Genomic DNA, 72,089 nt, shown 5'->3' with positions numbered 1-72,089 from the left:
GTCATCCTGGTAGCTCCAGCATGGCCCAGAAGGGCATGGTACTCACTAATCTTAAGGATGGTAGTGGGAGACCCTTGGACTCTTCCTCTACGGCCAGACCTGCTATCGCAAGGTCCGATCCTCCACCCTGCCTTACGGCATCTAAATTTGACGGCCTGGAAGCTGAATCCCTGATTCTCAGGGGTAGAGGTCTGTCTCAGAAAGTAATCTCTACCCTAATCAGAGCCAGGAAACCGGTCTCTAGGGTGATTTATTACAGGGTCTGGAAGGCCTATGTAGGCTGGTGTGAGTCCAAGCGATGGCTTTCTCGCAAATTCACCATTGATAGAGTTTTAAGTTTTCTCCAGCTAGGAGTGGATAAAGGATTGGCATTAAGCACAATCAAAGGACAGATTTCTGCTCTGTCAGTGTGGTTTCAGCGGCCGCTGGCCACCCACTCGCTGGTTAAGACCTTCCTTCAAGGGGTCTTACGTATTAAACCTCCAGTTAAATCCCCGCTTTGCCCGTGGGATTTAAACCTTGTTCTGTCAAGTTTACAGAAACAACCGTTTGAGCCGTTGGCTGAAATTCCTTTGGTTTTACTGACAAGGAAGTTAGTATTTTTGGTCGCCATAGTTTCCGCAAGAAGAGTATCGGAACTGGCGGCCTTATCCTGTAAGGAACCATATCTTATTCTTCACAAGGACAGGGTCGTTCTCCGCCCTCATCCTTCCTTCCTACCGAAGGTTATATCCAGTTTTCATTTGAACCAGGATTTGGTATTACCATCCTTCTTCCCTAAACCTACTTCCAGAAAGGAAGGGTTGCTGCATACCTTGGATATCGTCAGGGCCATGAAGGCCTATCTTAAAGCTACAAAGAAGATCCGGAAAACAGATGTGCTGTTCATATTACCGGATGGGCCCAAGAAGGGGCAGGCAGCTGCAAAGTCCACCATTTCTAGGTGGATTAAGCAATTAATCACTCAGGCCTACGGCTTGAAAGGGTTGCCTCCTCCAGTATCATTAAAGGCTCATTCTACTAGGGCCATGGGCGCCTCCTGGGCAGCACATCACCAGATCTCTATGGCTCAAGTTTGCAAGGCGGCAACCTGGTCTTCTGTCCACACGTTTACAAAATTCTACCAGTTGGACGTAAGAAGGAATACTGATACAGCCTTTGGGCAGGCAGTGCTGCAGGCTGCAGTTTGAGACCCTCGGATTCCGGGGGCTCCTCTTTTTTGAGTTAAATTTAAAATTTAAGATTATTTTTTCTCAACTAAGTTGGATTTATTATGATTTGAGTATTTCTCTAAATTAAATCCTTTTGTCTTGGAGATGTTCTCCCTCCCCTCATTGTGAGCATTGCTTTGGGACATCCCACATAGTAATGAATATGCTGCTCTGTGTCCTGTGATGTACGATAAAGAAAAAGGGATTTTTAATACAGCTTACCTGTAAAATCCTTTTCTTGGAGTACATCACGGGACACAGAGCTCCCACCCCTCTTTTTGGGGACCATTTTGGGAGGCATACTGCTTGCTACAAAACTGAGGTACTCCTCCTATGGGAGGGGGTTATATAGGGAGGGGCATTTCCTGTTTGAGATTGCCAGTGTCAACACCTGAAGGTACTCCATATAACCCACATAGTAATGAATATGCTGCTCTGTGTCCCGTGATGTACTCCAAGAAAAGGATTTTACAGGTAAGCTGTATTAAAAATCCCTTTTTATTCAGCCAAGTTCTGGCATTGGAATTCCCCCCCACCCCTAAAATAATCAACATATTGTTGCCGCACAGCACGTGCGCTTTGGGGGGCCAAGCCTGTATGACCATGCTCACGGGCCGCCACTGGAACATCAATGGCCTCATCAGGCACAAGTGTCATGTAGTTTGTTGAGGGTCTCTTTAGGAAATTGTGCAATATGCAGCAGCAAAGTATGACATGGTTCAGACTCTACTTAAAGCGGTAGTTCACCCTCACTGGCTTGATTTTACCATCGAGACAGGCATTGTAGCGCGAGCTACAGTATGCCTGTCCCGATTTTTTTAACCCCGGACTCACCTTGTAATCGGACATCGTAGATTTCGGCTCCCGCGGGGAATGGGCGTGCCTATGGAGAGGGAGGATGATTGACGGCCGGCCCTGGCACGTCACTCTCCCCGAAGACAGCCGAAGTAGGTCTCGGCTCTTCACGGCGCCTGCGCACAGGCTATGCGCAGGCATCGTGAAGAGCCAAGCCTATTTCGGCTATTTCCGGAGAAGCGTGACGCGCCAGAGCCGGCCGTCAATCATCCTCCGTCTCCATAGGCACGCCCATTCCCCGTTATCTTCGATCTACGCGTACAAGGTGAGTACGGGGGTAAAAAATTCGGGACAGGCATACTGTAGCTCGCGCTACAATGCCTGTCTCGATGGTAAAAGAAATTTTTTTTTTTTTTTTTCATTGATAGGGTGAACCCCCGCTTTAACAACAAACCTACAGTCCTTGTCTTGTTTGCACCGCCTGTATACTGCTGTTCAAAGTATATAGGGCCAAAGGGTCTTGTAATGACCTGGGGGGAGTGGGGGCGGGGAAACCCATGCTATTTTTTTCAGTGATTTTTATCCATATTGCAGGGACCAAACATTACATTAAAGCCGCAAGCAGTATTAAATTATTTTTTTCTTATAGTAATCTCATTTTGTGCAAGGACAGTTCTAAACACGTGCCACCTCACAGGCATACTATAGACACCCAGCAGGTACGATATTTAAAGGAATTTTGCATTTTTTTTCACTTTAAGCATCATTAAAATATCTGCTCCAGAAAAAACAACCGTTTTTAAAACTTTTTTTTTCCATTGATACATGTTCCCTGGGGTAAGGCCCGGGTTCTCAAAGACGTTTTCCGATAATAACTTCCATGTTGGGCTTTAAAATGAGCACTTTTCAATTCGAACGTTCAAGTCCCATAGACGTCAATGGGGTTCTAAATGTTCGCGCAAACGTTCGGTCCGTTCGAAGGTTCTGGTGCGAACCGAAAGTGGGGGTGTTCGGCTCATCCCTAATCAGGAGTCACCTGAGGCTGAATGCAGGAGATGTGTACAAATACCCGGCAGACACAATCATACTTTGCCTTGGTATCTGTCCTTGTGTCCTGACCCTGAACCTGAGAAGCTTGGCATCTGTACCTGATCCTGTCTGTTATCTGAACCCTGAATCCTCTCCTTGTCCTGTTGTTTTCCCTTTCCCTCTTTCAGAGGGTATTGGTCAGAACCAAGGCTGATGATAAGGCAGTACAACCAGCCTTTCTGTACTGGACCCGGGCCCCATCGGTTCAAAAGGGGGGCCCGGGCACCTGCTGAGCAGGAGGGCCATCTGTACTGCCTTACTGCAGACACCGATCCTCTTCTGCCTCCCCCTGCAGCACTGCCAGATTCTTCTTCACTGCCTTCCTTCAGCTGTCCTGCAGGGGCATCCATTGTAGCATCTGAGCCCTCATCTCCTGCTTTCCGGGTCCCCCCTGTGAACTCCATTTTCCCACCGTGTTTCTGGCTTCCCTGCCAGCATCGGGGATGTTTCAGGGTGGAGAGCGGTTGAAGGGACCAGTAAATATGTCATAATCATTAAAAAATAAGAATTTTAGTATAATTTTTAGCAAGAATATCATTTGATATTTTCTGGGAGGTGGGAGGGGGGCCCTGTCAGGTAGGCAGTATGGGGCCCCATGATTTCTAACAGCAGCTCTGGTCAAAACCCTAAACTCTTGCAGTCAGAACTGCTGACACATTCACAGTGTATCAGTCCAAACTGCTGACACTTTCAGAGGGTATTGGTCAGAACCACCAATTCTTTAAGAGGGTATTGGTTAGAACTGCCATCTCCTTCCGAGGGTATTGGTTAGAACTACCATCTCTTTCAGAGGGTACTGGTTTAGAACTGCTAACTCATTCAGAGTGCATTGATCAGAACTGCCAACTAATTCAGAGGGTATTGATCAGAACCATTGACTCTTTCAGAGGGTATTTGTAAGAAATCCTGACTCTTTTGGACGATATTGGTCAGAACTACCAACTCTTTCAGAGGGTATTGGTCAGAACCATTGACTCTTTCAGAGGATATTGGTCAGAACTACCAACTCTTTCAGGGGGTCTTGGTCATAACCACTGACTGATTCAGAAGGTATTAGTCAGAGCTGCCAACTCATTCAGAGGGTATTGATCAGAACCACAGACTCTTTCAGAGGGTATTGGTAAGAAATCCTGACTCTTTCAGAGGGGATTAGTCAGAACTGCCATTTCTTTTAGACGGTATTGGCCAAAAGTACCACATTTTTTAAAGGGTAGTGGTCAGAACCCCCAACTCTTTCAGAAGGTATTTATCAAAACCACAGACTTATTTAGAGGGTATGGGTAAGAAATCTTGACTCTTGTGGAGGATATTGGTCAGAACTGCTGTCTATTTCACATGGTAGTGGTCAGAACATCTGACTTTTTCCCAAAAATGTGTGGCATTCAAGGACAAAATCTCCCTAAAATGCCCCATACACAGAATGGGTTTTCCGATAGGAAAACTGCGAGGAGAGCTTTTGGCCGGGAATCCCGGCCGTTTGTATGCTACCTCACAGTTTTTCCGACGGGAAAACTTCCAAACCCGCCGGACAAAAAAAAGAGAACCAGCTGGACTTTTTCCGTCAGAAAACCCGGCTGTATGTAGCAGAAACCGGCCATTTTTGTCAGATTTCCTGTGGGGAAAAATTCAGATGGAGCATAAACACGGTCGGGATTCCCGAGGAAAAGCTCTCATCTGAGTTTTCCCAACGGGAAAACCAATCGTCTGTACGTGGGAAAAGTAGAGAGCAGGTTCTCAGTTTTCCCCTACAGGTTTTTCAACTGACCTTTTCCCGTCGGGAATCCTGGCCGTGTGTACTAGGCAAAAGGAGAATGCAGTGGAGGTGGATTACGGATGTGATTTTTTTCCCCCTTAATGGTCAATGGGGTTCAAATTTAGATAGGAGGCTTTGGGGTGGAGTTGGGATACTCTAGTTTTTTAGAATTAAAAAAATTAACGTTTTGGATGAAATTGTCAACCAGTACTCAAATGTCTCAATTTGAGCGGATATGTATAAGCAACCCACATACCAGAGGACTCATTTCAACTTTATATCAACTATTCACTGCAAACCCTAATGATGTATTACTCTTATATGCAACCAAATGGGAACAAGACATGAATCGTTCTTTTGACATCAAAGACTGGTCAAGTATATGGCTAGCCACGAAAAATTCCTCTCCAAATTGCTATGTGGTAGAGACGAATTACAAGGTTCTAGCGCGCTGGTACCTAGTCCCAGCTAGAGTTGCAAAATTTGTCCCCACGTACTCACCGAATTGTCCGATGGTCCAAGATTTTTGGACTAATATATTTTCAATGGCATCTAAAATCTTCGATTATCCAATTCCTCCAGACCCTGCTACTGCTTTACTAAACCTTAAGCCTTCCACACTTACCTCAATTTCAATTACTAATTCATCTCACAACAGCTGCCAAACAGACTATTGCCAAATATTGGAAATCAAACTCTCTAATCTTGGCAGAGGCTAAACATAGAGGGGTAGATTCAGGTACCTTTGCGCTGTTTTTACGGAGGCGCAGGGCAACTTTTTTCCCCTGCCCCCCCGCAAATTTTCTGCGCTACCCGCGATTCACGGAGCAGTAGTTCCGTAAATTGCGTGGGCGCTCCGGCAAAATGCCCGGCGTAAGCGAGCGCAATTTAAATGATCCGTCGGGAAACTTTCCCGACGTGCATTGCGGCAAATGACGTCGCAAGGATGTCATTTTCTTCAAAGTGAACGTGAATGGGGTCCAGCGCCATTCACGAATCACTTACGCAAACTACGTAAAATAAAAATTTTGCGACGCGGGAACGACGTGTATATGTAACATTGGCTGCCCCTGCTAATAGCAGGGGCAGCCTTACGCAAAAACCGCCGTACGCAAACGACGTAAACTGCGTACGCAGGGCTCGCGTAACGTTGTGAATCGGCGTTAGTATGCAATTTGCATACTATACGCTGAGCACAACGGGGACGCCACCTAGCGGCCATCGCAAGAATGCAGCCTAAGATATGCGGGCATAAGAGCCTTATGCCACGCATATCTTAGGCTGCAGTCGGCGTAACGAGGTTCCTGAATCAGGAGCATTCGTTACGCCGGCGCAAGTAAGCAATTGCGCTGCGTAACTATGGTTACGCAGGCGCAATTGCTCTTTGAATCCGGGCCAGAGTGAATAGAGCAATGTTATATGCAAAAATGACAGCTATTGAAGAAAATAACATAAGTACATTTCGTAAAATGTGGCAGCCTTGGGTGAAATATTACCTCCCCGCCGACTTTGACCAGTCTTTGTTGTTACCAAACTAGAATCTTTTACAATTTTTCAAAGTATATGTATATGTATGCCAGGAGTCAGACCACCATCCCGGGTGCTTATTATTTCTCTCATATTCATGACTATCTTATTATTTTTTATTTTTTATCTTTTTGTTGTTTACCGATAGGATAATGGCGAGGCAATTTAACATATTTTTTTCTAGGGTTACTCACTCATAACTATTATGGTTTCATGTCCTATTACATTATAATAATTCCTTGACAAATAGTTGGATCGATACATCTTCTATTTTTTCCTACTTAGTTTATATACTCACTTAATTTTCTGTGTGTATGTATTAATTATAGGGAACAGTTAACTGCATATGTATGGATTAAATGTGTTGTACTAGGTACTGTAAATGTAACCCATATATATATATATATATATATACACGTATGTATTTCAGTACATTTCCTTTTTTATTTTCTCCTCCCCCAACTTATATTCCCCTATTGAAATCTCAATAAAAACATTTCACAATAAATTGTCAACCAGAGGACTGTCCTGATTTACAAAGGCAATGCCAAAAATGGCAGTTAGTATCTTGTCTATGTATATGATTAAATGCTAAATGTTTGCGTTTGACTGCATTTTACTATAAACATGGCAGAAAAAAAATCATGAGAAAGACATATTTTTTTTCACAGATGCGTGTACAGGCACCATGTGATTTTTGGGAGTTGGCTTGGAGAGGAAATGGTGATGACTGCATGATAACTCTGTAGCACCAATGATTGTAAAATAATACAAGAGGCAACTAACCATAAAATTATTGATGATGGAGCAGAATATTTAAAGCAGACCTATACAATTCAGCTCTTGCATGTGTACACTCATCAACCAGAAACATTTTAGCATTTTAGCCAGTGGCGTAATTATCATAGTCGCACCAGTCGCGCTTGCGACCGGGCCCCTGAGTTTTGCTACTGTAGGGGGGCCCGCGCCGCCCGGGAGATACTACGTCATTTATCCAAACAGCTGCACGCCCGCACTCGCGAGCACACTGCAGTCCCTGCCCACTCCGACCATCCTCTCCACCCGCTCCGCCAATCCTCTCTGCCCATCCTCTCCTCTCTCGCACTCAGCGCACAGTCCCTGCACGCGCCGCCCATTATCTCCTCCCGCACTCACGGTACAGTACACGGCGGCTCCGCCCATCCTCTCTGTCCATCCTCTCCACCCGCACTCACGGGCCCAATCCCTGCCTGCTCTGCCGATCTCAGACTACGCCTCAGACTACGCCTACGCGTTTTCCTCTACACATCACTTGTTTCAATCAATGATGTTTGTGTCTAACAGTTGCTAAAAAAGATTGCAGAACAACCGCAGAGTCAACAGGAAATGTTTCAGCTACTTATGGTCACTTAGGCTGATGTGTCATCTGTCATTTCATCATGAAGAAAACTTATTGTAAGAATTAGAAAACTTCATCTATCCAGAGCCTCCAAACGCTGCATGGTTGACCAATGAAGCCAACGTGGCTATACTGTAGCTGAAATCGGACTCATGTATTTTCTTTATTCATATCTTGATTATTTAAAAAAAAAGACAAATTATGGTAAACACATAGACACAGATTTCAACAGAAAGCAAACCACATCCAAAAAAAAATACCAAACTGGACCCACCATTACATTTCCCAGTCTATCCCAACCCGTTGGTCCAAAAAGAAAAACAAAAAACAAACAAACATTTAGAGCAGAGTGGGAGGGGACAGGTAAGGGGAGGGGGGAGACACGGAAGGAGGTAGTCGGGGTAAAGATCATGAGCTTACAGATTGCCATGGTTGTAAACAGCTAAATGTGATGTGAATATTCACTAGAGTAACAAAATAGGTCCTAGTGAATCCATCTGGCCTTGGGTTTCTCGATTTTGTCTTTGAAGACAGTAGTCAGTTGTTCCGTGTGTTGGATGTCATTCACTCTGGCAAACCATTGTGATATGGTTGGGGGAGATTGTTGTTTCCACATGCTAGGAATACAGGCCCCAGCAGCGTTCAATAAGTGTTTAAGGAGGGATTAATCCAACATTGCTAACTTTATGATATCTTCTATATTCTCACTAAATAAATACTAAACCAGGTAGCTGAAGCCATTCCACTCAAATTTATGAAAAGCTGAAAAGTCAAATGTTCAAATTCAGATTGACTGGCAAAATCTTTTTCCTCCTTTTTTGGTGGATGTGGCAAAATCCACTTTTGTGCAGTCAATGGTCTAACAAGAAATGATGGTCTACAAGCTCCAATCTCAGATGCCCCTGATCTTCTGGAACCTCTTGAGGTCCTAAAATTCACCTGTATAGGTTACATACAACATTTGTTTCATAAATAGCATTAATATGTTGATTAAAATCTTTCCACTACCTTATCAACATTGGATATCTCCAGATAAGATTTATGAAATCTTCCAGGGACTGTACACATCTAGTACGAATAAGACTATCCCAAAGACCTGCTTCATAATTGGGAATTCTACTGTATATGTCCTATGGACAATAAATTACATTAAATAACTTACTCTATGAAGAGGCTGATACCGAGACAAAGGGTAACCTCCTAACATCTCTAACTGCCCATTCTCTAGCTCATTACCTACAGTATGGGGTTGATTTACTAAAACTGTAGAGTGCATAGTAACCAAATTGCTTCCAGATGTATTTATTTTTGGTCAAAGCTTAATTGAACACGCTGAAGTTAGAAGCTGATTGGCTATCATGCACAGCTGCACCAGATTCTGCACTATTCAGTTTTAGTAAATTATCCCCTATGTGTCAAGACTGTTGTCTCAAATTCACAAGATATTTCATCAGATGTCTATGAATCAATATGTTGTATACAGGAGAAAATTACACCTTATGGCCAGACAAGACTAAATCCTCCTTTATTAAAATCTTAAAATATTGTATTATATGTTAACTTTTGCTGAATGTCGCAATTCATAATAATGGTAAAAGCTTTATTTAGGTATATAGTAGATGTTGAAATGTTTTTAGCAAATCGATACAATTGTTCATCCTTAATATACCTTGTTGTTTCCAGGGGGCTACTTTGCCAGAAAAAGTAAACCCTTCTACCCATAGTAATTCCTTAACCAATCTCCAAATTTTATTAAGCAATTGGAAAGTAGGGGCACCAGCCAGGAAATAGAAATTCCTTAACAGATCTACCTCTCTCACATTTGTACTCATCAACTGATATGGATGGTGGATTCCCATATCCCAGCCTGCAACATATTAATACCACGTGGCTATATAATATTTCCATGGATTGGGGGATAGCGATACCACCCTCATCAGTTAGATGTTGTAAAGTTTCAATGTGTATTCTGAGGGTTGTCTTCCTATAAGTTTAATCAAGATTAAAATAATGTGGATTTTTTTTTTTTTTTTTGCTACAGGCTTTCTGTAGTTGACCTTAAAAGTAGAGCAGTTTTGGTGAGCTCATTAAAGGAACAGAAGGAAGATTGTAGGAACACATAAATAGCTAAAGACTGTAAAGCCTCGTAAACACACACAGTTTTCTCGGCAAGAACCAGCAAGGAAACTGCAGCCGAGTAAACAATGCGTGTGTATGAGGCTTTCAGGTTTCTCATCAAGAAACCTGCACAGAATCTCGACGAGAAAAATAGAAAACCTGCTCTCTATTTTCTCGTTGTATTTCTCCGCAGTGCTTCCCTGACGAGAAACCCGAGTGTCTGTCACCGTGGAAACTCGCACATGCTCAAAATGACTTTGACGCATGCGCAGTAGCTTCCTAGGCATAGGTAGGGTGTAGCAAGATGGCGGCGACAGCATCAAATGTGACGAGGGCATGCTCGTCGTAGTCGATGACGTCACCGCGTTCGTGCCATTCAAAAGAACAGCGGTTCTTTTGAATGGAGTGTCTGTACACTCGGCCGGCAAGAGATTCTTGCCAAGAATCTCGTCAGGAAAAACAATTTTTTTTCCTGACGAGATTCTGGGCCGTGTGTACAGTAAAGTATGAAACAATGGGTCGCACATCGTGGCTGTCACTGCCTCCTATAAAATATATTTAACAGGAAAGCACATACTGCTCACTTCCACTTAAGGACTGCCCCTCTAGCGCGTTTCTCTCACTCAGACTTAGTCATAAAGCATAAGCCCTAGGTGGATAAAACATGTTAGAAGTAAGGTACATGGGGGGGGGGATTGTGCATTATGTACTGTCTTGTTGAATAAACTTTGTTGGAGAAGTGATGTCTTTGGTGTTTGGCCTGTTGTTTGATACAACGTGTTTACATGGAGTGGGAGTGAGTTCCAGGGTTCAGCACCTGGCATATACAGAGCAGTGTACCAAGTTTATAAATGTCAAATAATGAACCTAGGAAAAAATAATAACTTGATAGAGAACATGGGGGCACAGTGTTGGTCAGAACTACAGAGGAAAAAGGTTTGGGGTTATTTTTTCAGATGACTGCAATATGAGCATATGGTGTAGTCACGCAGTGGGAAAGCAAATATAATTCTGGAATCACCAGCAGAAGGAAGGCAGTCCTGTTTCCTCTATTTTGATCCTTTTTTTCTCACAAAAATAAATATTATTAAGATAGAATGAGTCCAGAGACAGGCAACACAAATGATAAAACATCTGAGGGATAAAACATATCAGGAGAGACGTCAGGAACTTAATTTTTACAGTCTGCAGATAAGAAGGGAAAGGGGAGACATTATTGAAACCTTTAAATTCATCAAGAGATTAATAACGTTTAAATGGGCAGGATTTTCAATATGAAGCTAAGATCAAGAACATAGGGACATGACCTCAAACTAGCATAAGAAAAATTCAAAATGAATCTTAGAAAGTATTATTTTACCTAGTTGGGAGTTAGTTGATGCTTGGAATAAACTTCCATAAAAGGTAGTGATGGAATAATAGGAAAGATGGAGCGCCCAATGGCCAAAAGAATGCAAGTTTGATTGGAGAATAGAGGTGTTTATTGAGAACAAGTACACCAGTACACAAAGCAACGTCCATAAAGACCTTAACCCGATAGAACACTTTTGGGATGAATTAGAGCGGAGACTGTGAGCCATGCCTTCTTGTCCAACATCAGTGCCTGACCTCACAAATGCGCTTCTGGAAGAATGGTCAAAGATTCCCATAGACACATCAGACTTCTATTTGGGCAGTATAAATTAGCCAAGGTACACTCTATTTAATGCAATCTTCACCTCAAAAATATATACCTTTCTTCGGGGTCTTCCATCCTTTCTTCTAGGGAAAACATAACGGGGCAGATCCTCAAAGAAATTACGCTGGCGTATCTCTTGATACGCTGCGTAATTTAAAATTTTGCGTGTCGTATCTTTGTTTTGGTATCCACAAAACAAAATACGACGATATCTCGGCTAGATCCGACAGGCGTATGTCTTAGTACACCTTCGGATCTAAGCTGCAATTTTTCAGCGGCCGCTAGGTGGCGTTCCCGTCGAAATCCGTGTCGAGTATGCAAATTAGCTAGTTACGGCGATCCACGAACGTACGTCGGCCCGGCAAATTTTTTTCCGTCGTTTGCGTTCGACTTTTTCCGGCGTATAGTTAAAGCTGCTGTTCTGAGGCGTACTCAATGTTAAGTATGGCCGTCGTTCCCGTGTACAATTTTGAATTTTTTACGTCGTTTGTGTAAGTCGTTCGCGAATAGGAATTTGCGTAGAATGACGTCACCGTCGTAAGCATTGGCTGGTTCCGGTTTAATTTCGAGCATGCGCACTGGGATACCCCAGGGACGGCGCATGCGCAGTTAAAAAAAAACGTTGTTTACATCGGGTCACGACGTATTTACATAAAACACGCCCCCATTACAGCCATTTGAATTCCGCGCCCTTACGCCGCGAGAGAAACACTACGCCACCGTAACTTACGGCGCAAATTCTTTCAGGATTCGAAAAAAAAAAAGATAAGTTATGGCGGCGTAGCATATCTTAGATACGCTGCGGCGGGCGGAAAGATATGTGGATCTGCCCCAACATCTTTTGCAAACCAAACTATTGCTACTCCTTTTGCACTTCTTATTGTACAGTCTCCATAGTACCATATTGTGTGATGTTTTGAATACAGTTTAATTTTCGTATCATGTGAGATATGTGTCTCCTGTAGAAAAACTATGCTAGCAGAATTTTTTTTTTTATTTCCATTAAGATCTTATGTCTTTTTACTGGTGTGTTTAACCCTTGTACATTATAGGTTAGAAAATTAAAAGTTATCATACGATCTTCCCCTCTTCATCCCCTCCTTCGCTTCCATATCTTTCCTCGTCTGTTATCGGCCACATTGCTAATCCAGAGGATGGTATAGATTCTTCTATTAAAGTGAAGGGGTACATCCTGGGGAGACAATGAGGGGAGCAAAGACAGGAAGTTTCCCATTTTGTAAAATAATCTCATCTTCCCTTTAACCCTCCTCCCACAATCTCCCTCCTCCGTTTCCCAATTCTTATGATGTTATTCTGGAATTTGGGGATTTTAGACCTATTCCTGGTCTTCATGTAGTAATGTAGTCATTTCTCCAATCTTCTAGCTGTCTACCCTTGACACTGGGGTGTTGCTCTATCTAGTACATCCGCTAAGGCCCTCCCCCCATTTCCTTCTTAGGGTAGGAGGTCAAGAGCCCCCCAGGTGCCCGAGTGACCCCCCTCTTTTTATTTATTTTTTAAATACTTTCCTTTCCCTTATTTTCCCCACTTAGTCTTAGGTTGTATTTCTCCATCTAAATGTCCCCATTCTTTTGCCTTTTGTATGTCTTCTTTTTTGGAACTAGTTTCCACTGGTCTTCCTCCATTTGTGTGTCTTTTTAATGCAACCAGGAATATCCAACACAGGCAACTCTAGCTCTTTACAGAAATCCTGTAGTTCTTCCAGGAATCTTAATATACCTGTACATCAATTTTTTCGTCCTACTAGACAGGCTGGAAATCCCCAATTATATTGTATCCCATGTGTCCTCATCTGTTCTAAAAGTGGTTTTAAATACATCCTTCTTTCCAGTGCTCCAGGGGTTAAATCATCAAAAATCTGTAGGTTTTTGCCCTCATATATTATTGGTGACACCTCATTCAACTTCCTCCATACTTGTGCTTTTTCTTCATAGTAATGAAACCTTATTATTATGTCTCTTGGGGCATCTGTAGCAACACTTTGTGGTCTTCTAATCTTATGGGCTCTTTCTATCCTTAAGCCCTCCAATGTAGATCCATCCTCCTGTGCTTCATATAGGCCTATTGCACTCTTGAATGTAGATTTTAAGATTTTGACTAAGTTAATTTGCTGACAATTACAACCGTTGATGTCTAATATCATTGATTCAGATCAGATGGGTTTTATGCCAGGCAGATCCACCGATGGGAGAGGAGATTATATACTAATATTTATGCTTCACATCTTAATATGAAATCTAGGGTTATTGCCTCCCTGGACATTGAGAAGGCCTTTGATACCTTGGAGTGGCCCTTTCTGTGGGAAGTACTCGCAGAATGGGCCTCCCAACGGTATTTATAAAATGGTTATAGGTCTTATATAGGAATCCCATAGCTGCAGTAAAAATGGGAAGAGGGTTGTCAGCTTCCTTTTTTCTATTTAGGCAAACTTGTCAGGGCTGCCCTCTCTCTCCAGCCCTTTTTGGGATTGCTATGGAGCCGGTGGCAGAGGCTCTACGTACTTTCCATAATATTAGGGGATTGCGGATTGGTTGGCTGGAGGAGAGGGTAGCTCTATATGCAGACGACCTCTTAATATTTTTAAATGATGCTGGTCCCTCGTTACAAGGGGCCTTAGATATACTGGATTCATTTTTAATGGTTACAGCCAGGGCTGAAGGTAAACTGGACTAAGTCATTGCTGTTTCCAATAGATATGGAGGCTCGTAGTACTGCTATGAAGGATACTCCACTGCAGTGGGTAGATTATTTTAAGTATTTAGGAGTGGTAATTTCCCATCAGTCTTCTGAATTTATACCTCTGAATCTGACCCCAATTTTGGGAGATACTGAGTCTAAATTAAAGGTATGGAAGTCTCTACCATTGTCTCTACTGGGATGCATTAATCTTTTAAAAATTAAAATTATACCTAAATTGTGTACTTATTTAGACATTCTCCTCAATGGCTCTCGGCATCCTTTTTCAAAAGACTAAATCAGTTGTTTTCATCTTTTTTATGGGGGATAAAAAAATCCTAGGTATAAATTAAGTACCTTGATAACTAGCTTTTCCGGATTTATACTAATATTTTTTAGCCACTCAGTTGGTTACGGCCACATGGTGGTTAAACCCAGATTTATACAACCCCTCTACCCGGCTGGAAGCAGCAGTAGTAGGTTCCATAGAAGCTCTCAAGGTACTTTTAAGGGAGCGATTTCTCCAAATGCCCCTCTATGGCAAAATCCTACCTTACCACAATTCTTTAAAACACCAGAGCCTATTGCATGGACCAAATACAATATTAAATTACTTGCTTAAGTGGTTACTGATCAGAGACTATCCACCTACTCTACACTAACCTCAATTTTTAATCTTCCTTTTTAGATACTACCGGCTTTCACATACTTTTCATGCACAGTTTCCACAGGATAGTTTAACGATTTTACGATCTACTTTGGAGTTAGTACGTAGGTCTGAGGCCCCGTACATACGGTCAGACAAAACCGATGAGAATGGACCGAGGTTCAGTTTCATCGGTCCAAAACGACCGTGTCAAGTCGACGCATGCTTGGAAGCATTGAACTTCGTTTTATTCAGCACGTCGTGTGTTTGACGTCACCGCGTTCTAACCCGATCGGTTTTTGGAACGATGGTGTGTACACACATCAGACCATCAGGCCACTTCAGCGGTGAACCGATGGAAATGGCCCGTCGGACCATTCTCATCGGTTTGGAACGACCGTGTGTACGCGGCCTGAGTGTCTGGATAAGCCTACCTCAAGACTCTATTCTCATCTTACTTTAACCTCTATCCTGCCATTAGAGAGTCTTCGAGCTAGTTGGATGCGAGATATACCAGATTTGAGTATGGTGGACTGGAGCTGTGTGTGTAATTTCCCTTTGACATCTCTGGTTTCGTTGAGGGATCGTGTTATCCAGTTTAAACTGGTACACAGAGTACATATTATCTATTTTTGACGGTTTAAGCGTAGTCATCCCCCTGATGCCCAGTTCACATCATTGATTCTAGTAGCTATACTGTATAATAGGGATGAGCCTATGAGCGAACACTGTTAAAGTCTATGGGACACAAACATGAAAAACCAAACGTGCTAATTTTAAAGGTTAATACGCAAGTTATTATCATAAAAAGTGTTTGGGGACTTGGGTCCTGCCCCAGGAGACATGTATCACTGCAAAAAAAGTTTGAGATGTTCTGCGGCCTGCCAGGTTGCATGCTCGGATAAGGGTCTGCTATGGATTTTTGGGGGGAACCCCACGCCATTTTTTTTATTTTGGTGCAGGGTTCCCCTTAAAATCCATACCAAACCTGAAGGGCCTGGTAGTGGAATTTGGGGGGACCTCTACGCATTATTTTTTTTCAATGACTTTCAATTACTTTTATCTGTATTGCCGGGACACGACAATTCATTATAGCCGCGAGTAGTTTTAAATTACTTTTTTTCCTTTAGAAATTTCATTTTGTGCATTTTGTGCAGAGACTGTTATAAACATGGGAAACATGTGCTACTTTACAGGCATACTATAGACACCCTCCAGGTATGACATTTAAAGGAATATTTAACTTTTATTGTTTCACTTTAAGCATTAATAAAATCACTGCTCCCAAAAAACTTCAGTTTTTAAAACTCTTTTTGCATTGATACTGGTAAGGATTAAACCCCTGACAAAACTTCAGGGCAAAACCCATTCTACCGTTGACCCAAATTATGAAAGCATGCAGAAAGCTGAGAGGGAGCCCTGCTTCTTTCGGTGTTCCAGCGTTCAAGAGAAAGAGGCTGGACCTTTATTGGCTTTTTAAAGACAACATGACATCATTCACATGAGCACAACTGATTGGTCAGTCCATATAAGGGTGGTTTCTCCTTGCAAGTACATTTTTGGCACAAACAGTCTTTGTGTCACACAGGGCCCCCCACTCAAGCTCACAGGGGCTTTCTTCACTCAGAGCCATATTTGCTTCTTCGGTGAAAGAAGGGGGAGGATGACAGCTGTTTCCTATTATTAGTCCTTCTTTGTCTCCATTTCAAGCTGAGATATACTTGTCACTTTAAAACATTATAATCTGTCATAGCTGCTTTTAAGGATAATAACAGTATTGTAACATATACCCATACCCTTTTTGTCACACCGTATTAGCGCAGCAGTCTTACAAGCGCACTTTTTTGGGAAAAAATTTACTTTTTTGAATAAAAAAAAAAGACAACAGTAAAGTTGGCCCAATTTTTTTTACATTGTGAAATATAATGTTACGCCAAGTAAATTGATACATGTCACGCTTCAAAATTGCACCCGCTCGTGGAATGGTGACAAACTTTTACCCTTAAAAATCTCCATAGGCGACATTTAAAAAATTCTACAGGTTGCATGTTTTGAGTTACAAAAGAGGTCTAGGGCTAGAGTTATTGCTCTCGTTTTAAAGATCGCGGGGATACCTCACATGAAAAATATGCGCGCACTGCTCTTGTATGCGTTAGCTTCTGCGTGCAAGCTCGTCGGGACGGGATACTTTAAAAAAAAATGTTTTAAGAAAACAAAATTATACTGTTTTTAAAAAAATATATATATTTTGGGTCACTTTTAATTCTATTACAAGGAATGTAAACATCCCTTGTAATAGAAAAAAAGGATGAGAGGACTTCTTAAATATGAGATCTGGGGTCAAAAAGACCTCAGATATCATATTTAGACTAAAATGCAATAAAAAAAAATGTAATGTAAAAAATTTTAAATGTTGCTTTAAGAGCTTTGGGTGGAAGTGACGTTTTGATGAAAATGGTTAAAAAAGATTTTGAAGGGTGTCTGTGGGAATTTGTACCTGTTGGATGGGAAGACCTGGCTCACAATTGGTGTTCCAATTGACCTCAAAAGTGTTCTGTAGGGCTGAGGTCAGGATCTGTGCAGGTCATTCAAGTTCCTCAGACTATGTCTTGATAACGCTGGCTTTGTACACAGGGTAACAGTAATGCTGGAATAGAAAATGGCCTTCTCCAAACTGTTATAAGGTTGGAATCATACAAATGTCTACAATGCCTTTGTATATTGCAATGGGAACAGCATCCTTAACTGAAAACACCTAAATGCAATTTGCAGGGGCGCTCACATATCTTTGACCATATATAATTTAGATGGGATGGTCAAGTGTCTACATTTTGGCCATATAGTGAATCTCCCCACTCATAGTTTTTGAGTAGATAACTATTTGTGAACGCCTTTCAGACAAAATTTTAATCAAGCGTCAGACACTTTGTGGGTTATTAGTAACTTTTGGGATGTGTTTTGACATCTACTGCTTGTTTACAGCATAGAATCAGCCACTGCCTTTGATAAAACCACTTCCTTACAGACAAAGCCAACATTATCCTTACGTCCGATTCTGCACAAGATTGCACTCAAAGTTTTTAGTTGTAAACTGTATCAAACCATTGGACTTCATCTGTCCCTTTCATTGGTCAATGTACAGCTGCCCTCTTAACTAAGTTGAGAAAGTTTCATACTTTTTTCATACCTGTGATCGATTATCATCCACACCAAAATAAGCAAATTAAAAATAAAATTACCAGTGTCATGTTTTCTCCCATCAACCAGCATACAAATAATATAAATACTAACAAACAAAAGGTCTGATACAGTTTTAAAGGGGTTGTAAAGGATCCCCCCCTAAATAGCTTCCTTTACCTCGGTGCAGTCCTCCTTCACTTACCTCATCCTTCCATTTTGCTTTCAAATGTCCTTATTTCTTCTGAGAAATCCTCACTTCCTGTTCTTCTGTCTGTAACTCCACACAGTAATGCAAGGCTTTTTCCCTGGTGTGGAGTGTCGTGCTCGCCCCCTCCCTTGGACTACAGGAAAGTCAGGACGCCCACTAACACACAGCTCCTTTCTCTATCTGCTAAGTGGAGAGTGTCCTGACTTGCCTGCTCGCCCCCTCCCCCCCTCAAGAGGCTTTCTCCACACCAGGGAGAAAGCCTCACATTACTGTGTGGAGTTACAGACAGAAGAACAGGAAGTGAGGATTTATCAGAAGAAATAAGGACATTTAAAAGCAAAATGGAAGGATGGGGTAATTGAAGGAGGACCGCACTAAGGTAAAGGAAGTTATTTAGGGGAAAATAAAATGTTTCCTTAACAACCCCTTTAAGTCAATGAGGTTCCTTTACTAAAACTGAAGCCTCTAAAATTTGCTATTGTTGCTGAGACACAAAATGTTACATTTTTAGTTGTCACCAGAACAGGAATATAGGGAAAATCTTGTTTTGTTTCAATTGCTTTGGTGACAATTGTCATATTAGAAGGACTTACACAGTCCTCTGTGTCTACAGTACAGGAAATTAAGGAAAATCCATTTAATGGCACACAGATGGCAACACCACCCTAAACCAAACTAACAAAAATTGCATTGGTTTTAACCCTTTCCCATTCTATCTAAATTCAAAAATGACTCTGGATATTCTTCAAATGATAATAATAATTTATTTATTTTAATGATAATAGTATTAAAGCGGAGTTCCAGCCTTTTTTGATGTTTAATAAAAGTCAGCAGCTACAAAAAACATAGCTGCTGGCTTTTAATAAACATACACTTACCTGTTCCACTGTCCAGCGACACAACGCGCCGCCCGGAGCTCCGCTCCTGTCCCCCCCTTTCCGCCGGCGCCTCCATCCTAACTGTGGGCACCCGGCCCTGACAGCTTTCAGCTTCACGGCCGTGCACTCACTGCGCATGCACGAGCGGCACTGCGCTACCTGACTGGACAGGCGATCGCCTGGAACCTGTCACATGTCCCTGGCGATCGCCTACAGGGAAGGGCCGCCAAAAGACGATATGACATATCGCCTTAGCGGTCCCTGGGCGGAAGGAGGAAGTGGGACAGGAAGTCCCACTCCTCCTAAATCCCCCCCCCCAAAAAAAGGGGGTGAGGAGTGGATTAAGCATAAGTTACACTTTTGGGTGAAACTCCGCTTTAAATTAAAAACATTGTTAACAATAATTGATAATAATAGTTTATTGGACAACCAGATAGAATGTTTGGTGTTTAATATAGCTCAAACACTGTAGTGCAATCAAATCAGAAACTAAGATGAGGCAGGTTGAAACAAAAATCAAAAATGCTGACTGTGCTTTACTGAACATAAAATTGTTCAAATGTATCTGGTTAGAGAAATGCATAACATACTGTATCTTTAACCTTGTAGAAAAGCTGACTTAAAGAAATAGTAAGAACCTTTGTTCTGTTTAAACCAGAACTCAATTTTAATTCCCCCCTACCCATTTCCTGAAGCCCACTTGGATATTTTTCTTTTTAAATATCCTTATGCGTAGGTTTTATCCTGCAGTCTTCAGCCTGGTCAAGCAATTACAAGTCCTTCCTCTTCTTCTTCTGATGACAGTGGAGGTCTTTCTTCTTATACTGAGTGCTACTTATATAAAGACATTCTCATCAGTACTGAAAGCTGTCCTATGGTAATGAGCCCTTGTAGAAGGCCAACTCGGGGTACCCCAGGGTGCGCAGTCTAAGCCCCGGCCTGCTTCCCCTGATCCGAGGTCAGGGTATGCATCAGACAGACAGACATGGTAGACAAGGCTGGATGGATTTGTTACAAGTTAGGTTTTTACAGCTGTCTGGGTCTCTACTGGAAGGGTTTTTCCCCGATTTCATGCCTGAGTGATAACATCACCAGAAGCGATCAATGTAAAATGCTGTGCCATCTATCACTGCAATAAAAGCCACCAGCTGACAGCAGGACTTGGTGTTTATATCTGTCTGTGTGTGGCTGGACAAAGAAGGACACTAGTATGTAGAGCAGTGGTTCTCAACCGTCTGGCGCCGTGACCCCTTGATAAAATTTCCCAAGTTGTGAGGACCCCTAACGGGAAATTATTTGCGTGGCAAGACAAGTAATTTGCGCCCCTAACCCACAGACATATAGCGCTCCCTGAGTCCCTTCCCCTCATACAGTGTTAAAACCCCTTATGGTACATTTTAGGATTACCACTATTTCTCTTTGTTCTCCTTTCTTTCCCTTCTATCTCTCTCTATCACAATTTCTTGTTTTTTTTACCCATCCCCTCTCTAGCTGTGTTTCTTGTTATTTCTCTTATTCTTTCTCTCCCTTTTTCTTGGTTCCTCCCTCTTTTCCTCTCCCTTCCATCTATTTTCTATTTTTATTCCTTCACTTACTCCTTGGTGGGAGGACGCAGGAACATACCAGCTGGGCGGCCACAGGCTCCAAGGACAGCCCTGCTGGGGGGCAGCAAAAGGCTGGGAGAGCGGTGTGGGCTTTAGGAACAGCCCAGGATTCGGTGACCCCTGGCAAATCATAATTTTATCCCCGAGGGGGTCCCGACCCCCAGGTTGAGAACCACTGATGTAGAGGATTTGCCATGGCTCTTTAACTGGTTAAACTAAAGTAATTTTAAATTAAGTTAGTTGATGCTGGCCTGCATTCTCCTACATCAAGAGTTCAAAACTTTCTAAACAAAGGGTCGGTTTAAGGTTCTTCAGGCTTTAGGGGGGCCAGAGTGGCCAATGGAAGTAGACAATGCCCCAGCATCTGTGGGAGTAAAAAAATGGCATGTAGTGTGTGTAGTCAGTAGAAGGAGGAATAGTGCCCCATCATTGGTATAAGTGGGAGAAATAGTGCCTAATTATTTATATCAGTGAGGGGGAATTATGCCCCATTGCTGGTGTCATCGGGAGTCATATGCCTCGTTTCCACAGAGTGAATTGGTTCGGTACGGTTTGGGTGTTTCTATTATGAAAGTGTGCCATAAAACCGAATCGTACAGCACCATTCTGGGTCCTGCTTCAGATATGGGGCCATAGAAAATGAAACGGTTTGCTTAGGGCGGAGCTACAATACATTCCACTGATTGGTGGACACGCTAGGCATTTTTTCTAAACCATGTAGTGCCCCTGACAGTCCGACTTGCAGTGGAAACGCTCACCAGAATAGACCGGACCATTCCAACTGTTCCAAACTGTACCGACCCGAACCATTCCGCTCAGCGGAAACGAGGTAATAGTGTCCCATAATTGGTGCCAGTGGAAGAAAACAATGAACCATTGTTGATATCAGTGAGAAGAATGGTTCCCCACTGTTGTTGGCAGTGTAAGGAATGGTGCCCCCATATTGGTGTCAGTGGGAGGAATAGTGCCCCAAGGGCCATATAAAGGCTAACAAAGGACCAATGTTTGGAGACCACTGTTTTAGATGCATCAGAGTGACAAGAAGGGTCACTTACATGGACAGATATGTGAAAACTGGCTTGAAATGATCTAAGCAACAATTTACTCTCCTTTGGCAAACCTTGTATATCAAAACAAGCAGCGGCACAAAGGCTGAACACTTTTCTTGTTACGCAGCACTCCACCCATGCTGGTAAGGAGAGAGTATAGGGGTCCTTGTTCACCCAACTGACATCTTGTAGATCTGTGATACGCCTGATCCAAGTGGGAGTTTTTAAGAGCGTTGTCACTTTTTAATACACAACAAATTAAGCCTCCATTCACACCTGAACTTAAAGCTCCAAAATGCTTAACAAAATGCTTAACAAGCCAACTCCCTGTTCACATTTGAGCATACTGTAAAGCCCTGTACACACGATCTGTCCATCCGATGAAAACGGTCTGATGGACCGTTTTCATCGGTTAACCGATGAAGCTGACTGATGGTCAGTCGTGCCTACACACCATCGGTTAAAAAAACAATCGTGTCAGAACGCGGTGGCGTAAAACACAACGACGTGCTGAAAAAAATGAAGTTCAATGCTTCCAAGACTTGATTCTGAGCATGCATGGATTTTTAACCGATGGACGTGCGTACTAACGATCGTTTTTTTTTCTATCGGTTAGGTATCCCTCGGTTAAATTTAAAACAAGATTGCTTTTTTTTTAACCTATGGATAAATAACCAATGGGGCCTACACACAATCGGTTTGGTCCGATGAAAACGGTCCATCAGACCATTCTCATTGGTTTGACCGATCGTGTGTACGCGGCATAACTAAATGCCTGAAGCTCGAAAATGTACATGAGCTACTTCTGAAGCAGAATGGGAGCATTTTTGGCCTACCGTTGACCTAAAAAAACACACATAAAAACATATATTGCGCCCATTTTCCAGGTGCTTCCATAATAGAAGTCTATAGGGCCAAAAATGTGTGATTCTGTCCCAAGGAAGCTCCTGTATGGTACTTCACTTCTAAAAATGTGCACAAAAAAGCCTCAAAATAAAATAAAATATGCTACATTCAAATGTGAATGGAGGCTCAGTGATGTTCTGTACTATCCAGTGTACTATTGTTCAAAGTTCAATCAACGATTGCAACATCGTCTTTTGTTGGAAGGACTGTTAGAAAGGTCTGTAGATGACCAGAGATTGACAGTTTTTAAAGAATGTCTCTAAACAAGCAGGGACTAATTATTACTGGTACTTATAAAGTGCCTTATTTAAGCAGCTCGTTTCATATTTATTATACATTCATATCGGTCCATGACCTCAAGGAGCTTTCAATCAAAGGCCCCTAACCTACATACTAGGGCCAATTTAGACAGGAGCCGCATAACCTACCAGCATGTCTTTGAGATGTGTGGGAGGAAACTGGAATACCCAGAGGAAACTCACACAGGCACAACATACAAACTCCAGGAAGGTAGGGCCGTGGTTGGGATTCAAACCAAGTACCATATTGCTACTAGGCAGAAGGGCTAGCTGTTTATCCATTAAACTGCCACTTGTTTAATTGTCCAAGGAAATAGGAAATGTATATACATTTCGTCCATTGCCTAGACCAGTGTTTTTTTTATCCTTTTTTCATGGAAAGCACCCTTTAAAATTATGCACAATCCCAAGACACCCCATTCTAAATGATCGAAAATGAAACTAAACATAATGCAGAAACATCCACACATGCAGGACAACCAACGTTAGAGGTGACTCATTCTTCGTAAGCAAATATGACTTTGCACGCTGATACTGGTTAATATTCCAATATTTTTCTTCTCCCTCAGTTTCTCACCCATACTCAGCTAATGTGACCCCAGTGCTCACGAAGAGGGGGAAACAAGGATGCTGTGCAGGTGCCTGACTTCCTCCTTATCAACCAATGAAGTCATTGGTTGTTAGGATGCTGTCGGTTAGAAAGTTCAAATGGTGCACAATAAAAACCAATGGCTTTGTGTAGGCAGGCTTCTTCAACCTGCTTGGCTTATATACAATTGTTGGGCAATTTTTAGGCATATTGCCACCCTGGTTGATAAAGGCTGGCCTAGACCATAGAGATGAACAAATAGACTGACCCTATAACTCTGCAAAGTCCCCCAATGATACAATGATTTGCTGGTCCACTTAGGATCATTTACAGTGGAATGTCCCCTTCGATTGGTGTACTTACAAGCAATTTTCACCAATTGCTGATTCTTTCATTTAAAAGTACATGTAGGTTTCCCACCTTCCTGGCAGACAGGGCAATGCTATGTGTGGCTTCACTACCGATCATTCTACATCAGTGAAGAAAATATTTGAAAGAGGATGTTACAGGAACTTCCCTATCTAATAAGTGATGTCAAACCCATCAGCATATATAAATGACACTCAACAGCAGAAGCGAGGACATACATAGAAAGATTCAGAGAGGAACATCAGGACTAGGTAAGTTCAAGTAAGTAACCGATACACATATATACAGTATATTTATGGTTTTGTTTTAAAAAAAAAATTTGCTAAGAGATACTCAACAGAATAGTTATTAGTGGCACATGACCCGGTGGGGCTGATTTACTAAACCGGGAGAGTGCAAAATCTGGTGCATGGTAGCCAATCAGCTTCTAACTTCAGCTTGTTCAATTAAGCTTTGACAATTAAAACCTGGAAGCTGATTGGCCACCATGCACAGCTGCACCAGATTTTGCACTCTCCCGTTTTAGTAAAGCAACCCCAGTTTGTTAAGCAGGCAAAGCAGTGAATAGGTGATTTTTGAGCATAGCCACCTCCATAGCAGCCTATGTGTTTGGGGCTCTAGACGGAGGACTTGTTTGTAGTGGGCAGGTTTAGCTTTTTAACCACTTAAGGACAGAACCTCTTCTTGAGACTTGCTAAAATATATTTTCTTTGCTAGAAAACCGCATGTACAGCTGCACCAAATTTTGCACTCTCAGGTTTTAGTAAATCAACCCAATGTCCGATAGGGATACACTTTTCCAGTGACAACTGTCCAATAGGAGATTTTGTGCTTATTTGTACAGATTTCCTGCTGGGTGTCTGAGACTAAAACTCTAGGGTGGGCAGCAAAAAAAATAAAAAAAAACAACAACAAACAAAAAAACTGGTAGAGGTTTAATTTTCCTATTCTATACTAACCTTTTGGCTTTAGATATGCTTTTAGTAAAGTGACTGACTCTTGTTGAAATCTTGGCTGTCAATGGTGCTTTTGTTCTGTTACCCCGAGCTTAAAATGATTCTAAAATTTGGACTTTAACCACTTGCCGACCAGCTTATGTTTACTGCGGCTCTCCTGCATGCGCAGGAGTGTGCTTGCGGGTCCCGTGAACTTGTTGTGTCCACCGACGACCTGCGATCGCTGTGTACAGAGGCAGAACGGGGAACTGCCTATGTAAACAAGGCAATTCCCCATTCTGCCTATTGACATTACAGGGATCTTCTGTTCCCAGTAATCAGGAACAGTGATCTCTGTCATGTCATTAGGCAGCACAGGGAATCGCCGGACCCATTGGCGAGCCTCGTCCCGCCTGTGGCGTGCACGCGCCTGCAGTACCACATGCACGGACCTATGTATAGGTACGCAGATTTGCACAGCTTTCCACAGTATATATGTGGAAGATGGTTGGCAAGTGGTTAAAATTGCATATGTCCGTGGAATGGTACCAAACTACGGTACTTAAAGGGGTTGTAAACCTTCGTTTTTTCACCTTTATGCATCCTATGCATGAAGGTGAAAAAACACCTTGCAGTCACTGGCCCCCCCCAAGCCCCGTTTTACTTATCTAAGCCCCGAATCTCTGTGGGTGCGATCCCAGGTTGTTTTGCCCCAGCTCTTGTCGGCTCTTCTTTGGATGACTGATAGCAGTGCAGCCATTAGCTCTCGCTGCTGTCAATCACATCCAATGACGCGACCGACGGGGGGCGGGGTCGAGTCATACAATTGGCGGCTATGGAAGCGTTTTGCATGGCATGGGAGCGCGCCCGCAAGCTAACCCCCTCGGGAGAGAGCTTCCCAGAGGGGGTTAGCTCTTGTGGGGAGGCCAGAAGAGGACGATCGGGCCACTCTGTGCAAAACGAACTGCACAGTGGAGGTAAGTATGACATGTTTGTTTTTGTTTTTTAAATCTGCAAACCTTTATAACCCCTTTAAAAATCTCCATAGGTGATGATTTAAAAGCCTTTACAGGTTACCAGTTTAGAGTTACACAGGGCATCAGGTGCTAGAATTATTGCTCTCACTCTGACAATAGTGGTAATACTTCACATGCGCGGTGTGATCAACATTTACATATACGTTCGCATTTGCGCTTTACATTATTATTATTATAATTTATTTTATTTAAAACTTTTTTACACTGTCCCTTATTTTAATTTTTTTATCAATTGTATTGCTATCACAAGGAATGAACAACATCCCTTGTGATACCAATAAGCATGACAGGTCATATTAGACCCCAGATGCCTCCTATGACCTCCAAAGCATCTGATAGAACCACCTTTTGCTAAAAATCAGGACCACTAGAGGCTTTTCGTCCGAAAAATAAATGTATTTTGTTACTCCCGAAATTCGTTTTATTTATTTTGTTTTGTTAAAAAATGCATTCGTCCGAAAATCCGAATTAATTAAGGTCGAATCTGTCATTGAAGGCTTATGATGTATGTCGAATATTCTAAGAAGATTCAACGGAGCAGCTAAACTGTACGACGCCGCAATCGTACATTCCGGGCCGAATGTTCCGCCTACAAGCTATAGAAGAATTCTAATGTTGTATGACACTAGTAATAATTATATTTATAAATTATTATTACTAGTCAACCAACATTCTAATTCTTCTATAGCCTATGGGCCGAGCATTTGACAGGAAATGTCCGACTGCGGCGTCGTACAATTTAGCTGCTCCGTTGAATCTTCTTAGAACATTCGACAGACACCATAAGCCTTCAATGACAGATTTGACGTTTGTATGTTTTTCGCTGCTTCGTCGAATCTTCGTCATTCATGACGAATGGTCTACCCCAACACTGTCTCTATAATGTCGAATCTTTTCTCTCTATGTAGAATAATATTGGACTAATAGAGTTAAGGTTAGGCACATTCGACCGCAGGTTCGATAGACACAGATTGCTATTGTCAGCGTCATGTCGAATCTCCTATCTATATCGAACTGTTGTAGCAACAAAAAAAAAAAAAAAAAACATTTTATGTTGGATCTTTCGGATTTTGGATTCTGCTTGTTCGTTTTCGTTTGTTAAAACGATAACGAAAATACCAGAAATTCGGACGAAAACAAATGCACGTCTATAAAGAAGTAGAAGCTGTTCACTTTGCAGAATGAACATTGGTAAATAAGGTATACTATGGTCACTTTGATTTCCCAATCATCATTTAATCTCTCTTGCACATGATTGGGTGTTCAGTGTAAATGTAGGTTCACCTTGTTCCCCAACATTCTCTGCAAAATGAACAGCCTTTACTTCTTTAGTTAGTAAATCGACCCCATTGACTAATTCTCAATATGGCCAAATGATTGTGGACACATGACCATCAAAAGTATAGGAGCTTGTTGGACTTCCCATTTCAAAACCAGTCATTAATATAAAGATACCCCCCTTTTGCAGCTTTAACAGCTTCCTCTTTTCAGGAAAGGTTTTCATGTTAATCTGTAGTGTGTCCGTAGGAATTTATGAGATCATTTACTGATGTTAGATGAGAAGACCTGGCTGAACAACTCATCCCCAAGGTTTTCAGTAGGGTTAAACTGTTAGTTTGCCTTTATAGAAAAAATGTAAAGGCGGACTGACACTAAACACCCTCCCCAACCCCTCTGTACTTACCTCTGGGGTTGCTGTATCAGTTTGATCCTTATTGCCCAGCACCATCACAGTGAATTGATCTAGTTTGTCTTGAAAGCACTGCATGAAGAAGATAGGGAAGAGCGGGGACTTCAAATCCTGGACCACTGGAGTGGCTGCGAGGGCGCTGACAGCTAAGCAACCACAGAAGGAAGTACAGCGGGGACCAGGGGGGGGGGGGGGGTGTCCAGTGTTAACCACTTAAGGACCACCTCACACCTATTTACGTTGACAGAATGGCACGGCTGGGCAAATCGGCGTACAGGTATGTCCCCTTTAATTTGCTGCCGTGTGGTCGCACGCGCGCATATTTATTATAGCAAAAAGTAAAAAATATTGTATTTTTTTCAAAATTGTCACTCTATTTTTGTTTATAGCGCAAAAAATAAAAACCGCAGATGTGATCAAATACCACCAAAAGAAAGCTCTATTTGTGGGAAAAAAAGGATGTAAATTTTGTTTCGGAGCACTGTTGCACGACCGCGAAATTGTCAGTTAAATCGTCGCAGTGCCGAATCGCAAAAAGTAGCCTGGTCTTTGGCCAGCCAAATGGTCCGGGGCTTAAGTGGTTAATTTTCATTTAGATTTCTTTTGTAACGGTGAACTAACCTTTTAATGTTAGGAAACCTGAATTTCTCCACACCATACTCATCAAACCATGTCTTTGTGGGGCTGGCTTGGTGCCAAAGGGGGTAATTTAAAGGATATATTTATGCTTTTGCTTAATATGCATCTAAGACTAAGATTCTTTGGTAGTTGTTGGCTGAAATAAGGATTGGGTAATACCAGGGGTCTCCAAACTTTCTAAACAAAGGGCCAGATTATTATCCTTCAGACATTAGGGGGGCCAGACTGTGGTATGTAGCAAATGCCCCAGTGTCAGTGGGAGTAAACAATGGAGTAATGGAGTAAAAAAGAAAACATACCACCTCTAGTCAGTAGAACAGTAGGAGTGGGAATTGGAGGAATAGTGCCCAATCGTTTCTGTCATTGGGAGGAATAGTTACCCATAGTTGGTGTTATTGGGAGGAATAGTGCCCTATTGCTGGTGTCAGTGAGGGGAACGGTGCCCGAGGGTTGGATAAAGGCAAGCAAAGGGCTGTATTTGGTTTGAAGATAGCTGATTTATGACAGTTTCTTTTTTCTCCATCTGTTCCCCAAATTTATTTAAATTTCTTGTCCTGTAGACATCACTTCAAGTGAAAGCAGTGAGGGGGAAAATTGCCTCATAGGCAGTCGTCATTGGAAAAAGTGCCTCCACTGGAAGATTCCCTCTTTATTCCTTTTCTATTGACTCAAAATTTTGGATTAAAAATTTTGGATTCCCAGGCACATTCTGCCACAGGGACATGGTCACCGGGGAAGGGTAAAATCTCCAGCAATGAAATCCTTATATATTATAAGCCTCCCCTAATCTAAAACTTTAAAAGGTTTTGGCTTTATATACATTTTAGGATAGGTTTTTCAATAGTTTGCAGTCATTGCCCTATTTTTCAAGTGGACCATAGAAAATATTTTTGTTTTTATTCTTGTACATGACCAATAATAAGACCTAATTTTGAGCTTCTATATTTCTTTTTACAGATTTTTTTTACCTAAAATCTATCCTGGAAAGATGAAGAATTTTACAATGATCCATCCATTCTCTAATGCTACTCTTAAAGAAGAGACCACAATCCCCTGGTCTTACTATAAATCTACCCTTTATGTCAATTCAGAAGAGGACAAAAGACTGTTACGTATAAAATTCCATCTTCGTGTGTTCTCACTGGTGATCTATTCTTTGGCTTTCCTACTAGGGACCACCGGGAATGGTCTGGTCATCTATTTTACCGCCTTTGTAATGAAACGGACTGTCAATGTTGTGTGGTTCCTTAATTTAGCCATAGCTGATTTTATCTTCACGTTTTTCCTGCCGTTGAGCATTACCTATGCCTCTCTTAACTATCACTGGCCTTTTGGAAAATTCATGTGCAAGCTGAATAGCACTATTCTATTCATCAATCTGTACGCCAGCATCTTCCTGCTCACCATGATCAGCATTGATCGATTCATCTCCGTTGTGTTTCCTGTTTGGTCTCAGAATCACCGAACTCCGAAGTTGGCCTCTTTTGTAGCCGTGGCAGTATGGATCCTAGCATTCATTTTCAGTTTACCTTATTTTATATTCCGAGATATAAACGATGCTAAAAAAGATCATATCTCCTGCTATAACAACTTTAGTGAGGATGATAAAGTTGCCTATGCAAGGCACAAGGCTACACTAATCGTTCGATTTATCGTCAGCTTTTTTATTCCTTTTATCATAATCATCTCATGCTATTCAGTAATTCTTTTGCGTATCCAAAGAAATCGAATGACCACATCAAACAAGCCTTTCAAAGTTGCCCTAGCTGTTATCTTGTGCTTCTTTGTCTGCTGGTTTCCCTACCATGTATTCTCCTTTTTGGAGTTGTCTGCAAATCATGTTCAAAATAAGCACCTTAAGTACATAACTTCTGTTGGAATACCTATTGCCTCCAGTTTGGCCTTTATAAACAGTTGTATCAACCCCATTCTTTATGTCTTTATGGGTCGAGATTTCAAACAGAAATTCCATAGCTCCCTCCGGTCAATATTTGAGAGAGCCTTCTCTGAGGAATCTGCCCCTATAGACTCCAAGATTAAAACCAAATTAACGTCAAATTCCCAGCTGGTGTGAGACGAGACTATATTTATGGAACAATACATACTATGGAGGCTTTGAGGTGTTTTTTAGGATATGTTTGTGCTATAATATTGTTCCCAAGGCTTTGTTATCTCCAGCAGATAATTTTATGACGTTTGTCAAATACTAAAACTGCCACTTGCTGAAGAAGATTATATCCTGTCTCGGAATTCCAGAACTACCATTTACTTCCATACCACCCTAATTAAAAACAGCCAACAAACTGAGATTACAAGGACAAATACATACTTTTATGCATGCCAATTTCTAAGAGAAGATGTTAGGAGCTGAATCCAGGCAAACAGATAACATACGTATAAGGGAGCAGACTAAGGCCTCGTACACACGACCGGTTTTCCTGGCAGTAAAACTCGTCGTAGTCTTTGACGTCACCGCGTTCTTGCCATTCAAAAGAACAGCGGGTCTTTTGTGTGGCCGTGTGTATACATGGCTTTTCAAGGCAAACTTGGCGGGAATCCTGTCGGGAAAACCAACGGTTTTCAAACAGATGGGATTCCCGGTGAGGTGTACAGGGCTTTAGAGGTCTTGTCCCTACCCAACCTTGTGACCGGACAGTGAACAGAGAAGCAGTAAACTGATGAGTTTACCTCTCTGTGGCCCCGTACACACGTCCGAGGAACTCGACGGGCAAAACTCATCGTTTTGCTCGTCGAGTTCTGTGTGAAGCCGACGAGGATCTCGGCGAGCCAACTTTCCTCATAGAACAACGAGGAAATAGAGAACATGTTCTCTATTTGGCTCGACGAGGAACTCGTCGGCTTCCTCGGCCGAAAGTGTACACACGCCGGGTTTCTCGGCAGAATTCAGCTCTGACCGAGTTTCTGGCTGAATTCTGCAGAGAAACTCGGTCGTGTGTACAGGGCCTCTTCCTCTGCTCTCTCCACCTATCAGCATGTTCCTTGTTAGCACTTGAGCACAAAGGATCAGCACCTTGTATTGTATTTTCAAATTTTAGTCTGAGCTCTGCTATACAATGGATTGCAAGAGGCTGATGCCAAGTCAAGTTTAGGTGCTTGAGTTTAAAAAAAAAATGACGTGTTAATAAATACAGAACTGCATTAATGTGTGTCAATTCAGCTTCAAAATAAAGTTATTACAAATATATTTAATAAACTAAGGTTCCTTCATTTCAGTTTGAATTACTGTAAAAAGGTGCTACAAACTGCATTCAATATCCACCTAACCTGTACATAGACAAATATAGATGATGCCATTGGTGACCTCCTTCTGAAAAGGCTAGTAATCTGCTATTTGCATGTCATTGCCCTCTTCTCCTCCTAATTATGCTCTGTGCTGGTCCAGCTCCTCGGTCCCTCTCCTCTCCTCCCTATATTACATTTTATGTTGCAGTCAGGAGAGAAGTGAATGAGAATACTATAGAGCACAGGTGTCAAACACAAGGCCCGCAGGCCGAATCCGGCCCTCCAGGCCATTTCATTTGGCCCTTGCACCTCTCCTGCCGGAGAGCTACAGCCCTCCTCTGGTCCTCCTCCAGACCCTTACTTTCTGCTTTCAAGCAATGCATCCAGCTTCTTCCCAGCAGCAGCATAAGGAAAGGGGGGTGCACTGTGATATAAGGGAGAGTGGGGAACTCAACTTCTGATGGTGGAGTGGCTCTTGACATTCAATGTAAGGGGAGGGGGTGCGCTGGACATCTAATCTTAGGCCTCATACACACAACCGTTTTCCTCGACAAAATCCATCAAGAAACTTGGTGGCAGAGCATTTTTGCAGAGAAAAACGGTCGTGTGTACGAGGCCAGACAGATACAACCCATTTAAGGGTTATCATAATGCTGAGGCGACCCACAATAAAATTTAGTTTGACACCCCTGCTTTAGGGAGTTAGTTAAGTGACAGCTCTGAGACTGCTGGGGCTGCTAACGTCACATTCAAGATGGCGATCTAGCAGGAAAATCAGGGTTATTGGAGGACTACACAAGGGAGGATTGTACATGTAAATAAAATGCATAAAACATGTTAAATGCACCTATAATCTTATAAAAATATTTTGTTGAAATGTATGGTCTGGTGACAAGGACTCTTTAAAGGTCAATGAAACTTCCTACAGCTGAGGATCTACTTTTCAATCTGATACAAGAACGCCTTTCCATTTTTACCCAATTTCCCAATACAAGCATTGACTCAAAGAGCTTTTTTTTTTTTTGCATCCATATTTGCTATAGCTTTTGATGCATATCTGTATATACCGTATTTATCGGTGTATACCGCACACTTTTTTACCCTGAAATTCAGGGCAAAATCGTGGGGTGCGCGATATACGCCGATACCCGCTTCCCGCGCCGAGTTTGAACTACTGCGCCGGCATATACCGAGCGCAGTACACTCGTGTATAGTCGGGCAGGCTCGGCTCCTCTCGCAGTCACGTCCTGGACGTACAGGACGCACAGGACGTGACCGCGAGAGGAGCTGAGCCTGCCCGACTATACAAGAGTGTACTGCGCTCGGTATATGCCGGCGCAGTAGTTCAAACTCAGCGCGGGAAGCGGGGATCGAGCGAGGAGGACACCGCAGAAGGACGCCGGACCCGACGAGGAGGACACCACCGAAGCCGCAGACGGACGCCGGACCCGACGAGGCCGCCGATGGACGCCGCGCAAGACACCAAAACTGTAAGTACGAAAATGTTTTTTTTTACAGGAATGCAGGTCCACTTTAGGGGTGCGCGCTATACGCCGGAGCGTGCAATACCCCGATAAATACGGTAATACTACTAAGACAGCTACTACTCCTACTACTAATTATTATCATATATTGTTATTTAATAATTTCCAGCTCCAGTCAGATACAGTATTTTTTGTCAATTTTTTAGGAAGGATTAGCATTCTCCCTAAATGAGGTCATATACAGAAATAAAAACCTGTCAGACATTTGAACTCTTTCTTCATCCAAACCCAAAAAAGACGTTTGGTTAGGCTTTACCATACAACGATTATGGCAACAATATACAATAATAATTAGACATGTGCACACTGAATTTTTTGTTTCGTAATTTCGTTTTCGTCCGAATAATACATTTATTTAGTTACTCCCGAAATTAGTTTTTTTTTTATTTTGTTTTTCGTTAAAAAAATGCATTCGTCCGAAAATCGAAATTAAGGTTGAATCTGTCATTGAAGGCTTATGCTGTCTGTCGAATGTTTTAAGAAGAAGCAGAAGAAGAAGAAGAAAAAAAAAAAATTGACAGAATCTTAAAAAAAAAAAAATTCAACTCTTCACGTCTCTCTAAGTCGAATCTTCATGTCTCTCTATGTCGAATCTTCATGTCTCTCTATGTCGAAAATTTTCTCTCTATGTCGAATCTTTTCTCTTTATGTAGAATAATATTGGACTAATAGAGTTAAGGTTAGGCACAATTAAGGTCGAATCTGTCATTGAAGGCTTATGGTGTCTGTCGAATGTTCTAAGAAGAAGAAGAAGAAGAAGAAAAAAAAAAAAGAAAAAGAAGATTCGATAGAATCTTTAAAAAAAAAAAAAACAATTTGGACTCTTCTTTTCTCTCTATGTCGAATCTTTTCTCTCTATGTCAAATCTTTTCTCTTTATGTAGAATAATATTGAACTAATAGAGTTAAGGTTAGGCACATTCGACCGCAACGAAAACGAAAATAAAGCATTTGTTTATGTCGGATCTTTCGGTTTTCGTTTTCTGTGCTTTTGTTATCGTTTGTTAAAACGATAATGAAAATACCTGAAATACAGACGAAAACGAATGCACATGTCTAATAATAATAATGATTGCACATATGTTATGCAATGGGGATAAAGGACTTTTCCTTGCCTCATCTTGTCTGACCTGAGAGATTGCCTTTATAGCTGATCATTCCGTGTATGGACCAAGAGAGACTCAATCTAACAAGAAGTTACGGCCACAGGAATACTCCAACAAAGCTGCACATCGCTGTTTCTTTTCAATCAACTTTATTGTCCTCGACACATAATGCTTCCACCGGATGCCATGCCTCCTTTAGAGCGCTTCACTGTGATTAAAGCAGAGTTCCACCCAAATTTGGAACTTCCACTTTAAGCACTCCTCGCGACTCTTACATGCCACATTTGGCATGTCATTTTTGAGGGGGTAGTACAACGGCACTATAAAGGGGAAGTTCCATGCGGATGACGCCACTCTTGGGGCTGCTTTAGCTGATTTTGTGCTAGTAAAACATGATTCATGCTTTTCTGTCTGTTACAGCGTGATGAATGTGCTTACTCCATTACGAATGGTAGTTTTACCAGAACGAGCGCTCCCGTCTCATAACTTGCTTCTGAGCATGCGCAGGTTTTTAACGTCGTTTTAGCCCACACACGATACATTTTTACAACCCGAAAAATGACATTGTTTAAAACGTTGTTAAAAAATGCAGCATGTTACAATTTTTTTTTTGTCATTTTTCAGAACCCGAAAAATGATGTGAAGCCCACACGCGATCATTTTCAATGACATTTTTTAAAAACAACCTTTTTTTTCATGCCGAAAAATGATCGTGTGTATGCGGCATAAGGGCCCCTGGTGCAAGAAACCATGAAAGCCCCTGACCCCCGACCGGGGCCCTTCTCTCTAAGCCTGGTCGTGGAACACCGGTCGCAAGTGCAACCATTGTAAGCCTGGTTGTTTCGCCATTGGTGTCAGTAGTTTTTTATTTTTGTTATTGTGTTTTTCATTATTTTTTTTACCTTATTTTTTTTATAAAATATTTTTTTTTATTGTTTTAGGAGCCCCATTGGGGAGCTTGGTGAGATATCAGGAGTCTAGACAGACCTCTGATTTTCCACCTTTGAGACAGAGAAATAAGATTGAGGGCATAGAATAAATAAACAGGAAAAGCTCTGTACAGAGCTTTCTGTCCAGTCATAAAATTAAGCAAAGTAAACACATTTTAAGTACGGATCACTGACTATTTAGAAAAGGAAGGGCACATTTCCTGTTCTCTATTCTGACAGATCCCCCGCAGCAACCAGTGGGAGAGGGAGGGGGAACCCAGCAGAGCTGCAGGGGATGAGGTGGGGGGGCAGGAGAAAGCACAGGGGGGTTGGAGAGCACACTGGGGGCAGCAGAGCTGGATAAGAGGAGCAGCAGGGGCGGCTGCATTTAGAGGAACCAATCTCTCCATTATTTTCCTCCTGCAGCCGCCGAATGCCTGCTTCTCCCCCTCTCCCTCCCGCAGGCATTCAGCGGCTGCAGGAGGAAAATGGAGAGATTGGTTCCTCTTTATGCAGTTGCCCCCACCGCTCCTCCCATCCAGGCATACAGGGGGGCAGAACAGGTCCCCTACAGCATGGAGCCGGGTCACAATTGCGATCCCTGCAACCCCTGTAGTTATGCCCCTGGTAAGCAGTGTTGAGCAGAATATGCCATATTCGATTTCGCGATATATCTCGAATATATATTCGAATATTCGAGATATATTCGCTAAATTCGAATATTCGTGATATTTTATCGAAATTAATTGATTGCGATTTTTCGCTATTGCGAATGCGAAAATAATTGCGATTTTTTTAATAACTGCGGTAGGAGCGCTCTGATTGGCTTAGAATATTCGTGATATTTTATCGAAATATCGCAACATGCGAATGCGATATTTATTGCGCAATTTCGAGATATGCTGGAGGAGCGCTCTGATTGGCTTAGAATATTCGTGATATTTTATCGAAATATCGCAACATGCGAATGCGATATTTATTGCGGAATTTCGAGATATGCTGGAGGAGCGCTCTGATTGGCTCAGAATATTCGTGATATTTTATCGAAATATCGCAACATGCGAATGCGATATTGATTGCGGAATTTCGATATATGCTGGAGGAGCGCTCTGATTGGCTCAGAATATTCGTGATATTTTATCGAAATATCGCAACATGCGAATGCGATATTTATTGCGCAATTTCGAGATATGCTGGAGGAGCGCTCTGATTGGCTCAGAATATTCCTGATATTTTATCGAAATATCGCAACATGCGAATGCGAAATTGATTGCAGATATTTCGAAAACTGCTGTAGCAGCACTCTGAAATCGAATATGTATGATATTTTAACCAAAATACATATTGCGATTGCGATTTTTCGATCGCGCATGCGCAATTGCGCGAACAACACGCGACCATTTCCTGGAGCCTTGCCAGTTTCCAACTTATGATCGCAGCGCAATCACACAGCAACATGGTTGGAAGCAATTTCACTAAGTCTGAGGAAAAGTTGCTGATTTGTGTAAGTATTTTGACCACTGTTATTTCATCATCTTCAACTGCATTTTAGTCTAGTTTAAAAGTTAGTATATATGATCAGATATTAGTATTTCACAAAAAATGTGTCTCCTGCTTTTACAAAACTACAAGTCCCAGCATGCCTGGACAGCTGCAGACACCCTGGTTGGTAAATGTGTATTTAGGCACTTTTCCTTGTTATTTAGCATAATGAATTTAACATTTTATTGGACATAGGACGTATGCGAACGTCCTGACTTCAGTGTCCTCAAGGCCCAAGGACGTTCGAATACATATTGCCCTTTAGATGTTGCAGAACTACAACTTCCAGCATGCCTGGGAATGCTGGCACTTCTAGTATTGTAAGTTCTGCAGGCCCCCATTTTTCAGGCCTTTATGCACGGGTCTCTAAACTGTGGCACCCTAGATGCAGCAAAAGTAAAATTCTTAGCATGCACTGACAGACCGTGGCTGATGGGAGTAGTAGTTTTGCAACAGCTGGAGTTGGACTGGTCTTGAAACCCAGAGTTAGGTAACAAACCCGTAGTGTTTTGCAACCATCCTGCCTCCAGCTGGTTATTTTCTGTTGAAAAGCCTGTGGCGTGCAAAACACAACCCAAAAACTCCACCCGGTGCAAGGAAAAATTTGCACACACCTAAAGAGTGACATCACAAAAAACTGCGACGGTTGCATACGTCAGTGGTCCTCCGAAAAGGTCCCGTCTCTCACCCCCCGGGGCGTTAGGCTCCTGACAGGGAAAAGAGTTACTGTGGTCCATACAGCCGAAGCCATATGGACCCATCTCGGTCCAAGCAGCGCAATCAACACGCGAACAACACGCGACCATTTCCTGGACCCTTGCCAGTTTCCAACTTTATGATCGCAACGCAATCGCAGAGCAAGATGGTTGGAAGTAATTTCACTGTATCTGAGGAAAAGATGCTGATTTGTGTAAGTATTTTGACCACTGTTATTTCATTATCTTCAACTGCATTTTAGTCTAGTTTAAAAGTTAGTATATATGATCAGATATTAGTATTTCACAAAAAATGTGTCTCCTGCTTTTACAAAACTACAAGTCCCAGCATGCCTGGACAGCTGCAGACACCCTGGTTGGCAAATGTGTATTTAGGCACTTTTCCTTGTTATTTAGCATAATGAATTTAACATTTTATTGGACATAGGACGTATGCGAACGTCCTGACTTCAGTGTCCTCAAGGCCCAAGGACGTTCGAATACATATTGCCCTTTAGATGTTGCAGAACTACAACTTCCAGCATGCCTGGGAATGCTGGCACTTCTAGTATTGTAAGTTCTGCAGGCCCCCATTTTTCAGGCCTTTATGCACGGGTCTCTAAACTGTGGCACCCTAGATGCAGAAAAAGTAAAATTCTTAGCATGCACTGACAGACCGTGGCTGATGGGAGTAGTAGTTTTGCAACAGCTGGAGGTGGACTGGTCTTGAAACCCAGAGTTAGGTAACAAACCCGTAGTGTTTTGCAACCATTCTGCCTCCAGCTGTTTTTTTCCTGTTGAAAAGCCTGTGGCGTGCAAAACACAACCCAAAAACTCCACCCGGATGCAGTGGAAAATGTGCACACACCTAAAGAGTGACATCACAAAAAACTGCGACGGGTATATACGTCAGTGGCCCTCCGAAAAGGTCCCGTCTCTGACCCCCGGGGCGTTAGGCTCCTGACAGGGAAAAGAGTTAGCAACGCATATCTCCCCTATACGTGTATCCTGTGTTGTTAATAATATATTCATAATTATGCAAATGATAATGGCTGCTATATTTATGCAAAAAAAGTGGCAACCGAAATGGCAGGATATAAAATCTTTCATGTTACCCCTGTCATTGATTAATAAGGCGAGGATGCTTCCAATTGTTGAATAGCATACATTTACGTCATATATCCATAAGGCTGTCAACAGAAGTATTACAATATACTTTGTTCTTCATCTTGCAGAAGTTCCTGGAAACAGGATACGATAAGCTGCGGAGGCAGCCAGAGAAAAGGGCTGTGGTCAGCGCCCTAATCGCTGACTTTGGCGGCCAACACGACCACAATGCAATTGTCAAGAAGTGGTCTGACCTGAAGAGGCGCCAAATGGATCAGGTCAGACGTCTTCGGGCTAAATATCATCCAGGTAAGTTATTGTTGACAGTTATGTTTTTTTTTTTAAAAAGTGTATTTTGTGCGTGAACTCGAAAGAGAGAGGAGCCGGCCTGCAGGAGTTGGGAGGCCTCCCCCAGAGACAATCTGCCACCTTTCTCCATGCCCCGGTTGGCAATGGCGGGTGTGAGGGGGTCCTCCCAACCTAACCTCGCATAGCACACCCACCAGGGGCAGGGCTGAGACCACCAAACGCAATTCACAGGTAGCCGAGAGCGGGATCCGAACCCCTAGCTGCAGAGGTGAATCACTTGTCAGTGCAGTGGCAATCGCGTGGAGCCACCGCAGCTCCTTTGGTGACAGTTATGTAAGGTCATATGTAATTCATGTAAGGTCAGATGTTGTTAACCAAGATGCCATGTTGTGCTAACATATATCAGCACCAGCCAAGGTATTCATAGTACTGTTGAAAAAAGACATGGGACAGCAGACAGGAACACAGAAGTTATGTGGGAACATAATTTTCCCATTGCTTTGCATGGGACTTTAAAGAAAAACCCCGACCATGGCAAGTGGGGGTGGGTAAGGTTTAAACCACCTATCCTATGTTTGTGGCTGACATATAAGTAACCTGTGTGCCAAGTTTCATATAAATATCTTTAGCCGTTTGTACGTGATGCTGGAACATACATACATACATACATACATACATACATACATTTATGCACACACACACGTTGAGTTTTATATATATAGATTACCACTAAATTCCTGTGTTAGGAGTGGGGTTGTTATAGTAATCCCGTGTGCTCCATCAGGCCCTTTTTTTAACATGAGATGGTCTGAACAAAACAAAGGAGACAAAAACAGCTCATTTTAACATGGTTGCATCCCAGCTCACGCTCAGTCCCCTGTAGTGCCCACAAGACCCTTTAATATAACATTGTCCCATTGGTTAACTGTCTATATAAATCAATTTGTATTCATATACAATACAGCAGAGTACACAGAATTTGCATACGTCATTAGAAAACATTTTTATAATATATGAACATTGTGTTATTATAGGAGCTCCAATGCCAGTTGTCCGCGCCAAGCGCAGAAGGCGCCAGGCCGATGAGGAGGAGGAGGAGGATGCGGCAGAGGAGGATGCGGCAGAGGAGGAGATGGATGAAGAGGAGCAGCCAGGGCCCTCCCACTCCCCAACCCCAGCTCCTGCTGAGGAGCAAGCTGAGGAGCTTCCCCCCCCCCCACCACCCCAACTTCTCAAGCAGAAGAGCAGGAGGAAGAGAGCGGTCCTGTGAGCCTCGTTCAGGAAGGTAAATATGTGCACAATTATTAATAACATTTCAACAATAAAATGTAGATATAAAAATGGACAACATATAAAGCGCACCTGTCAGATTGTAGAACCATAATATGGTATTGATGCTAGAAGTATACAGGTAGTGCATAATTATTAGGCAAGTTGTATTTTTGAGGATTCATTTTATTATTGAACAACAACCATGTTCTCAATGAACCCCAAAAACTCATTAATATCAAAGCTGAATTTTTTTGGAAGTAGTTTTTAGTTTGTTTTTAGTGTTAGTTATTTTCGGGGGATATCTGTGTGTGCAGGTGACTACTATTACTGTGCAGAATTTTTAGGCAACTTAACCAAAAAATAAATGTATACCCATTTCAATGATTTATTTTTAAAAGTGAAACCAATATAACATCTCAACATTCACAAATACACATTTCTGACATTTAAAAACAAAACAAAAACAAATCAGTGACCAATATAGCCACCTTTCTTTGCAAGGACACTCAAAAGCCTGACATCCATGGATTCTGTCAGTGTTTTGATCTGTTCACCATCAACATTGCGTGCAGCAGCAACCACAGCCTCCCAGACACTGTTCAGAGAGGTGTACTGTTTTCCCTCCTTGTAAATCCCACATTTGATGATGGACCACAGGTTCTCAATGGGGTTCAGATCAGGTGAACAAGGAGGCCATGTCATTACTTTTTTTTATTTAATACCCTTTCTTGCCAGCCACGCTGTGGAGTACTTTGACACGTGTGATGGAGCATTGTCCTGCATGAAAATCATGTTTTTCTTGAAGGGTGGTGACTTTTTCCTGTACCACTGCTTGAAGAAGGTCTCTTCCATAATCTGGCAGTAGGACTGGGAGTTGAGCTTGACTCCATCCTCAATCCGAAAAGGCCCCACAAGCTCATCTTTGATGATACCAGCCCAAACCAGTACTCCACCACCACCTTGCTGGCGTCTGAGTCGGACTGGAGCTCCCTGCCCTTTACCAATCCAGCCACGGGCTCTTCCATCTGGCCCATCAAGACTCACTCTCATTTCAGCAGTCCATAAAACCTTAGAAAAATCTTTCTTGAGATATTTATTGGCACAGTCTTGACGTTGCAGCTTGTGTGTCTTGTTCAGTGGTCATCGTCTTTCAGCCTTTCTTACCTTGGCCATGTCTCTGGGTATTGCACACCTTGTGCTTTTGGGCACCCCAGTGATGTTGCAGCTCTGAAATATGGCCAATCTTGTGGCAAGTGGCATCTTGGCAGCTGCACGCTTAACTTTTCTCAGTTCATGGGCAGTTATTTTGCACCTTTGTTTTTCCACACGCTTCTTTTGTTTGATGATCACGCTTCAGAAGCTTTGCAACTTTAAGAGTGCTGCATCCCTCTGCTAGATATCTCTCTATTTTGGACTTTTCAGAGTCTGTCAAATCCTTCTTTTGGCCCATTTTGACAAAGAAAAGGAAATTGACTAATAATTATGCACACCTGATATAGAGTGTTGATGTCATTAGACCACACACCTTCTCATTACAGAGATGTACATTACCTAATATGCCTAATCTGTAGTAGGCTTTCGAGCCTATACAACTTGGAGTAAGACAACATGTATAAAGAGGATGATGTGGTCCAAATACTCATTTGCCTAATAATTCTGCACTCCCGGGATGTGTTAGACACATAACAAGTGTATACACATGATAATGATTGATTAATAAGCAAAAAAATGTTTTTATTTATTTGGTAACGTTATTTTAAATCCAAATTTTTTTTTTATTATATCCTAACAGTATCAAGAAAGATGATGAGGCAGAACGCGCTCATAAAGACTACCCACCTGAGGATCCAGGCAAATCAGCGCCAGATCCGCTACCTTATTCAGCAAAATGTGCTGCTGGAGCAGCAGCAATTAAAAAATATAGAGAAGATGGAGCGCCTTCAGAAGCTCAATCAGAGTTATATCTGAAATTATGTTTTTATTAATAAATATTATTTTTTGGAAATGTTTCATTTCTTTTTGAGATAGATTTGTAGGTTTTTCAACACATCTAACTTCACATCAAACAAATCAACATCAACACATTTAACTTCATAATAAGCAAAAACATTTTATACTATTATTTTATTTAACAGTAACCTAGGACAAACTAAAGCACACGACACAGACACGACGAACACAAAATAAACTGTTGAAAAATGAACATAACAAAAGCAACAATATATATATATATACAAAGAGAGAGAGAGGGAGAGCAAGAAAGAGAGAGAATGCAGATGAGCTCTTGCAGACAGCCCAATGGTTGCAGTATAAATGCCGCAAAACAGGGTTTAACATAAGGTTCATTGTTAAAGTTACACTTGCTGTTTAGATCCGGTCTGGTAGCTTGTAGCGGAGGCTGTTGGTGGATCCGCTGTGCCAGAGAGGTCATGAAGCTTTACTCAGCATGGAGGCAGCAGCAGGAGTATTAAAATATAATATAACTAGACAATGCATTTCCTGAGGAAAATGCGAGTGGGAATGCTGAATAGCTTAATTGGTGAGCCCCTTGCCAAAGACATTCACCATAACCACTACACTATCTTTAGGACACACAGCTTCTTTCTCTATCTGCAAAGTATAGAGTATGCTGACTTCCTGGTCGCCCCTCCCCCCTCAATAGGTTTCCCCTCCCCCCCAGGTCAGTGAGGAGGAATATTGCACTGAGGTCAGGAAAGTGATTTATGGAAAGAAATAACATTACAAACGCTTTTAATTCACAGATCTAATACATGATTTAAGCCTCCAAACAAAGCTTAATAAATCCTCAAACGTACATGCAATTGATACAACGACTACACCGTTTGAAATACACGGCCCTTGTAAACGCATCGATATGAAATTTATGTAGATAAACTTAAAAATGTGGCCATGTCTGCGATTTAGAAAAGAGCGTCTTTGTGAGTTCTGCAGCAACATTTTTTAGATAATTTAACATGAGAGTCTATGAGACATAATTTCTGGCTGTTGCTCCAATAACTAAAACTAAAATACGTATCGCAGAATTGATCACATTGCCATAAACCAGACAAGCATAGCTACGTTTTGATATTTAAAAATTGTGTATGAAAAGTAGATCTTGTGGGCGTGAGACCAATTTGTTTCCCCTTTTTGTAAAGATATTTTTAATTACAAAGATCTCCAATGTTAAGGTCACATGACAGACTCTAAATCCCCTCCATAGGATTACATTATAACCTATCGCATTTTTGTGAAAAATTCGCAAAACGTAAATTGCGTTTTCACCAAAAAATTGTAAACGATAACGATCTGAAAAGTCATAGCCGGATAGCTAAATATTTTGTGATCGCTTTACAGTTTTTTCAGTGTCTGTAAGTGAAAGTATGAAGTAGCTGAAACTTTTGGCAGGGCATGTGAATTCAAAGGGGAAAAGGATGTTCTCATTGACTTCAATGTTAAAAAAAGGGTCTAAAAGCTTAAAATTTATAAAAGTGTAAAAAGTAGGAAAAAACTTGAAGAAGTCCCATCATTTGCTGAAAGAGACGAACATTTTTACAGTTGAATGGTCTCAATAGCTGAAAGTATGCCGAAGTTACGCAGAACCAAAAAACGTAAGTAATAATAAGATTACTAAATTTACGGATATCAATACTGGAAATGTTTATTAAAGCATTCACACTAATTAAGATTAATACATTTATGGGTATCCATACTAGGAATGCTTATTAAAGCATTCCCACTAAGTATCACACAGGCATGATTTACAAGCAGTAGTGGTAATAGTAATACATAGCATAAAAACACTTGGGGAATACTTTACAGCATCAGTAGTGGTCATAGTAGTCAATAGTGTACCAAAAAATTGGGACACAGGTGTCTTGACTGAGCTGTAATAGTAGTAGTAGACATTGACAATACAGTGTCAAATCACTCGTGCAAGAGGTGCCATGATGAACAGCAGTCTTAATAAGAGTATATAGGGTGTGAAATAACTGCTGACATAGGTGTCTTGACTGGGCAGCAGCAGCAGCAGAAGCAACAGTAGTAGTATTAACAGTAGTACTTGATACAGAGTCATATCACATGGACAGGAGGTGCCATGATGAACAGCAGTAGGAATAAGAGTATATAGAGTGTTAAACAACTGCTGACATAGGTGTATTGACTGGGCGGCAGCAGCAGCAGAAGCAGCAGTAGTAGTATTAACAGTAGTAGTTGATACAGAGTCATATCACATGGGCAGGAGTTGCCATGATGTACAGCAGTCTTAATAAGAGTATATAGAGTGTGAAATAACTGCTGACATAGGTGTATTGACTGGGCGGCAGCAGCAGCTGAAGCAGCAGTAGTAGTATTAACAGTAGTACTTGATACAGAGTCATATCACATGGGCAGGAGTTGCCATGATGTACAGCAGTCTTAATAAGAGTATATAGAGTGTGAAATAACTGCTGACATAGGTGTATTGACTGGGCAGCAGAAACAGCAGTAGTAGTATTAGCAGTAGTAGTTGATACAGAGTCATATCACATGGGCAGGAGGTGCCATGATGTACAGCAGTCTTAATAAGAGTATATAGAGTGTGAAATAACTGCTGACATAGGTGTATTGACTGGGCAGCAGAAACAGCAGTAGTAGTATTACCAGTAGTAGTTGATACAGAGTCATATCACTTGGGCAGGAGGTGCCATGATGAACAGCAGTGGTAATAGGAGTATATAGAGTGTGAAATAACTGCTGACATAGGTGTCTTGACTGGGCAGCAGAAACAGCAGTAGTAGTATTACCAGTAGTAGTTGATACAGAGTCATATCACATGGGCAGGAGTTGCCATGATGTACAGCAGTCTTAATAAGAGTATATAGAGTGTGAAATAACTGCTGACATAGGTGTATTGACTGGGCAGCAGAAACAGCAGTAGTAGTATTACCAGTAGTAGTTGATACAGAGTCATATCACATGGGCAGGAGGTGCCATGATGTACAGCAGTCTTAATAAGAGTATATAGAGTGTGAAATAACTGCTGACATAGGTGTCTTGACTGGGCAGCAGAAACAGCAGTAGTAGTATTACCAGTAGTAGTTGATACAGAGTCATATCACATGGGCAGGAGTTGCCATGATGTACAGCAGTCTTAATAAGAGTATATAGAGTGTGAAATAACTGCTGACATAGGTGTATTGACTGGGCAGCAGAAACAGCAGTAGTAGTATTACCAGTAGTAGTTGATACAGAGTCATATCACATGGGCAGGAGGTGCCATGATGTACAGCAGTCTTAATAAGAGTATATAGAGTGTGAAATAACTGCTGACATAGGTGTCTTGACTGGGCAGCAGAAACAGCAGTAGTAGTATTAACAGTAGTAGTTGATACAGAGTCATATCACATGGGCAGGAGGTGCCATGATGAACAGCAGTAGGAATAAGAGTATATAGAGTGTTAAACAACTGCTGCCATAGGTGTATTGACTGGGCGGCAGCAGCAGCAGAAGCAGCAGTAGTAGTATTAACAGTAGTAGTTGATACAGAGTCATATCACATGGGCAGGAGGTGCCATGATGAACAGCAGTAGGAATAGGAGTATATAGAGTGTCAAATAACTGCTGACATAGGTGTATTGACTGGGCGGCAGCAGCAGAAGCAGCAGTAGTAGTATTAACAGTAGTAGTTGATACAGAGTCATATCACATGGGCAGGAGGTGCCATGATGAACAGCATTATTAATAAGAGTATATAGGGTGTGAAATAACTGCTGACATAATTGTCTTGACTGATCCAGAGGAGTCATGGGAGAAAATCATGTGGTCAGATGAGACTATAATATAACTTTTTGATCATAATTTCACTAACCGTGTTCGGAGGAAGAATAATGATGAGTACCATGCCAAGAACGCCATCCCTAATGTGAAGCATGGGGGTGGTAGCATCATGCTTTGGTGGTGTTTTTCTGCACATGGGACAGGGTGACTGCACTGTATTAAGGAGAGGATGACCGGGGCCATGTATTGCAAGATTTTGGGCAACAACCTCCTTCCCTGAGTTAGAGCTTTGAAGATGGGTCGAGGCTGGGTCTTCCAACATGACAATGACCCAAAGCACACAGCCAGGATAACCAAGGATTGGCTCTGTAAGGAGCATATCAAGGTTCTGGCGTGGCCTAGCCAGTCTCCAGACCTAAACCCAATAGAGAATCTTTGGAGGGAGCTCAAACTCCGTGTTTCTCAGCGAGAGCCCAGAAACATGACTGATGTAGAGAAGATCTGTGTGGAGGAGTGGGCCAAAATCCCTCCTCCAGTGTGTGCAAAGCTGGTGTAAAACTACAAGAAAGGTTTGACCGCTGTAATTGCAAAGAAAGCCTACTGTACCAAATATTAACATTGATTTTCTCTGATGTTAAAATAGTTATATTCAGCACTGTAAATACATCAGGTCCGGGGCTTCATCAGGGAATGCATGGCAAGGGACCCTTCAGCGCCCTGAACCGACGACGGGTGCCAGAAAGTCACCGCCGATCCAGGACTCATTCATCTTTATGAATGTGAGTCTGTCCACGGAGTCTGTGGACAGACGGGTCCTCTTGTCCGTGACCACCCCACCTGCCGCGCTGAATGTCCGCTCAGATAGTACGCTGGAGGGGGGGCAAGACAATAACTCCAGCGCATACTGAGCGAGCTCGCGGCAGGTGTCCAATCTGGCAACCCAGTACTCCATGGGGTCGTCGGTGCTCATACTGTCAGAAGAACCGACGGACGCCATGTAGTCTGCCACCATGTGGGCCAGCCGCTGGTGGTGACTGCTGCTGCTGCTGGTGCTGGTACTGGGTCGCTCGGTTTGGAAGAACATCCTCATCTCTTCCATTAGGTCCCCTGCTCGGCTGCAGCTGGGTGCAGCCACCTGCTGGGTGAGATGAGGGGGGACAACTGGAGGCCGGGGAGTTGCCTGCTCCAACCGTCTGACAATGGCTGCCTGCAGTTCCTCCATCCGGTGCTGCCTCCGGCTGGCTGGGATGAACTGCTCCAGTTTCCCCTTGCACCTGGGATCCAAAAGGGTGGCCATCCAGAAATCATCCCTCGTCTTGATGGTCTTAACCCGGGGGTCCCTCCTGAGGCATCTCAGCATGTGGGCAGCCATGGGGAAGAGCACAGCCCGCTGTGACTCCTCAATGCTGGCCAGGTGAATGAGGTGCGACTCTTCATCCCTGAGGCGCTGCTGGTCAAACTCAGACATGCCCAACCCCCGGACTATCGGTGCCCCCAACACCGGCTCTCCCTCCTGACCAGGCCCTGACTCCGGGACGACACCAGCAACCACCTCCTCCTCCTCTTCATCATCATCATCCTCCTCCTCCTCCTCCTCATCCCTGGCCCTGGTCTCGGTGGAGCATTGCTGACTCCTCCTGCTCCACCAAGGCACTCTCCCCAGCCTCGAGCAGGCGATCTAGTGTCCTCTCCAGCATGAACAGTATTGGCAGCACGCTATTGAGGCCGATTTGCTCACTGCTGACCATCTTGGTCGCCTGCTCGAAGGAGGACAACACTTGGCAGACCTGGTTTATCTGCCCCCACTGCGCACAGGCGATGAAAGGGAGTTGTGGTGAAGCCCTCTCAGTGCCTAGTTCCATCAGGTACTCCCTCACCGCCCTTTGCTGCTCCCACAACCTCTTCAGCATGTGGAGGGTGGAGTTCCACCGCGTCACACTGTCCACAATCAGCCTGTGAAGGGGCAAATTGTACTTCCGCTGCAATTTGGACAGGGACGCGGTAGCGGTTGGGGAGCGCCTGAAGTGGCTGGCAATCCTACGCGCCTTTGCCACAATGTCACTCAACCCTGGATAAGTGCGCAGGAACTTCTGCACCACCAGGTTGAGGACATGTGCCAGACAGGGCACGTGGGTCAGACTGCCAGCACTAAGGGCGGCGAGTAGGTTGCTGCCGTTATCGCAGACAACCATACCTGCCTGGAGCCTTCGGGGTGTCAGCCACTTCTGGACCTGAGCCTGAAGTGCTTTCAGCACTTCTTCTCCAGTGTGTCTCCGGTCCCCTAAACTAACAAGCTGGAGCACGGCCTGACAGCGCACGTGCCCCACACTTGAGTAGCTACGGGGGCGCTTGCTGGGAGGCTCAGCAGCTGCGGAGACAGTGGCTTGAGGGAGACCAGCAGTTCTCCCCTGGACACCCCGAGGCGGCACCACAAGATCGGTTGCCGCCGATCCCTCACCGACGCCTCGGAGGGAAACCCAATGGGCCGTGAAGCTGATGTAGCGTCCCTGCCCATGCCTGCTGGTCCAGCCATCCATTGTCAGATGAACCCTGTCGCTGACAGCGTGATCCAGCGACAGGGTTACATTCTGCACAATGTGCTGGTGTAGGGCAGGGACACCAGTCCTGGCAAAGAAATGGCGGCTGGGGACACGCCATTGGGGTTGGGCCTGCTCCAACATCTGCCTGAAGGGGTTGCTGTCAACTATGTTGAAGGGCAGCAGATGTTGGGCAATAACCCTTGCCAGGAGCCCATTGAGGGAACGCACACGTCGGTCTCCAGGGGGGAAGGGAGTGGTGCGGTCAAAGGCGTCTGAAATCGACGCCTGGCGCCGGACGGCAGTGCGGGACACAGACGCGGAGGGTGCTGTGGAAGTAGAGGTCTGGCTGCCGGTACCAGTACCTCTACTAGAGGGAGCGGGGGGGCATGACCTGCTGGAAAGAGATGAAGATGTGGCAGGGGCTGCTGTACCCTGCTCACTTGTGGTGGTGGCGCTGCTACCACCACCACGCTTCATCTCGTCATACAACGCCCAGTGGTTTATCCTCAGGTGCTGGTTCAGGGCTGTGGTACCCACCCGAGCCAAACACTTCCCTCTCTTCACCCTCACTTTACAAATCCGGCAGATGGCCACGGTAGGGTTGTCTGCCACCAGGGTAAAGTAATTCCAGACAGGTGACTTCAGCACCGCCCTCCTGTCAGATGGGGTGATGCTTACTTGCACCTGCTGGGACTCGGTGCGCACAGGTGGAGCTGCCTGCTGCTGCTGCTGCTGCTGCTGCTGCTGCTGCTCCTCCTCCTGACACCTCCTGCTGCCATCACCAGTGGAGACCCTGACGATGGTCTCCCTGGTGGTGACCTGGCGCACCGTTTCACCAGGGTGCCTACCTTCCCCGTCGTCACTGACGTAGTGAGCCGACGCGTCAGATGGCAACCATGATGGGTCACCCTCTTCGCCCCCAGAGATGTCAGACCAAGGGCTGAAATGTGTTGGTCTGAGGGAACCACCTGACATGGAGCCTCTAGCCTGGCTCCGCTGTCCCCTCACCCACGCCTGGGTCTGACTAGGTGCTGCTGTTTCCTGCACCAAAACAGCAGCACCAGTTTGAAGGGATGTCTCTGGGATACTGCCAGCAGGTATCCCATCCTCCTCATCCATCCCTTCAAAAAGGTCCTGACCATCAGGACAGAGCTGGAGGTCTGCCTGATGCATGGCCTCCCCCAAGAGATCCCTCTCACTGTCGCTGTCGAACAGTAAGATGCTGGACTCTTGGGGGCTGGGGGGGGGTAGTACAGGCGCCGGTGTAATGGTGGTACTACTGTGAGTCGGGACCGACGACTCAGTGGCACTGCTGTGCCCCATGTAGTCCACCACTACTTGAGCCTGAGATGGCAATATCGGGCGGCTGCCCGATGGGAAGAACTCCCGGATCAGGCGTACTCCCCTTGCACCCGATCCTCTACCACTAGTAGGGGCACGAGAGGTACCCCGTGCTGGCAGCGATCCAGCACTGGGAGTAACTCCCCTACCCCTGCTGCCACGGCCACGGATGCCGCTCATTATTGCTGATATGTGTGTGGGGGGGGTAAACTTTATTGGGGGGGGGAAAATGTGAACAAAATGTGTTTTTGTGTATTTTTTACAAGACAGGCACGCAGACAAAGACGTACACAGACAGCTACTAAACTATAAGAAAAGTAGTACACCAGACAAGGACTACAAAATTAAAGAAAAAAAAAAAAGCACTAAACAAACACTAACTTTTTTTTTTTTTTTTTTTTAAACACAAAACACAGACACTAAACACACACTAAGCTAAGCTAGATGAAATAAATGTACACTAACAGTGTGTACACTTACTACACAAAATTTAACTAAACTGAACACAAAACTTAGCTTTTATAAAAGCTCTTTAGGAAAAACTAAACAAAATGTGAACTGAGATGCCTATCAAATATCACTGAACAGCGAACCTGCAAGATCTAACAGTAACACAAGATGAACAAAACTTAGCTTTTAGAAAAGCTCTTTTAGAAAGCTCAGCAAAATGTGTTCTGAAATATCTAGCAAATATCACTGAACAGCGAGGATTGCAGGATCAAACAGTAACACAAATGAAAAAAACAGCACAAAACAGCACAAAACGTAGCTTTGAAAAAAGCTCTTGGGTCTATTGCTTTGAAAAAAGCAGTTGATATACTGGAAAAGATCCACTGGAATCACTAAATAGCAATGCTGGTGATGATCTAAATCAATCAAGAACAAAGACACAGGAAACCAGGAACACAGAAACAGCCTCCACACTCTATAGCCAGCTTCTGAATCTGCAATGAAATGGTGCTGGGAGTGAGCTTATATAATGTCCATGCAGGCAGGTTCCTATTGGTTGCTAACCTCTGACGAGTGTGGAAGGAGAACTCTGATTGGCTCTGATGCAAAAGGGCGGAGCAAATAATCGCGCAATATTCCTATTGCCGAATATTCGCATTGCGAATATTCGGCAATATAAAATGATCGCTTCAGCTACTCGGCCCAATGGCTCTAATCATACCAGCAATGCTTTCAGACGTCTATGGAGATCACTAGGATGTGATCTGTTTTAAAAATGAAACTGTAAAAATCGCTCTGATGCGGAAGATCGGGGCGAGGAAAGTAATCGCGCGATATTGCGTTTGCCGAATAATCGCATTGCGATCTTTCTGGAAAATTCAATGAACGCTTCAGCTACTCGGCCCAGGGTCTCTAAAGATACCAGCAATGCTTTTAGACGTCGATGGAGATATCTAGGATGTGATCTGTTTCAAAAAAAAAATTGTAAAAAATCGAATATTCGGAATTGCGAATATTCACCGCGAATTTCGAAATATAGCGCGATTTCTCGAATATGCTATATTCGAGTCGAATATTCGCAATGCGAATATTCGTGAGCAACACTACTGGTAAGCAGACTGGATTCTTCAAATTCTTTAGATCCACCTGCAAAGCCAAGAGCCTACCTGGCTTTGCAAACCGAGTCAGAATAAAAAAAAAAAAAAGTTGCTCGTCTTTCAAAATGCTCATTAACCGTGTAACTTGTAAACCAAGGTTCCACTGTACTGCCAAGTTTGCCCCAGTGACGAGGAGGGAGGGGATGATGAGGTCACTGACTGTACTTGAGTGCCTGAGAGAAGAGAGGAGGAAAGTGAGGAGGAGGAGGAGGCACAACTCCAAAGAAGCAGGATGTCCTCTAGGGGACAGCTTAAGGGCAGCCACCCTATTGCATCACACCGCAAAGCTGCACAGGTGCAGGGCGCTGCTGACTCTCCGCTGACTTTTAAAAGTTCCTTGGTATCGGTCTTTTTCGACACGTGTGCAGCAGATCGCACTGTTGCTGTTTGCAACCTATGTCTGAAGCGGATCAAGCAAGGCCAGAACAGCACCCGCTTGGGCACCACATGCTTGATCAGACATATGACGACCTGCCATGCATAGAGACGAACAAATAGACTGACCCTATAACTCTGCAAGGTCCCCCGATAGTACAATTCTTAGACTGTTGCTCCTACATAGAATCCAGCACACATGATTAGCTGGTCCACTTAGGATGAATTATAGTGGAATTTTCCCTTCAATTGGTGTCCTTACAAGCAATTTTCACCAATTACTGATTCTTAAAAGAGTTTGTTAACCCCAGGGCTTTTTTTTTTAGCTGGAACTTGGTGGAACTCAATTTCACCACCTTTGGCTCAGGCCTTCCGCTCCCTACTCACCACTGTCAGGCCTCGTACACACGACCGAGTTTCTCGGCAAAAACCAGCAAGAAACTTGCTGGGAGATATTTTTTTGCCGAGGAAACCGGTCGTGTGTACATTTTCGTCGAGGAAACTGTCGAGAAACTCGACGAGCCAAAAAGAGAGCGTGTTCTCTATTTCTTTGACGGGAATGGAGAAACTTGGCTTGTCGAGTTTCTCGACAGCTTCCCAAAGAACTCGATGAGCAAAACGATCTGTTTCGCCCGTCGAGTTTCTCCGTCGTGTGTACGAGGCCTCACTTGTAAACACATGTCCGGCTTCTGTGTCAACAAGTGACAGCTCTTCGCCCAACAAAATGTTCCCCTGAGCGGCTCCCACTGAGTGCAGGATGGGGACAAGCAGGGGCGGACTGATAACTCATGGGGCCCCCGGGCAATAGGAGAATATGGGCCCCCCAGGTTATATTAGATTATGAGCCCCCTGGCCAATAGAAGATAATGGGGTCCCCAGGCAATAGATTATGGGGCCGCACAGTATACAGTACACACAGACACACAATATACACACACAGTATACACACACAGTATACATACACACATAATACACATACACACACTGAAAAAGGAACTGGAGAGGCGGGGCTATAATTTTATTTTTTTTAAAACACAGATTTTTACATACTGTCCCTGGTTTTACTGAGGCTGGCAACCCTGATGGGGCCCCCTAGTAGCATGGGGCCCTCGGGCAGTGCCCGAGCGCCCGAATGGTCAGTCCGCCCCTGGGAACAAGGGATATGCAGGTGCCCAGGGTGCAGTGCGGATGCCTACACCCCTACTGGATAATCTCCCTGCAAGTGAGAGAGCTGGAGCCACCTACAGTGTGCAAGAGGTACTAGAGTCGGCTGGGTGCTTCAGCCTAATACAGCAACAAAGGTATATGGAAGATGGTGGCGCTCCGAAGGAGGGGAGGTGTGGGAACATTAGAGGGGGGTTGCATATAGAGGTCTGAGCTAAAGGACTGATGAAAGTGAGATGTGGAAGAAGGCTGAACTCCATACTCTGTATGCAGAGCACCCCTGAACTCGTGGTCGAGTTCCTGCACCTACTTTCTGAGAAAAAAAGCTGTGGTTAACCCCAACATTTTTTTTTTTATCCTTTATATGCTCCTTTAAAGCATATAATATGACACAGTGCTTGTCATGAGACAAAAAAAACGTTTCTCCCCACTCCTCTTTATTTATTTATTATTTATATTTATTTATTAAAATGCTTATTGAGAGTGCGGTCTTTACCCGAGGGCCTCGATGCGCTCATAGAATCAACATATCCCATATACAGAAAAGGATCTCTTAGCATAGTACACAGTAAAACAATCATAAACTAGTTAAAAACAGAATTTAAAAGAAAATTAAAAGCGATGCTAATGTCTGACCCTAAGTTGGGTCATAAGCTTGTGAACTGACCATGGTGTATGATGGCTGCTGAGCCCGGATACTGTGGTCAGTTTACATGTCTCAGTCATCCGCAGCCTGCTTTCTGTCTCCTCTCTGCTCCTGTGTCCTCCTCCCCCTCCCCTCTCTGCTTATGGCAGTGCCACCCCTCCCCCTCTTGCTGCTCTCATAACACTAACCTGTATACACCATCAACACTGCCTCCTATCACAGTGTTCCCCTCTGTGTGTGATTTATAAATATAAATGCTGCAAATACCTAATTTCACAGCCGAGATTGCGATCACATGACTAGCCAGCTCTCTCCTCCCCTCCTCCCCTCCAGACTTACATCACCAGGGAAATCTCAGCCCCGCCCGTTGCATCTCTCAGAGGAGGAAAAGAGGAAAGCTGGACAGTCATGTGATCGCAATCTCAGCTGTGAAATGAGGTATTTGCAGCATTTATTTTTATAAATCACACACAGTGTTGATGTTGTATACAGGTTAGTGTGGCTTAAAGGAGTTGTAAATAAAACTTTATTTTTTGCTAAAATGACTGTTTACAGGGTATAGAGACATAATAGTTAACTGATTCCTTTTAAAAACGATTAAAATCAATCATATAATGTACCTGTAGTTTCTAGTTTCGTTTTTGCATGTTTCCTGCTTCTCTGCTGTACAGAGCCACAGAGTGTCAGGAATGCTGGTAGATCAGACTGTGTGACCGCACAGAGGAACCAAACAAGGTGAGTAGTGAAATAAAAGGGGTTTATTTACAAATGTGTGAACCACCAGTGCACAATAAAACGACAAACAGTATGTACAAATAAAGGGGAATACCGTATTCATAAACGAGCCAAGCCAAGGTCATACACATGGGAGGTCAGTAGATGGGTGAGGATGGGAACACAGCGGATCAGGGAGCGGATGGATGGACAGGCTGCGGGGCAGGAATCCAAGAGGGAACAGGAATCAGGACACAGGGAGGACAAGTCCAGGCAGGGATCAAGGATCAGGATCAGGTCCAGAAATCAGGGTCAAATACAAGCTCAGGTCCAGGAGGTATGACGATACCAGGGCGAGGAGTGATTACACACGCCGGGTATTTATAGAGGCGTGCTGATTGCATTCAGGTCACACCTGAACGCAGGAAGGGCTGTGTGCTCCACACTGCTAAGAACGCCCCGCTGGTGGACGCCAGTACTGCAGCCCAAGGATAACATAGCAGTAACACCAGCAGGGGGAACCTTCCCTGACAGTACCCCCCCCCAAAGGAGCGGCCTCCGGACGCTCCAATTAGATGTTGCTGGGGAAAGTCCGTGGTGTCAAGCTGGGCAGCAGATAAAATCACATCAGGTTGGGCCGGATGAAAGTCCATGACTTTTAACAGGGCAAAGTGCAGCTCAAGCTGGGCAGCGGGTACAGAAATCTTAAGTTGGGCAAAAAGTACATCAAGCTGGGATGCAGATAGGGGCAAATCAAGCTGGGCAGCAGGCTCCGGGTCGTCGAGCTGGGCAGCAGGCTCCGGGTCGTCGAGCTGGGCAGCAGGCTCCGGGTCGTCGAGCTGGGCAGCAGGCTCCGGGACGTCGAGCTGGGCAGCAGGCTCCGGGTCGTCGAGCTGGGCAGCAGGCTCCGGGTCGTCGAGCTGGGCAGCAGGCTCCGGGTCGTCGAGCTGGGCAGCAGGCTCCGGGTCGTCGAGCTGGGCAGCAGGCTCCGGGTCGTCGAGCTGGGCAGCAGGCTCCGGGACGTCGAGCTGGACAGCAAAATCCGGGTCGTCGAGCTGGGCAGCAAACTCCGGGTCGTCGAGCTGGGCAGCGGGCAGGGACACCTCAGACTGGGCAGCGGATGGCACCGAAACAGGCAGGGCAGATGGCACTGAAACAGGCAGGGCAGATGACACTGAAACAGGCAGGGCAGATGACACTGAAACAGCAACTTCAGGCTGGCAAACTGGCACAGCAACTTCAGGCTGGCAAACTGGCACAGCAACTTCAGGCTGGCAAACTGGCACAGCAACTTCAGGCTGGCAAACTGGCACAGCAACTTCAGGCTGGCAAACTGGCACAGCAACTTTAGGCTGGCAAACTGGCACAGCAACTTCAGGCTGGCAAACTGGCACAGCAACTTCAGGCTGGCAAACTGGCACAGGAACTTCAGGCTGGCATACAGGATCAGGCTGGCAAACTGGCCGCATAGCAGGTAGAGGTTTGGCAGAATCAGGTTCAGCTGGCATGCAAGCAGACTGGAGCAGGTTGGTTGGTGTGGAGACAGGTTGGGTTACTGGCAGGATCATCTTGGTTGGGAAAAACTTTTGTTTTTTCTTGGGCTTAGCCACAGAAGCTCTGTAGGTAAGGGGTGCAGCGGACTGGAAAGGAGGATTGGGATATGGCAGAGTAGAGGGAACAGTAGCTGGAGGAAGTTTTTGTGGGTTAGTAGGCGGCTGAGAAAAGACAGGTGGGTTGTATGCAGGATAGGTACAGGGAGCAGAGACTGGATATTGGTATCTGGTGGGAAGCAGTGTACACTGAGCTTCGACTGGGGTTGCCATTGGTGATGGACAGATGGATCTTTGGGAAGGTGAGTGGTTAATGGCAGGGCTGGAAACAGGTGGTTTGGCAGAAATCAGGAGATCTGACCATGCCTGCAGCACAGGCTGAACAAAAGCAGGTTCACACACACCTTGTCTAATCAGAGACTGCACAGAACTAATGCACTCAGACAACTTTTGCTGGGGACAGGAGGAATAATGTTCATCAAAAGAAACTGGATCATCCTCTAATAACCATATCAAGGATTCAACTTGGTCATGACTGAAGGGGGGAGAGAAATCGTCACTGCCATCAGGAATAAATGACAGGGCTGGCTTTACACACAACCGGATTAATGCCTGAACATCATTGAAAGTTATGCAACCCTGATCCACCCAGGAATGAGCCGATCGGATAGTTTCCATCAGCTGGTCACTAGTCCACCCCTCCAGAACCTGGCGACAATACTCCTCATCCTCCTCTGCCAGCAGAGAATAGTAAATGATTTCATTGAAATCCATGTTTAGAGCCACACACTACACCAGTATGGTTCCTCAAAGCAATCACGTCTGATCAAGGGATGGCCCTGGTATACTGTCAGGAATGCTGGTAGATCAGACTGTGTGACCGCACAGAGGAACCAAACAAGGTGAGTAGTGAAATAAAAGGGGTTTATTTACAAATGTGTGAACCACCAGTGCACAATAAAACGACAAACAGTATGTACAAATAAAGGGGAATACCGTATTCATAAACGAGCCAAGCCAAGGTCATACACATGGGAGGTCAGTAGATGGGTGAGGATGGGAACACAGCGGATCAGGGAGCGGATGGATGGACAGGCTGCGGGGCAGGAATCCAAGAGGGAACAGGAATCAGGACACAGGGAGGACAAGTCCAGGCAGGGATCAAGGATCAGGATCAGGTCCAGAAATCAGGGTCAAATACAAGCTCAGGTCCAGGAGGTATGACGATACCAGGGCGAGGAGTGATTACACACGCCGGGTATTTATAGAGGCGTGCTGATTGCATTCAGGTCACACCTGAACGCAGGAAGGGCTGTGTGCTCCACACTGCTAAGAACGCCCCGCTGGTGGACGCCAGTACTGCAGCCCAAGGATAACATAGCAGTAACACCAGCAGGGGGAACCTTCCCTGACACAGAGCCAATACAGGGCAGTGATGGTTTGGAAAACAAAACTGATTGGTGCTGTGGGGTTTTAGACACACAGTAATCACACCTCCTTGATTAGTGACCACAGAGAGAAAGCTCCCAGTACTGTGGTTATCAGGAAACAGACAACCAGGAAGTGTGGAGATCAGAGAAGAATTACAGCAACTTGAGAGCAAAAACGAACAATGAGGACATGAAAACAGCACTGCATTAAGGTAAAGGAAGCTATTAAGATAAAAAAAATTCCTTTACAAACCCTTTAACAACACTTTAATTTAAATGTACATGTAGGTTTCCCACCTTCCCGACAGATGGGCAATGCTATGTGTGACATAGATGAGGCGTCACTACTGATCATTCTACATCAGTGAAGAAGATTTTCGAAAGAGGATGTTACAGGAACTTCCCTATCTAACAAGTGATGTCAAACCCTTCAGCATATATAAATGTGACTCAACAGCAGAAGGAAGAACATTCATAGAAGGATCCAGAGAGGAACATCAGGACACGGAAAGTTCAAGTAAGTAACTTATACACATATATACAGTATATTTATGGTTTTGTTTAAAAACAAGTTTGCTAATAGATACTCAACAGAATAGTTATTACTGGCACATAACTCAGTGGGGTTGATTTACTAAAACGGAAAAAGTGTAAAATCTGCTGCAGCTGTGCATGGTAGCCAATCAGCTTTTAACTTCAGTTTGTTCAATTAAGCTTTGACAAAAAAAGCCTGGAAGCTGATTGGTTACCATGCACAGCTGCAAAAGATTTCACGCTCTCCCATTTTAATAAAGCAACCCCAGTTTGTAAATCAGGCAAAGCAGTGAATAGATAGTTTGTGAGCATAGTCACCTCTATAGCAATACTTTTTTTTGGGGCTCTAGACCAGGGGTCTCCATACTTTTCAAGCTAAGGGCCAGTTTACTCTTTCAGACTTAAGGGGGGCCGGATTATGACCAGTGGGGGTAGAAAATTCCAGAGGGCCGAGCATCATTGAGAATAAACATGGCCCCAGTGCTGGTGAACAGTAGGTGGAGGAATAGTGCTCCATCATTGCTATTAGTGGAATAAATAGTGCCCCATTGTTGGTGTCATTGGGAGGAATAGTGCCTCAATACTGCCCCAAGGGCCAGATGAAGGCTTGCAAAGGGCCACATCTGGCTCTCGGGCCGCAGTTTGGAGACCTCTGCTCTAGACAAAGGACTTGGGTTGTAGTGGACAGGCTTAGATTTTTAAAGTATATCTAAAGTTAAAGTGTTTTTAAGTTTTGGAGACTGGGGAAGTGTTGAAAATCTTGTATTTATTTCTATCTTTGTCACTGCTGGGGAGATTCATCTTCTCAGCTTCTCCTATTGATCATTGTCATTCGAACAGACAATGATGGGGGAAAACCAAATTTTTACAGTTACTGAAAGAAGAATAGACAAGACATTGGGGTTGATTTACTAAAACTGGAGAGTGCAATATCTGGTGCAGCTCTGCATTGAAACCAATCATCTTCCAGGTTTTTTTTTAATCAAAGTTTAATTGACTCATCTGAGGCTGGGTTCACACTACTACACTACTTTCATCCTACTTTGCTCTGCTACATCGGTCCTACATTTATCCTACATTGGTCCTACATCCATCCTACTTTCATGAACAGGATACTACTTTGGTCCGACTTCAATGATATTCAATGGGTTGAAGTAGGATCAATGTAGGACCAAAAGTAGTACAGGGAGCATTTTCAAAGTCGGACCGACTTGTGTAGGACCAGTTAAGACTGCTCTCATAGGGAAACATTGATTTTCACACGTCATGCTACATGAGGCTCCCAATGTAGGACCGTTTGTAGGACAAGTGTCAACCCAGCCTCAAGGTAGAAGCTGATTGGTTACCAAGCACAGCTGTAATAGATGTTGCACTCATAAATCAACCCCATTGTTCGATGTGGATACTGTTTTCTATTGGCAATTGTCCAAAAAGGGATTGTGTCTTAGTTTGTACAGATTTCCTGTTGGGTGCTTGAGACTCGAACTCCCTTGGGTGGGCAGCATTCTATACTAATCTAAAACCAGTTTGGGCTTTAGATATGCTTTCAGTAAAGTGGCTGACCCTTGTTGAAATCCTGAAATCAGTGGTGCCTCTATTTTGTTAGCCTGAGCTTAAAGTGATTCTAAAGTTTGGAATAAAAAAATAAAAAGCCAATGACTCCCACTGCCGTGTGAGCCAATGAAGAGAGAACAACTCGGGAGAGCCACTGTTTATGACTGGATTGAGATGGAAGTTAGTATAAGGGCTCTTTCACACGGGCAGCCCGTTCAGGTCCGCCTGCCAGTATTTTAGGCGGACCTGAACGGGCGCTCCGTGCTCCTCTATGGAGCCGCGGATGTCAGCGGTGACATGCCCGCTGACATCTGACCCGCTCTGATCTGCCAAAATGTGTAACGGAGGAAAAACCTACTTTTCCATCTGTCTGGCGGATAGGATCAGGTGAACACGGACAGACGGTCCGTGTTCATCCGATCCCCTCATAAGGGAGAGCAGAGAAAAGACAGGGCGGTCCCTGCACAGTGTGCGGGGACCGCCCTGTCATCCGCCGGCTCAGCAGGGATCAACGGAGCGATCCCCGCTGAGCAAGCGGAGGTTCACGGGACGGATCATTACTGATCCGCCCCGTGTGAAAGGTCCTAAGGCAAGACTGAGGGGTAGCTGCGAATTAATCTTCCTATTTGGATCTGCATACATTCATCTGACACGCAGGAACTTTTTTGTTTTCAGATTTGTTTTGCCTGTGTGGGGCTCACAGCTAACTGGGGTGTGTGAGTTGCTTTAGTACCAAAAACAGCACCCCACTACCTATCACTGGACCAGCCCTACCTTTTAAAAGTGAGTCATTTTTACTGATCTCCAGTATAATTGAGACATTTATTGATGATCATTTATGATAAAGAGATTTTTTTTTTACTTTTGTTATTTATGTAAGGGTTATATTTCATTTATTACCAACATAAAGGGAGATCTTTTTGACTGATCAACGGTGGAATATAAATCCATTAAACCAACACCTAATTTCGAGAGAACCAAAATGCATAAACTGTCCTCTGTGTCTTAATTTGGTCAACATACAAACATGGGTTTCAAAACATTTCTTGGTTTTGGTATGACAATAATCTCTAGGTCAGCATTGTGTAGTAGGATTTTGGAAACTGACACATTGCTCCACAAACCACAAAAAAAAAAAAAAAAATCCTAAACATCCTCTTTCCTAGACTCCTAAAACCTCTCGTTTACAGATAGGTGAATGCTTGACAATATCAATACTTAACAAAACTTTTTCGAAAGTCAAGTGAAACTTAAATGAATATATAAAAGAATAAATGTGATGACCAACAGAACTACATTACAACAAAATGTCAGGCACCATTAAAACACATATACAGTTGTGCTCATAAGTTTACATACCCTGGCAGAATTTATGGTTTCTTGGCCATTTTTCAGAGAATACGAATGATAACACAAAAAACTTTTCTTTCACTCATGGTTAGTGTTTGGCTGAAGACATTTATTATCAAACAAATGTGTTTACTCTTTTAAAATCATAATGGCAACAGATACTCCCTAAATGACCCTGATCAAAAGTTTATATATCGCAGTCCTTAACCTCCCTGGCGGTATGATTATTTCAGATTTTAGGTGCTGAAAGCGGTACCATTATTTTGCAAGGAAATTTGGCGTTTTACATTGTAGGCCTGTCAGGGCTCAAAATTTCAAGTCCTGAGCTACTAGCCAGGCCTCAAGAGTTACTCGCCACCAGTTGCCCCACCTAATTCATACACTGCCCTGCGCCTAATTGCAGCCGTAAACACGCCCTCATAGATTATTTCATGGAATGACAATGTTTTATGCAGAATCAAGTTACAAAATTAAATATTACCAACAACAACTTTAACAAAATGGGACAGGGCACTGGGGGCAGACCAGAGGGTCAGGGCACTGGGGGCAGACCAGAGGGACAGGGCACTGGGGGCAGACCAGATGGACAGGGCATTAGAACTGGGTCTCTTCCCCATTCTCTTGCTGTCTCCTCTGCAACTCCCATCCATCCATCCTCTCTCTCCCATTCATCTCATCATCAGGAGCCTGTGTGTGCGGCTCCACGCTTGCATGTCCCCACTTCCCCCTTTTATTCAGGCTGGCAGAGAGGAGAGGAGGTGCAGCACAGCGGGAGGGAGTACAATCCAGCACTGAGATCCACACAACTGCACAGCCATTGACACCATAGCACAGCGCACACTGACAGCACACAGCACACATTGAGACCAGTCTGTTCACAGTGCTCAGGCTAAACTGTTGGACACTTACATAGAGCACAAGGAGAAGAAAACTGCACAAACTAGAAGGCTGCCGCTCTCATGTCAGGGCAACTTTCAGTGAGTGCTGCACCGGAGTGGTAATTTTGGCAATCCTCCACCTCACTCATTACTTTCTGCTCTCCAGCTACATTGGTTGGGGCCCGGGGGAGGGGGGCAGGCTCAGAGAGGTCATACTGTTAGGTCCCATGGCTTAATGAGAATTGTAAGGAGAGCACCTGTGTACTGCTCTGCCTGTGCGCGGCTCACCAGACTACTTTTCCCGAGCATGCACCTTTCCTCTTCGGCCGCCAATCTCATCGGGACTCTAAGTGTAGGCACAGATTGGAGGGAGATTGGTCATGCAGCCCTGTCATCACTCGCCCCCAGCTTAAATCCACTCGCCAAATGCTAGTAGGCGAGTGGAAATTTTGAGGGCTGGGCCTGTAATTAGTAATAACTCACTTAAATCTGGCCAAACAAGAGTCTAGTAGGCATCCCGGGTATAACAAAGTTTGAAAAACAAAATCATAAATTATAATATAATAAATAACTATAAATAATTATAACAAATAATAATGTAATTATAATAAAAATTATTCACTAATGTTATTCACTCAAAATCACTGAAATGTGCTCAGTTGCAGAATTGTCGCTGTCATTACTTTTATTTTTTTATGACGAATTTCCCCACAAATCGCTATCGCTCAATTCTGCAAGTGATTATAATTTATTATTGCTGTTTTCTAGCTGGTCTAAAACCACTTTTGACATAAAGGGACACTTTTTGGTTGCTATGGACAATCTACAGTTTGCAGGCAGAAAGAACAGTTTTTATTATATAAAAGAACATGTAGGGCACTGGGCAGACCACTAGGGACTAAGGGGGTGTGTATTTTTTACATACAGTACTGTAATCTGTAAGATTACAGTATACTGTATGTAAGGTGTTTATTTACTTTTTTGAATTTGGCGCCATTCTCCGCCCCCGTGTGTCGTAACGTCGCAGGGAACGGAGCTCGGTGGCTCACAGGCACTGTGTGAATCGAGCGGACACCGCTCGATCAAAGGGCTGCATTTGGTTTTGAGAACACTTGTTTATACCCATGACAGTCTCTTTTTTTTCATCTGTGCCCCAAATTTATCTTAATTTCTTGTCTTGTAGACATCACTTCAAGTGAAATCAGTGAGGGGGAAAATTGCCTCGTAGGCAGTCATCATTGGAAAAAGTGTCTCCACTGGAAGATTCCCTCTGTATTCCTTTTTTGGTGACAACTTAAAATTTTAGATTCCCGGGCACATTCAGCCACGGGAACATGGTCACCAGAGAAGGCAAAAATCTCCAGTGGGGACACAGACAGAAATGAAAACCTTATATATTCTAAGCCAGTGCTTTAACTGGGCCGGAACGCGGCGGTACCGCCACTTCCAAAAATGGCCCTTCAGAGTACCAGCACCTCTCCATGCGCCCAGTACGTGGGTTTCCCGTACCGGAATGCAGCCCCAGGATGACCGAGGTTTTTTTTTTTCTCGCCGCCGCCGCCGAGTGTCTAGTGCGGGTATCGGCAAACCGCGGCTCCGGAGCCTGCATGCGGCTCTTTTATACCTTTGCTGCGGCTTCGGGCCGCGGAGGATTTAAAAAAGAGCGCGCCGCGCTGTGATACATGTCCCGCCCTCCTCCTCCTAGAGAAGACTAGCTTGTGACGTGTGATAGAGCCAGTGCGCTGTCTGTCACACTAGCTGGTCTAGAGGAGGAGGGCGGGACATGTATCAGCGCGCCAGAACCCAGTGGGGGAGCATAGTGACAGATGACCGCCGTGAGCGTGAGTCACAGCTGAGTGAGGGTGACCTGATGTTTTTTTGATGATAATGATGGTGGGGGGGCTGGCTTGCGATGGTGCAGGAACCTGCTATTTTTTTAATGATGATGGGGGGGGGGTCTGGCTTGCAATGGTGAGGGGACCTGCTATTTTTTTTTGATGGGGGGGGGTGCTGGCTTGCAATGGTGAGGGGACCTGCTATTTTTTTAATGATGGTGGGGGGGCGCGGGGAGGGGGGGGGAAGGGCGGGGGGGGCGCACCGGCGCCTAATAGAGTACCGGCACCTCTTTTGGCCCACTTAAAGCACTGTTCTAAGCCTTCCCTACTCTAAAACTAGAAAAAGTTTTGGCTTTAAACACATTATAGGATATGTTTTTCAAAAGTTTACAGTCATTGCCCTATTTCGCAAGTGGACCGTAGAATATATTTTTGTTTTTTTTCTTGTGCATGACCAATAATAAGACTGGATTTTGAGCTTCTTCACTTCTTTTTACAGAATTTTTCCACTTCCAAACTGTCTTGGGAAAATGAAGAATTTTACAATGGAGTATCCCGTTTCTAATGTTACTCTTAAAGAAGAGACCACAATCCCCTGGGCTTACTATGAATCTACCCCTGAGGTCTATTCTGAAGAGGATGAAAGACTAGAACGTATAGCATTCCATCTCCGTGTGTTCTCCCTGGTGATCTATTCTTTTGCTTTCGTACTAGGGACCACCGGAAATGGTCTGGTTATCTATTTTACCGCCTTTGTAATGAAACGGACTGTCAATGTTGTGTGGTTCCTTAATTTAGCCATAGCTGATTTTATCTTCACGTTTTTTCTACCGTTGAGCATTACTCATGCCTCGCTTGAGTATCACTGGCCTTTTGGAAAATTCATGTGCAAGCTGAATAGCACTATTCTATTCATCAATCTGTACGCCAGCATCTTCCTGCTCACCATGATCAGCATTGACCGATTCATCTCCGTCGTGTTTCCTGTTTGGTGTCAGAATCACCGAACTCCGAAGTTGGCCTCTTTTATAGCCGTGGCAGTATGGATCCTAGCATTCATTTTCAGTTTACCTTATTTTATATTCCGAGATATATACGGTGCTGAAGAAGATCATGTTTCGTGCTATAACAACTTTCATGAGGATGAAAAAGTTGCCTATCCAAGACACAAGGCTACACTAATCATTCGATTTATCGTCAGCTTTTTTATTCCTTTGATCATAATCATCTCATGCTATTCAGTAATTCTTTTGCGTATCCAAAGAAATCACATGACCACATCAAACAAGCCTTTCAAAGTTGTCCTAGCTGTTATCATCTCATTCTTTGTCTGCTGGTTTCCCTACCACGTCTTCTCCTTTTTGGAGTTGTCTGCAAATTATGATGAAAATGAGCACCTTTACTACATAACTTTTGTTGGAATACCTATTACCTCCAGTTTGGTTTTTATAAACAGTTGTATCAACCCCATTCTCTATGTCTTTATGGGTCGAGATTTCAAACAGAAATTCCATAGCTCCCTCCGGTCGATATTTGAGAGAGCCTTCTCCGAGGAATCTACCCAAATAGACTCCAAGAGCAAAACCAAATCAACGTCAGATTCCCAGCTGGTGTGAGACTGGACTATATTTATGGAACAATACATACTATGGAGACCTCATTGGCTTTGAGGTGTTTTTCAGGATGCTATAATATTTTTCCCAAGGCTTTATCATGTCCAGCAGAGAATTGTATGAAATTTGCCAAATATTGAAACTGCCAATTGCTGAAGAAGATCATATCCTGTCTCGGAATTCCAGGACTAACATTTGCTACCATACCACCATAATTAAAAACGGCTATCAAACAACTGAGATTACAAGGACCAATAAAAACTTTTGTGCATGCTGTTGGATAATTTCTAAGAGAAGATGTTAGAAGCTGAATCCAAGCAAACAAATTAAATACCTATAAGGGAACAGACTTAGGCCCTGTACACGCGATCAGTCCATCCGATGAGAACGGTCCGAAGCTGACTGATGGTCTGATGTGCCTACACACCATCAGTTAAAAAAACGATCAAGTCCAACGCCGTGACGTAAAACACAACGACGTGCAGAGAAAAATGAAGTTCAATGCTTCCAAGCATGCGTCGACTTGATTCGGAGCATGCGTGGGTTTTTAACCGATGCTTTTGCGTACTAACCATCGGTTTTGACCTATCGGTTAGGCGTCCATCGGTTCAATTTTAAAGCAAGTTCTAAATTTTTTGACCGAAGGATAACTGACCGAAGGGGCCCATACACGATCGGTTTGGACCGATGAAACTGACCTTCCTTTCGTTTTCATCGGTTTTGACCGACCGTGTGTACGAGGCCTTAGAGGTCTTGTCTCTACCCAACCTCTCTGTCACTCTGCTCTCATCACCTCTCAGCATGTTCACCTTGTGCACATGAGCAGTTCTGCTATATAATGGATTTCATTAAAAAGTCAAGTTTCAGTGCTTGAGTTAAAAAAAGTAACAATGTATTAATAAATACAGAACTGCATTTGTGTATTTTATGTCTAGCTGGAAGTCAGCTCTAAAATAAATAAAGTTATTACAGATATATTTAATAAACAAAAGTTCCTTCTTTTCAGTTTGAATTACTGTAAAATATGCTACAATCTGCATTCAATATCCACCTAACCTGTACATAGACAAATGCAGAGGCTACCATTGGTGATCTCCTTCTGAAAAGGCTAGTAATCTGTTCTTTGCATGCCGTAGCCCTCTTCCCCTTTGGGAGTGCCTAATTACTCTCTGTGCTGGTCCAGCTCCTCTGTCCCTCCCCTCTTCTCTCTACATAACCTTTTATGTGGCAGTCAGGAGAGAAGTGAATGAGAATACTATAAAGGGTTAGTTAAGTGACAGCTCTGAGACTGCTAGGGCTGCTAACATCACTTTCAAGATGGCAACATCTAGCAGGAATATCAGGGCCTTTGAAGGACTACACAACGGAGGATTTTACAGGTAAAAAAAAAAATGTCAAATGCACATCATATCATAAATGGGGTTGTAAAAGGATGTATTTTTTATTTTTTAAAACTAACAAATATGTCATACTTACCTCCACTGTGCAGCTCGTTTTGCACAGTGTGGCCCGGATCCACGTCTTCTGGGGTCCCTCGTCGGCAGTCTCTGGTCCTCCCCACAAGAACTCCACACATTCATGCGAGAGAGCTCGCATGGTGTGGAGTCCTTGCGGGCGTGCTCCCGTGATACAGCCGACGGCCATAGCCGCCGACTGTATCACTCGGCCCCGCCCCCTGGAGCACCGCATTATTGGTTGTGATTGACAGCAGCGCGAGCCAATGGATGCGCTGCTTCAATCGACCAATGAGTGAGCCGTGAAGCCGGCCAAGATGACAGCGCGTTCACAGCGCGGGACTTTCGAGGGGTCAGGTAAGTAAACAGGGGGGCTGGGGAGGCCGGCATTGTCAGAAGTTTTTTCTCCTTAACGCTTCCTGATGATGTAATTTACGAAACGTATGTCGAGGCGCAATATGGTCACGCACAGTCACGCTACTTCCGCACCTGGTTCAGCTGGTTTCTGAACGTGAAACGCACGCCGGACTCGTCAGCACCGGAGGCCATCTCTCCTACACTGATACACACTCACAGCCTCAGTGCCGGGACTAAGGCACTGCTACAGTAAGGAGCCATTTGGCAACTTTTGTTTTTAACTTATTTTAAATAAAACGTATTACACTATTGCGGTCCTCTCTTTCATCCCATATATCCCATGATATACTGTTGGAAAACGGCTGTGTGATCGAGAATCCGTGGTGCTGCGAGATTTATTACACGTGTGTGTAAACAGGTTCTATTTGACATCTTTTTAATTAAAGGGTCAACTACTATTGGTAAGGTGCCATCCTTTACTTAATCACGTCTGGTGAACTGCTATATTTAGTTGGTGAAGGTGGACTCTTGATCTTGACTACTTACTTTGAACATTTATCTTCATCACGTAACTTATCTATATTCACAATTAACCACTAAGCTAACACTTTTTTTGGATACAGAGTGGTGGACTCATTGGAATTTTGCACAATTTTGCATATTGCATGCATTTTTTTTTCATTTTTTTTTGGATTTATGTATGGACCTTGTATGCTTTATTTTTGGTATTGCTAGAGTTATATATTATGATTATTTAACTAACAATATTATAATAATTCTCACCAGTCAATATTTCTATGAACAACCACAGTGCCCCCTACCCTCCAATTTCAATTTTTAACTCAGGTCACAGATTTTTTGGGAAGCAGCTTTAATTAATGGTTTAAACACCTTTTTTTTTATAAAATTATTCAGTTCACACTTTACCCTATTTATATTTATTTATAAAAACTACACTTTACCTTTGGCGCGAGATTCACCTAACTACAATGCATAGAATGCAATAAGGTGAAAAAACTTTTACCTTTACAACCCCTTTAAGAAAAGATTTTGTTAAAATGTATGGTGTGGCGGCAGAGACTCTTTAATGGCTGGGAAGAACGACTTTCCATCTTTACCCAATTATTCAATACAAGCATTGACTCAAAGAGCTTTTTTATGCTTCCATATTCGGTGTAGCTTGTGACGCATATCTGTATATAATACAACTTCTACTAATTATTATTATTATTATGATATATTAGTATTTAATAATATCCAGCTCCACTCAGATATTTTTATTTTATTTTAGGGAAGGATTTGAAATCTCCCTAATTGAGGTCATATACAGGAAGAAAAACATGACAGATATTTGAACCCTTTTGCCGCCTACACTGTCGTTAACATTGTATGACACTCCCCAGCAGTTCGCATATGGCAGTGTGAACTGCCATGCAAGTTGGGTGAGATGCGGGAACCTGCAGTGGATTCGCAGGGTTCTCGCATTTGACTAGTGTGAACCGGCCCTTAGTGCTGGTTCACACTGCAGCGACGTTTGACATCAGATGTGATTTGTACCACACTGCAGTGAAAAATCACATGTGATCTCTGTGCGATGCGATTTCAGCCATACAGATAGTATGGCTGAATTTGCATTGTATTTGGACCAAACTCGCACAGGACCCTTTTTTGTTTCACAGCAGAATACGAATGCGTGGGTGTTCACACCCATGCGATCTGATTCCTGTCGGAATTTGCAGTTCGCACTGTGATCTGCAAACTGATTTGGGGGTGTCATTAACTTTTAACTGACACTCCCAGCAGTTTGCATAGGGCAGTGTGAACTGCTACTGGGAGACATGCGATGCGGGAACCCACAGTGGTTTCGTAGGGTTCTCACATTGCTGAGTGTAAACCAGCATTTAGGCTTAGTTCCCACTGGTGCGATCCGAGAACCCTGCAAATCCACTGCGGTTCCTTCATCGCACCTGACTCGTAGGCAGTTCACACTGCCTTATGCGAACCGCTGGGAGTGTCAATAAAAAGTTAATGACACCCCCAGATCGGTTCACATATTGCTGTGAAAACTGTCAATTCAGACATGAATCGGATCGCAGGGGTGTGAACACCCATGCAATCAGATTCTGGTGCATACCAAAAAAGGGTCCTGCATGACCCTGGTCCAAATGCGATGCAAATTCAACCATACTATCTGTATGGCAGAAATTGCATAGCACAGACTTCACATGTGATTTGCACTTCAGTGTGGTGCCAATCACATGTCAGGTTGCACAGCACACTGGTGTGAACCAAGCCTAAAGACTGCCCTATAACTGTAGTGGCCACAGGGCTATGGCAGGCACTACCATATGGTGGCTTAAGCAGCCACCTCAGGGCGCCAGGATAGGGGGGCAGTACAATCCTAATCCCCAGTCACCCGCTGGGGATGCCGAGTTTTATAGTGCTGATTTATTTTATTTATTTTTACACACTCCCAGCCCCTATAGCAGCTAGGAGTATGTGTACTTTAGTAAAGCTGACTGTCGCCTTTCACGTGGAAGTGTTACAAGTGGCTGTGAAGCCGCCTATCACTTCCACCACTGCCACAATGTGCAACCCCCTTCACCATGTTTACCGGGTACCTCTGTCCCACTGGGAAGGGCGGCGGTAGCTCAGCAGACCTTTGTCCTCTCAGCCATCCTCCTGTACACAGACCGGGAAGTGTCATTTATGACGTATGGGGTTGGGTTGGGCCGGGAGGCAGAGTGGCAATTGCCCCCTAGCCACTCTAACCTGCTGGATGAGTCCACTGGCGGGGGGTGGTGGCTGAATCTGCTAGCAGGGGGTTGCTGAATGAGTCTGCTGGTGGGGGGTGCCGGCTGAGTCTGCTGGTGGGGGGGTTGCTGGCTGTGTCTGCTGGCGGGGGGGTGCTGGCTGAGTCTGCTGGCGGGGGCGCTTGCTAAGTCTGCTTTGGGGGTGCTGGCTGAGTCTGCTAGTGGGGGGTGCTGGCTAAGTCTGCTGGCGGGGGGGTGCTGGCTGAGTCTGCTGGCGGGGGGTGCTGGCTGAGTCTGCTGGCGGGGGGAGGAGTGCTTTTCTGAGTCTCCTGACGGGGGGGCTGGCTGAGTCTGCTGGGGAAGGTCCTGGCTGAGTCTGCTGGGGAGGGTGCTGGCTGAGTCTGCTGGGGGGGTGCTGGCTGAGTCTGCTGGTGGGGGGGGGTGCCTGGGGTTGAGTCTTCTGGCGGTGGGGTGCTGGCTGAGTCTGCTGGGGGGGAAAGGGGGGTGCTGGCTGAGTCTGCTGGCGGGGGGTGCTGGCTGAGTCTGCTGGCGGGGGGAGGGGTGCTTTTCTGAGTCTTCTGATGGGGGGGCTGGCTGAGTCTGCTGGGGAAGGTGCTGGCTGAGTCTGCTGGGGAGGGTGCTGGCTGAGTCTGCTGGGGGGGTGCTGGCTGAGTCTGCTGGTAGGGGGGTGCCTGGGGTTGAGTCTTCTGACGGTGGGGTGCTGGCTGAGTCTGCTGGGGGGGGTGCTGGCTGAGTCTGCTGGCGGGGGTGGTGCTGGCTGAGTCTGCTGGCGGGGGGGGCGGATGAGTCTGCTGGCTTCTAAGCAATGCGTCATACTACTGAAGGGGATAATAAATACGTTTTAACAGAGGTCATCACACCTTTCATTGGAGAGCCAGGTCCTTGCACCTCTTCGGGAGGTGGGGGGTGATGATGATTCTCCCTCTGTCACGCCTCTTCTCTTCAGCCAGCCCCAGCCAAGGAGTCACATGTTACGTTCTTGACGCCACTCGTACGTACCCTCCCCTGGCGTGCCATATGACCTGCCTGGCTGCCTCTGAGATTCCTGGGAGGTGGGAGTTGTAGTTTACTGTGCTGATAAGTTCCTTACCTTTAGTGCAGCTGAACTACAATTTCCATAATGCAGCGCAGCCTGCACAGCAGCAGCCAGCTAGCCAATCGGCGGCCGACTTCTAGCAAAAAAATTATTAACAGACAGCCAGCGCCGCGGACCCTGATCAGTGCCCTGAAAGGAAATTTCCACCTTGCCACCCGGCCCAGCCTGCCCCTGCCTGTTCGGTTCACACCAGAACTTTCGAACACAGCAAAAGTTTGGACCCGAATAACGAAATCCACGCATGCTCAGAATTAAGTCGACGCATGTTTGGAAGCATTGAACTTCATTTTTTTCAGCACGTCATAGTGTTTTACGTCACCGTATTTTGGCACGGTCGGATTTTTGACTGATGTGGCCAGATTCACGTACGGCGGCTTAAAGTTGTGCGGGCGTAGCGTATGTAATTTACGTTACGCCGCCGCAAGTTGAAGAGGCAAGTGCTGTATTCACAAAGCACTTGCGTCCTAAGTTACGGTGGCGTAGCGTAAATGTGCCGGCGTAAGCGCGCCTAATTCAAATTGGGAAGAGGTGGGCGTGTTTTATGGCAATAAGGCATGACCCCACGTAATTGACGTTTTGAACGTACGGCGCATGCGCCGTCCGTGGACGTAACCCAGTGCGCATGCTCCAAATTACGCCGCAAAGACTCATTGGTTTCGACGTGAACGTAAATTACGGCCAGCCCCATTCACGGACGACTTACGCAAACAACGTAAACATTTCTAAATTCTACACGGTTCCGACTTCGATACTTAACATTGGCTGCGCCATCTTTTTGGTGGTTTATCTTTACGCCTGAAAACGCCTTACGTAAACGGCGTATCTTTACTGCGACGGGCAAGCGTACGTTTGTGAATAGGCGTATCTCGCTGATTTTTACATGAAGGAGAGAAGTGCCAAAATAGGCCCGGTGGACAAGTGGGTAAAATGTACTGCTCCTTAAAACTTTTTTTTTCTTTGATACATGTCCCCTAGGGCAGTACCCGGGTCCCCAAACACTTTTTATGTCAATAACTTGCATATAAGCCTTTAAAATTAGAACTTTTGATTTTTTATGTTCGTGTCTCATAGACTTTAATAGGGTTTGCATGTTTTCTAGAACATTTTGCCTGTTCGAGGTGTTCTGGTGCTAACCGAACTGGGGGGGGGGGTGTTTGGCCCATTTCTAATGCTCAACTACACTGCAGAGTGCATGAGCATCATGGGAAATTTAGTTCCAAAAATCTACGGTCAAGGTCCGCCATCACTGGCCTAGACCATAGAGATCAACAAATGACTAACCCTATATCTCTGTAAGGTCCCCCAATGGTACAATGCTTGGACAGTTGCTCCTACATAGAATCCAGCACACATGATTATCTGGTCCAGTTAGGATGATTTATAGTGGCATGTTCCCTTCATAGTTACATAGTCACTAAGGTTGAATAAAGACACCAGTCCATCCAGTACAGCCTGCAGTGTGTGTGTATGTGTTTATGTCAATAGTAAATCCTGTA

General features: G+C 44.1%; 2 protein-coding genes across 4 annotated transcripts; both read left to right on the top strand.

The window, feature by feature from the left end:
• The first annotated feature begins 23,934 nt into the window (after positions 1–23,934).
• Positions 23,935–31,042, top strand: LOC120916449 (chemokine-like receptor 1). Of its 2 annotated transcripts, none has more exons than XM_040327423.1 (2): positions 23,935–24,235; positions 29,233–31,042. In XM_040327423.1, exons 1-2 carry the CDS (start codon positions 24,162–24,164, stop codon positions 30,347–30,349), a joined length of 1,191 nt encoding a protein of 396 aa, XP_040183357.1. In that variant the 5' UTR covers positions 23,935–24,161; the 3' UTR covers positions 30,350–31,042. The 2 variants fall into 2 exon arrangements, with proteins under 2 accessions (XP_040183357.1, XP_040183358.1); XM_040327424.1 differs by having other exon boundaries at positions 24,142–24,225.
• A 26,538-nt stretch (positions 31,043–57,580) lies between these two features.
• Positions 57,581–65,336, top strand: LOC120916448 (chemokine-like receptor 1). Of its 2 annotated transcripts, XM_040327422.1 has the most exons (3): positions 57,598–57,665; positions 59,912–60,019; positions 63,799–65,336. In XM_040327422.1, the coding sequence occupies exon 3, from the start codon at positions 63,830–63,832 to the stop codon at positions 64,913–64,915; it is 1,086 nt and encodes a 361-aa protein (XP_040183356.1). In that variant the 5' UTR covers positions 57,598–57,665; positions 59,912–60,019; positions 63,799–63,829; the 3' UTR covers positions 64,916–65,336. The 2 variants fall into 2 exon arrangements, with proteins under 2 accessions (XP_040183355.1, XP_040183356.1); XM_040327421.1 differs by lacking the exon at positions 59,912–60,019 and having other exon boundaries at positions 57,581–57,665.
• Positions 65,337–72,089: the final 6,753 nt, after the last annotated feature.

The sequence above is a fragment of the Rana temporaria genome, chromosome 10, assembly GCF_905171775.1.
Source record: "Rana temporaria chromosome 10, aRanTem1.1, whole genome shotgun sequence".
In the NCBI taxonomy this organism is placed as follows: Eukaryota; Metazoa; Chordata; class Amphibia; order Anura; family Ranidae; genus Rana; species Rana temporaria.
The sequence above is the reverse complement of the archived record's forward strand: the minus strand, read 5'-3'. Positions and strand labels throughout refer to the sequence as shown.

Coding starts and splice junctions, on each gene's coding strand:
- LOC120916449 (XM_040327423.1), top strand. CDS start 24,162: ATGACACTCAACAGCAGAAGCGAGGACATACATAGAAAGATTCAGAGA. Junction 24,236..29,232: donor TCAGGACTAGGTAAGTTCAA/GTAAGTAACCGA, acceptor TTCTTTTTACAG/ATTTTTTTTACCTAAAATCT.
- LOC120916448 (XM_040327421.1), top strand. CDS start 63,830: ATGAAGAATTTTACAATGGAGTATCCCGTTTCTAATGTTACTCTTAAA.